The sequence below is a fragment of the Bidens hawaiensis genome, unplaced genomic scaffold (assembly GCF_021521415.1).
Source record: "Bidens hawaiensis isolate Kalapana, Puna unplaced genomic scaffold, B.hawaiensis_p1.1 tig00054607_1, whole genome shotgun sequence".
Lineage (NCBI taxonomy): Eukaryota > Viridiplantae > Streptophyta > Magnoliopsida > Asterales > Asteraceae > Bidens > Bidens hawaiensis.
This window is the reverse complement of record NW_027499832.1, coordinates 1,829-71,960: the sequence shown is the minus strand read 5'-3', so window position 1 is coordinate 71,960 and position 70,132 is coordinate 1,829. Positions and strand designations below refer to the sequence as shown.

The 70,132-nt window shown below is 34.3% G+C and overlaps 3 protein-coding genes and 2 pseudogenes across 4 annotated transcripts; 1 reads left to right on the top strand and 4 right to left on the bottom strand.

Moving 5' to 3' along the window:
• Positions 1–11,911: 11,911 nt before the first annotated feature.
• On the bottom strand, positions 11,912–23,395 carry LOC143600634 (exopolygalacturonase-like; annotated as a pseudogene). The gene is made up of 3 exons (XR_013147514.1): positions 23,275–23,395; positions 12,215–12,730; positions 11,912–12,140 (listed from the first exon to the last, which is right to left on the bottom strand). The product of XR_013147514.1 is annotated as an exopolygalacturonase-like (transcript).
• A 26,894-nt stretch (positions 23,396–50,289) lies between these two features.
• LOC143600633 (presenilin-like protein At2g29900 pseudogene) lies at positions 50,290–51,627 on the bottom strand (annotated as a pseudogene).
• A 1,762-nt stretch (positions 51,628–53,389) lies between these two features.
• Positions 53,390–55,830, top strand: LOC143600631 (glycine-rich RNA-binding protein 2, mitochondrial-like). Its single transcript, XM_077078261.1, has 6 exons — positions 53,390–53,457; positions 53,494–53,520; positions 54,416–54,573; positions 54,666–54,734; positions 54,849–54,955; positions 55,293–55,830. The coding sequence occupies exons 3-6, from the start codon at positions 54,432–54,434 to the stop codon at positions 55,683–55,685; spliced, it is 711 nt and encodes a 236-aa protein (XP_076934376.1). The 5' UTR covers positions 53,390–53,457; positions 53,494–53,520; positions 54,416–54,431; the 3' UTR covers positions 55,686–55,830.
• Positions 55,831–56,281: 451 nt separating this feature from the next.
• On the bottom strand, positions 56,282–57,708 carry LOC143600635 (uncharacterized). Its single transcript, XM_077078262.1, has 3 exons — positions 56,938–57,708; positions 56,518–56,830; positions 56,282–56,472 (listed from the first exon to the last, which is right to left on the bottom strand). The coding sequence occupies exons 1-3, from the start codon at positions 57,706–57,708 to the stop codon at positions 56,282–56,284; spliced, it is 1,275 nt and encodes a 424-aa protein (XP_076934377.1).
• A 721-nt stretch (positions 57,709–58,429) lies between these two features.
• On the bottom strand, positions 58,430–62,133 carry LOC143600630 (phosphoserine phosphatase, chloroplastic-like). Its single transcript, XM_077078260.1, has 7 exons — positions 62,065–62,133; positions 59,556–59,784; positions 59,333–59,465; positions 59,147–59,254; positions 58,977–59,070; positions 58,701–58,904; positions 58,430–58,620 (listed from the first exon to the last, which is right to left on the bottom strand). Exons 2-7 carry the CDS (start codon positions 59,773–59,775, stop codon positions 58,495–58,497), a joined length of 885 nt encoding a protein of 294 aa, XP_076934375.1. The 5' UTR covers positions 59,776–59,784; positions 62,065–62,133; the 3' UTR covers positions 58,430–58,494.
• Between the last annotated feature and the right edge of the window lie 7,999 nt (positions 62,134–70,132).

The window sequence follows — 70,132 nt, the reverse complement described above, 5'->3', positions numbered from 1 at the left end:
TTACGTTTTAAAGTAAAAGATGAATAATAATAAAGAGTAAAGTGCCAAAAAACATCCATGTGGTTTGGTCGATAATACGACTTTAGTCCAAAAAGTTTTTTTTTGTGCATACGAACTATTGAGGTTTCTCATTTCTTGTCATTTACATCCAAATCATTAACTCCTTTATGTTTTTATCGTTAAATAAAGGGTAAAGTTGTGTTTTTTACATGTTTCTTTCTGTTTTTTAAACGATTCGATGGGCCCACCTTGTTTCTTTCTACATTGAGATCAACGACCATCTTTCCCAAAACCGAATGCCCATTTTCAACCTTCAGTTCTTGCATCCATAATCATTCAACCATGTTCGTAGTAGCCTACCCCAAATATGTTACCCCTTCACCTTTTGAAATCTGTTAAGCTACAAATCAACTCAATAATCTCACATAGTTGCGGCCCAACCATTTTGGTGGCATAAAGCAAAAGAAAATTTTGAAGCCTTCACCAAGATTTAAAGAGATAAAATTATAACATTTATAATTTTTATTTTTAAAATTTACCGAGGGATTATCGTGTTATCATGTTTCATACATATTTATAAAATACAGATTAGATTCAAGGTAAATAGCTAGGTAAAATAGAAACAAAATACATAAGAAATGACATGAAAAATAAAAAAACAAATAAATAAATAAAAATGGAGTGGATTCGAACCTTGGTGGTAGTGGGAAAGGGGACAATATAAAAAATTGTAAATGAGCTACTAATATCCACTAGACCAACCTGTACCAGTACCGATTTTGCTCATCTCTAGTCTAGGCATTGTGTCTTTTCGTCGTTTTTTTTTAATGGGAATGACGGGTAATCGTTTTGGTTTTTAAAAGTTTTTCAGTTTTTATTTATATTTCGAGTTATGATATTTTTATTATTTTTTTTTTTTGAATTTTTTTAAGGATTTTTTGTGTGATCATAAATCTTTCTCACACTTCTCATTTTTGTCTCCCTTTGTATTTTAACTTTACGTTTAAAAGTAAAAGGTGAATAATAATAAAGAGTAAAGTGCCAAAAACGTCCCTGTGGTTTGGTCGATAATACGACTTTAGTCCTAAAAGTTTATTTTCGTGCATACGAACTATTGAGGTTTCTCATTTCTTGTCATTTACATCCAAATCATTAACTCCGTTATGTTTTTATCGTTAACTAAAGGGTAAAGTTGTGTTTTTTACATCTTTCTTTCTGTTTTTTAAACGATTCGATGGGCCCACCTTGTTTCTTTCTACATTGAGATCAACGACCATCTTTCCCAAAACCGAATGCCCATTTTCAACCTTCAGTTCTTGCATCCATAATCAGTCAACCATGTTCGTAGTAGCCTACCCCAAATATGTTACCCCTTCACCTTTTGAAATCTGTTAAGCTACAAATCAACTCAATAATCTCACATAGTTGCGGCCCAACCATTTTGGTGGCATAAAGCAAAAGAAAATTTTGAAGCCTTTACCAAGATTTAAAGAGATAAAATTATAACATTTATAATTTTTATTTTTAAAATTTACCGTGGGATTATCGTGTTATCATGTTTAATATATATTTATAAAATACAGATTAGATTCAAGGTAAATAGCTAGGTAAAATAGAAACAAAATACATAAGAAATGACATGAAAAATAAAAAAAACAAATAAATAAATAAAAATGGTGTGGATTCGAACCTTGGTGGTAGTGGGAAAGGGGACAATATAAAAAATTGTAAATGAGCTACTAATATCCACTAGACCAACCTGTACCAGTACCTATTTTGCTCATCTCTAGTCTGGGCATTGTGTCTTTTCGTCGTTTTTTTTAATGGGAATGACCGGTAATCGTTTTGGTTTTTAAAAGTTTTTCAGTTTTTATTTATATTTCGAGTTATGATTTTTTTATTATTTTTTTTTTTTGAATTTTTTTAAGGATTTTTTGTGTGATCATAAATCTTTCTTACACTTCTCATTTTTGTCTCCCTTTGTATTTTAACTTTACGTTTAAAAGTAAAAGGTGAATAATAATAAAGAGTAAAGTGCCAAAAACGTCCCTGTGGTTTGGTCGATAATACGACTTTAGTCCAAAAAGTTTTTTTGTGCATACGAACTATTGAGGTTTCTCATTTCTTGTCATTTACATCCAAATCATTAACTCCGTTATGTATTATCGTTAACTAAAGGGTAAAGTTATCTTTTTTACATGTTTCTTTCTGTTTTATAAATGATCCGATGAGCCCACCTTGTTTCTTTCTCCATTGAGATCAACGACCATCTTTCCCAAAACCGAATGCCCATTTTCAACCTTCAGTTCTTGCATCCATAATCATTCAACCATGTTCGTAGTAGCCTACCCCAAATATGTTACTCCTTCACCTTTTGAAATCTGTTAAGCTACAAATCAACTCAATAATCTCACATAGTTGCGGCCCAACCATTTTGGTGGCATAAAGCAAAAGAAAATTTTGAAGCCTTCACCAAGATTTAAAGAGATAAAATTATAACATTTATAATTTTTATTTTTAAAATTTACCGAGGGATTATCGTGTTATCATGTTTCATACATATTTATAAAATACAGATTAGATTCAAGGTAAATAGCTAGGTAAAATAGAAACAAAATACATAAGAAATGACATGAAAAATAAAAAAACAAATAAATAAATAAAAATGGAGTGGATTCGAACCTTGGTGGTAGTGGGAAAAGGGACAATATAAAAAATTGTAAATGAGCTACTAATATCCACTAGACCAACCTGTACCAGTACCGATTTGCTCATCTCTAGCCTGGGCATTGTGTCTTTTCGTCGTTTTTTTAATGGTAATGACGGGTAATCGTTTTGGTTTTTAAAAGTTTTTCAGTTTTTGTTTATATTTCGAGTTATGATTTTTTTATTATTTTTTTATGAATTTTATTAAGGATTTTTTGTGTGATCATAAATCTTTCTCACACTTCTCATTTTTGTCTCCCTTTGTATTTTAACTTTACGTTTAAAAGTAAAAGGTGAATAATAATAAAGAGTAAAGTGCCAAAAACGTCCCTGTTGTTTGGTCAATAATACGACTTTAGTCCAAAAAGTTTTTTTGTGCATACGAACTATTGAGGTTTCTCATTTCTTGTCATTTACATCCAAATCATTAACTCCGTTATGTTTTATCGTTAACTAAAGGGTAAAGTTATCTTTTTTACATGTTTCTTTCTGTTTTATAAATGATCCGATGAGCCCACCTTGTTTCTTTCTCCATTGAGATCAACGACCATCTTTCCCAAAACCGAATGCCCATTTTCAACCTTCAGTTCTTGCATCCATAATCATTCAACCATGTTCGTAGTAGCCTACCCCAAATAGGTTACCCCTTCACCTTTTGAAATCTGATAAGCTACAAATCAACTCAATAATCTCACATAGTTGCGGCCCAACCATTTTGGTGGCATAAAGCAAAAGAAAATTTTGAAGCCTTCACCAAGATTTAAAGAGATTAAATTATAACATTTATAATTTTTATTTTTAATTTACTGAGGGATTATCGTGTTATCATGTTTCATACATATTTATTAAATACATATTAGATTCAAGGTAAATAGCTAGGTAAAATAGAAACAAAATACATAAGAAATGACATGAAAAATAAAACAAAAAAAAAGAAAACTGGATTCGAACCTTGGTGGTAGTGAGAAAAGGGACAATATAAAAATTTATAAATGAGATACTAATATCCACTAGACCAACCTGTACCAGTACCGATTTTGCTCATTTCTAGTATAGACATTATGTCTTTTCGTCGTTTTTTTAATGGGAATGACGGGTAATCATTTTGGTTTTTAAAAGTTTTTCAGTTTTTATTTATATTTCGAGTTATGATATTTTTATTTTTTTTTTTTTGAATTTTTTAAAGGATTTTTTGTGTGATCATAAATATTTTTCACATTTCTCATTTTTGTCCCCTTTTGTATTTTAACTTTACGTTTAAAAGTAAAAGATGAATAATAATAAAGAGTAAAGTGCCAAAATCGTCTATGTGGTTTGGTCGATAATACGACTTTAGTCCAAAAAGTTTTTTTGTGCATACGAACTATTGAGGTTTCTCATTTCTTGTCATTTACATCCAAATCATTAACTCCGTTATGTTTTTATCGTTAACTAAAGGGTAAAGTTGTGTTTTTTACATGTTTCTTTCTGTTTTTTTAACGATTCGATGGGCCCACCTTGTTTCTTTTTACATTGAGATCAACGACCATCTTTCCCAAAACCGAATGCCCATTTTCAACCTTCAGTTCTTGCATCCATAATCAGTCAACCATGTTCGTAGTAGCCTACCCCAAATATGTTACCCCTTCACCTTTTGAAATCTGTTAAGCTACAAATCAACTCAATAATCTCACATAGTTGCGGCCCAACCATTTTGGTGGCATAAAGCAAAAGAAAATTTTGAAGCCTTCACCAAGATTTAAAGAGATAAAATTATAACATTTATAATTTTTATTTTTAAAATTTACCGAGGGATTATCGTGTTATCATGTTTCATACATATTTATAAAATACAGATTAGATTCAAGGTAAATAGCTAGGTAAAATAGAAACAAAATACATAAGAAATGACATGAAAAATAAAAAAACAAATAAATAAATAAAAATAGAGTGGATTCGAACCTTGGTGGTAGTGGGAAAGGGGACAATATAAAAAATTGTAAATGAGCTACTAATATCCACTAGACCAACCTGTACCAGTACCGATTTTGCTCATCTCTCGTCTGGGCATTGTGTCTTTTCGTCGTTTTTTTTAATGGGAATGACGGGTAATCGTTTTGGTTTTTAAAAGTTTTTCAGTTTTATTTATATTTCGAGTTATGATATTTTTATTATTTTTTTTTTTTGAATTTTTTTAAGGATTTTTTGTGTGATCATAAATATTTTTCACATTTCTCATTTTTGTCCCCTTTTGTATTTTAACTTTACGTTTAAAAGTAAAAGGTGAATAATAATAAAGAGTAAAGTGCCAAAATCGTCATTGTGGTTTGGTTGATAATACGACTTTAGTCCAAAAAGTTTTTTTTGTGCATACGAACTATTGAGGTTTCTCATTTCTTGTCATTTACATCCAAATCATTAACTCCGTTATGTTTTTATCGTTAACTAAAGGGTAAAGTTATCTTTTTTACATGTTTCTTTCTGTTTTATAAACGATCCGATGAGCCCACGTTGTTTCTTTCTCCATTGAGATCAACGACCATCTTTCCCAAAACCGAATGCCCATTTTCAACCTTCAGTTCTTGCATCCATAATCATTCAACCATGTTCTTGGTAGCCTACCCCAAATATGTTACCCCTTCACCTTTTGAAATCTGTTAAGCTACAAATCAACTCAATAATCTCACATAGTTGCGGCCCAACCATTTTGGTGGCATAAAGCAAAAGAAAATTTTGAAGCCTTCACCAAGATTTAAAGAGATAAAATTATAACATTTATAATTTTTTATTTTTAAAATTTACCGAGGGATTATCGTGTTATCATGTTTCATACATATTTATAAAATACAGATTAGATTCAAGGTAAATAGCTAAGTAAAATAGAAACAAAATACATAAGAAATGACATGAAAAATAAAAAAACAAATAAATAAATAAAAATGGAGTGGATTCGAACCTTGGTGGTAGTGGGAAAGGGGACAATATAAAAAATTGTAAATGTGCTACTAATATCCACTAGACCAACCTGTACCAGTACCCGATTTTGCTCATCTCTAGTCTGGGCATTGTGTCTTTTCGTCGTTTTTTTTAATGGGAATGACGGGTAATCGTTTTGGTTTTTAAAAGTTTTTCAGTTTTTATTTATATTTCGAGTTATGATATTTTTATTATTTTTTTTTTGAATTTTTTTAAGGATTTTTTGTGTGATCATAAATCTTTCTCACACTTCTCATTTTTGTCTCCCTTTCTATTTTAACTTTACGTTTAAAAGTAAAAGGTGAATAATAATAAAGAGTAAAGTGCCAAAAAACGTCCCTGTGGTTTGGTCGATAATACGACTTTAGTCCAAAAAGTTTTTTTGTGCATACGAACTATTGAGGTTTCTCATTTCTTGTCATTTACATCCAAATCATTAACTCCGTTATGTTTTTATCGTTAACTAAAGGGTAAAGTTATCTTTTTTACATGTTTCTTTCTGTTTTATAAACGATCCGATGAGCCCACCTTGTTTCTTTCTCCATTGAGATCAACGACCATCTTTCCCAAAACCGAATGCCCATTTTCAACCTTCAGTTCTTGCATCCATAATCATTCAACCATGTTCTTGGTAGCCTACCCCAAATATGTTACCCCTTCACCTTTTGAAATCTGTTAAGCTACAAATCAACTCAATAATCTCACATAGTTGCGGCCCAACCATTTTGGTGGCATAAAGCAAAAGAAAATTTTGAAGCCTTCACCAAGATTTAAAGAGATAAAATTATAACATTTATAATTTTTATTTTTAAAATTTACCGAGGGATTATCGTGTTATCATGTTTCATACATATTTATAAAATACAGATTAGATTCAAGGTAAATAGCTAGGTAAAATAGAAACAAAATACATAAGAAATGACATAAAAAATAAAAAAAACAAATAAATAAATAAAAATGGAGTGGACTCGAACCTTGGTTGTAGTGGGAAAGGGGACAATATAAAAAATTGTAAATGAGCTACTAATATCCACTAGACCAACCTGTACCAGTACCGATTTTGCTCATCTCTAGTCTGGGCATTGTGTCTTTTCGTCGTTTTTTTTAATGGGAATGACGGGTAATCGTTTTGGTTTTTAAAAGTTTTTCAGTTTTTATTTATATTTCGAGTTATGATATTTTTATTATTATTTTTTTTTGAATTTTTTTAAGGATTTTTTGTGTGATCATAAATCTTTCTCACACTTCTCATTTTTGTCTCCCTTTCTATTTTAACTTTACATTTAAAAGTAAAAGGTGAATAATAATAAAGAGTAAAGTGCCAAAAACGTCCCTTTGGTTTGGTCGATAATACGACTTTAGTCCAAAAAGTTTTTTTGTGCATACGAACTATTGAGGTTTCTCATTTCTTGTCATTTACATCCAAATCATTAACTCCGTTATGTTTTATCGTTAACTAAAGGGTAAAGTTATATTTTTTACATGTTTCTTTCTGTTTTATAAATGATCCGATGAGCCCACCTTGTTTCTTTCTCCATTGAGATCAACGACCATCTTTCCCAAAACCGAATGCCCATTTTCAACCTTCAGTTCTTGCATCCATAATCATTCAACCATGTTCGTAGTAGCCTACCCCAAATACGTTACCCCTTCACCTTTTGAAATCTGTTAAGCTACAAATCAACTCAATAATCTCACATAGTTGCGGCCCAACCATTTTGGTGGCATAAAGCAAAAGAAAATTTTGAAGCCTTCACCAAGATTTAAAGAGATAAAATTTTAACATTTATAATTTTTATTTTTAAAATTTACCGAGGGATTATCGTGTTATCATGTTTCATACATATTTATAAAATACAGATTAGATTCAAGGTAAATAGCTAGGTAAAATAGAAACAAAATACATAAGAAATGACATGAAAAATAAAAAAACAAATAAATAAATAAAAATGGAGTAGATTCGAACCTTGGTGGTAGTGGGAAAGGGGACAATATAAAAAATTGTAAATGAGCTACTAATATCCACTAGACCAACCTGTACCAGTATCGATTTTGCTCATCTCTAGTCTGGGCATTGTGTCTTTTCGTCGTTTTTTTTAATGGGAATGACGGGTAATCGTTTTGGTTTTTAAAAGTTTTTCAGTTTTTATTTATATTTCGAGTTATGATTTTTTTATTACTTTTTTTTGAATTTTTTTAAGGATTTTTTGTGTGATCATAAATCTTTCTCACACTTCTCATTTTTGTCTCCCTTTGTATTTTAACTTTACGTTTAAAAGTAAAAGGTGAATAATAATAAAGAGTAAAGTGCCAAAAACGTCCCTGTGGTTTGGTCGATAATACGACTTTAGTCCAAAAGGTTTTTTTGTGCATACGAACTATTGAGGTTACTCATTTCTTGTCATTTACATCCAAATCATTAACTCCGTTATGTTTTATCGTTAACTAAAGGGTAAAGTTATCTTTTTAACATGTTTCTTTCTGTTTTATAAATGATCCGATGAGCCCACCTTGTTTCTTTCTCCATTGAGATCAACGACCATCTTTCCCAAAACCGAATGCCAATTTTCAACCTTCAGTTCTTGCATCCATAATCATTCAACCATGTTCGTAGTAGCCTACCCCAAATATGTTACCCCTTCACCTTTTGAAATCTGTTAAGCTACAAATCAACTCAATAATCTCACATAGTTGCGGCCCAACCATTTTGGTGGCATAAAGCAAAAGAAAATTTTGAAGCCTTCACCAAGATTTAAAGAGATAAAATTTTAACATTTATAATTTTTATTTTTAAAATTTACCGAGGGATTATCGTGTTATCATGTTTCATACATATTTATAAAATACAGATTAGATTCAAGGTAAATAGCTAGGTAAAATAGAAACAAAATACATAAGAAATGACATGAAAAATAAAAAAACAAATAAATAAATAAAAATGGAGTGGATTCGAACCTTGGTGGTAGTGGGAAGGGGACAATATAAAAAATTGTAAATGAGCTACTAATATCCACTAGACCAACCTGTACCAGTATCGATTTTGCTCATCTCTAGTCCGGGCATTGTGTCTTTTCGTCGTTTTTTTTAATGGGAATGACGGGTAATCGTTTTGGTTTTTAAAAGTTTTTCAGTTTTTATTTATATTTCGAGTTATGATTTTTTTATTATTTTTTTTTTTTTGAATTTTTTTAAGGATTTTTTGTGTGATCATAAATCTTTCTCACACTTCTCATTTTTGTCTCCCTTTCTATTTTAACTTTACATTTAAAAGTAAAAGGTGAATAATAATAAAGAGTAAAGTGCCAAAAACGTCCCTTTGGTTTGGTCGATAATACGACTTTAGTCCAAAAAGTTTTTTTGTGCATACGAACTATTGAGGTTTCTCATTTTTGTCATTTACATCCAAATCATTAACTCCGTTATGTTTTATCGTTAACTAAAGGGTAAAGTTATATTTTTTACATGTTTTTTTCTGTTTTATAAATGATCCGATGAGCCCACCTTGTTTCTTTCTCCATTGAGATCAACGACCATCTTTCCCAAAACCGAATGCCCATTTTCAACCTTCAGTTCTTGCATCCATAATCATTCAACCATGTTCTTGGTAGCCTACCCCAAATATGTTACCCCTTCACCTTTTGAAATCTGTTAAGCTACAAATCAACTCAATAATCTCACATAGTTGCGGCCCAACCATTTTGGTGGCATAAAGCAAAAGAAAATTTTGAAGCCTTCACCAAGATTTAAAGAGATAAAATTTTAACATTTATAATTTTTAATTTTAAAATTTACCGAGGGATTATCGTGTTATCATGTTTCATACATATTTATAAAATACAGATTAGATTCAAGGTAAATAGCTAGGTAAAATAGAAACAAAAAACATAAGAAATGACATGAAAAATAAAAAAACAAATAAATAAATAAAAATGGAGTGGATTCGAACCTTGGTGGTAGTGGGAAAGGGGACAATATAAAAAATTGTAAATGAGCTACTAATATCCACTAGACCAACCTGTACCAGTATCGATTTTGCTCATCTCTAGTCTGGGCATTGTGTCTTTTCGTCGTTTTTTTTAATGGGAATGACGGGTAATCGTTTTGGTTTTTAAAAGTATTTCAGTTTTTATTTATATTTCGAGTTATGATTTTTTTATTATTTTTTTTTGAATTTTTTTAAGGATTTTTTGTGTGATCATAAATCTTTCTCACACTTCTCATTTTTGTCTCCCTTTGTATTTTAACTTTACGTTTAAAAGTAAAAGGTGAATAATAATAAAGAGTAAAGTGCCAAAAACGTCCCTGTGGTTTGGTCGATAATACGACTTTAGTCCAAAAAGTTTTTTTGTGCATACGAACTATTGAGGTTTCTCATTTCTTGTCATTTACATCCAAATCATTAACTCCGTTATGTTTTATCGTTAACTAAAGGGTAAAGTTATCTTTTTTACATGTTTCTTTCTGTTTTATAAATGATCCGATGAGCCCACCTTGTTTCTTTCTCCATTGAGATCAACGACCATCTTTCCCAAAACCGAATGCCCATCTTCAACCTTCAATTCACACCAAGTTCGTAGTAGCCAACCCCAAATATGTTACCCCTTCATCTCTTGAAATCTGTTAAGCTACAAATCAACTCAATAATCTCACGCCACAACGTTTGATTAAACTTCGTTACACATTTCCCTTTAGTAAGTGATGGAATGATTATTATTTTTTTAAATAGAGATCATTCGTTCATTCACCATAAGCAATAAATAGTACACTACAATTGAATCATTATTTTTGAATCGTGGCATTAATAGTGTAGAGGTGAAAGGAACAGGTATACTTGAAATCAAATTTGCCTTTAGGGAATGTGTTATGTATGCCACTGAGAGAGAAAGCATGAAACCCGCCATCGTTGCAGAATGAGCGCAAGATCGGGCGTGAAACCACCACGAACATGTGCCAAATTGGGTGCAAGGTCGTAGCTGTGAGAAGCGTCGACCCTAGGGAAGGTGACCTTCCTAGGCCGGAAGGCCCAGATTTTTGTTAAAAAAAAAGAAATATACAACCCATGTTATAATACAATTACATAAATCATTTAAACTCATTTTAGTAAAATTAAAAAAAAGTAAAGCGCCACCCATACAATAACCCAGTTACCCAATTAAAGTCCATTTATAAATTTAATTGTTTAAACATGATAAAAAGAATCTACACTCTTATTTACTTACTTACTTAGAGACCATAATTTTATACGCTCTTGGCTCATAAATTTTAACAATGTTCGAAGACGTCCTTGGCGATGAGTAGCTTGGCAAGGCTGAGGGCATAATAGTTTTTATTTCTTTCTAATTCGATAATACAATCAATTATTTCACTCCACAAACACAATCACATTTCACTCGTTATAACACATGTTTTTGAATGTAAAATGTGAATGTCCCTTTTACCAACGTAACACTTGGATATCATAAAATGCCCCTTTCACATCACCCGACTCACAGCCATATACATAGTGTAATCGAAGGTTTTTAACCTTTTCTTAAAATGTCATGAGAAGTGGCTATTGATTTTTTAATTAGTGGTAGTGATGACGGTAGTTGTTTGTATGCGAATCAGCACAGAATTAAAAAATCAGTAAATGAATCATTAATCACTTTCAATAAGAATGTGATTATTAAATCACTTTTGAAGTAGCAGTATAAAATGTGATGATTGTAACAATGGGGATAATCATTTCAATGCATTATTAGGCTCTTCGTAGTGGGTGTTTTCAATGGGTCATATTCCTCCAAAACGCCCAGGATCACCGCCCTTTGGGAGGGGGGATTTTTGAGAATTTTGGCCTTCGAAAAGTCTCTAGGCCTTAAGTGGCCTGGGACCAAGGAAGATTTTGAGCCAATTGAGAGGAATATATGAGCGTTTTAAGAGAGTTCCACTACGTATGATCTTACATGTTTAAAACTTTAAGTATACAATGTAACCACATTATTTTTGTTTTTCCTAAACAAACTTTACAATGTTATTGCTTCTTTTTTTTAATCTAAATAAGTTGATTTAAATTTAAACATTTAAATAAGAAAATCAACAATAACATTAATTTTATGATGATGCATAAAAAAAGGATTGACATTATACTTCCATGGAGATTCATAGAGCCCCATTAGTTAGTTCTATAAACTTCCATTTAAAAAAAACAACCGGAAAGAACATTAAAAACCTTCTCAGGTTGAAATAAGAAAGAGAAGTAAAATTTCTTGTTCTATAGACAACCAGAGGGAAATTGCGGGCCATACGACTCTCCTTCGACGTTCCAGCAAGATGACACCGCGCGTCCTTGTTCTCGCCCGTGAAGCCAAGTTAATGTCCACGAGTTTGATCCCTTCACAAGGCACGGTTTTGCTACATTGGATCTTTACTGCAATCTTAGAACTTGACGTACCACGCACTTTTCTAAATGTCACGTTTCTTATTTGAACATTTGATTGTGCCTAATAACACGAATGTTAAATTAAATTATTAATTATATTATAAATACGAGATAGTATAATAGGTGGAGAGTTACCTTATAATTGCAAGGGGCATTTGGGCAATATTGTTGGTCGATAAAAATCGGGTTATTCACTTTAACCATCGTGATATCATCGAACATAATATCCGAAGCGAGGCTAGGATTAGAGGGTGCCCATGTTTTAATCCGAAGTCCATTTTGGGTCCCGTATAATGTTGAGTTACGTATAGTTATACCGGTTACAAACTCTTTGTTGTGGGACCCACCCAAGCTACCGATGCTAAACCCGTGTCCTGGCCCACAATGCACTCCTGTCACCGTGATATCGTGACTGCCCGCTAGAATTGACACACAATCATCACCGGTCATTATGGTTGAGTCTTGGATCTGGATCTGCTGCGAGCCACCGATGTGGATACCATCAGTGTTCGGGCTATCCTCGGGGGCACTGATCCGAATATTGGACATGTTCAAGTTGCGGCATGCAAAAAGATTGAAATGAGCATTCTTGTTGTTGATCGATCGAATGTGACTTATTCTTGAATTGGTAACAAAATCAAGCCGCATCGTCTAATTCCAAGTAAGAAACAATAAACCAATTAAAACAAAATATATGTTTGAAAATATACAATACTAAAATTTTAATATTTATAAGAGCATTCACATCCTATTCTTTATAGTCTTAAAAATATATGGAAAATATGGAAAAGAAACTCGTCCCATTCTTTATTATTTATATATTTACATATATAATTTTTCATAATTGAATAATGATTTTGTTATATTTGTAAACTTATTATTCATTTCTTAAACTTTCTTGCGAACAAAAAAACAGTAATAACTGTATAAGAATCATTCAATGTGTATTATTTAAGGTTATGTGTAGTTGAGGGATTACAAAATGAATATATTTGTGTTATGTAACGCTAAGTCAGCATATAAAGGATTTTTGTTCTAGAGGTGTAATAGTGTTGTAACCCATAATATATATAAAGTAAAACGATCTAATTTTTTTGCAAAAATGAATTATCGCATACAAAATAAATGTCCGATGACAAGTTGATCGGTTAATTCAATAAGAAATGGGAGTTAGCACACGATTTTGTTAGTACCATCCAACCGAATCAAATTTAATTGTTTACTTATTCAATTTCAATGAGTGAATTTTCAAGTTCAACCAATATATAGGATGTGTGTCATTACAGAACTCTTAAATTATTTAAAAACTTGAAGGAACCCTTAAAAATTAACGTTTTCTATAAAATTTTTGTTTGTTAGTGTTATTTGAGTGTAGTTTTATCACTTTTTATATCTATAATTACAATTACAATTATAAAAATTAGTTTTTACACATATCTAAACTTTTTTCTGCATATATGTAAATTTGTTATTACATAAATTTTACACTATGCAAACTTGTGATTTATATATATAATAACAAATTTATATATAAAATATGGTAAAATTATTTTTAAACAATGTTAATATATGAAAAAATAAAAAAAAATGTTTGTTTCTTATGAGTTCGTAGAAATTCTTAACTTTTTCGGAGTTCTCAAATGAAACTAACCATATATAGGTTGGTGTCAATTAAGAACTAAATATTACATTGAGAACTCTAAAAACTCCTCTTAACCAATCAAATTATTTTATTCTTTTTTTTTATCAAATTCTAAATAACGCTAGTATGTTCTTTTTGAAATATATCACTTTCATCTCTGGTCAAGATTTTGTTGAATACCAATTCCTATTTTTCCTCAAAAAGTTCATCTGATTTTTTATTGAATAAAGATATTAAAAGGAAAATGCAATTTTGGTTCATGACTTTCTTAACTTAATAAGATTAAAGTTATGCGTTTGAAATATTTGTTTATATTTTACGTTACAAGTAGCATTTTCACTTTTTTTCCCTCACACTTGAATTTCATAGGTAAATCCTTTTCATGTTACAATAGGCATTTCTTTTATTTTGTGGAAGTTTAATTCTTTTATTTACACTAGTTTTTTTTATGCATAAGTGCAACCAACTTATTTTTATATACGTATTTGACTTATTTACATGTATGTAATTGTCATATTTGCATATACATAATTGATGTGTTTATAAATGTGGAACTTATGATATATAAATATTTATGTAAACACTTTATTTCTAATACACGTGATTCAACATTTTACATGTGTGCAAGTGTCCTACTTAATATACGTATATAACATTTACACATACGTAATTCTTTTACTTACATATAGTTGACCGGACCTATACATATGTATTTTCAAAATTTTGTATACCTTAACATTAATAATTTGATATGCTTGTAGCTTATATAATTCATATATTTACATATATGTGTTAATTTAATTTAGGATTGAGTAATTGACAGATTTACAAATTTGTAAATTTTAATAGAGTTTCAGTTTTATTCTAATTCTTTCTTGATTGAAAAAAAACCATTCCATAATTAAAAATAATTTGATTATTTGATGAGTAATAAAAAATATCGTGCATGATGTTTAAAAAAAATATATATATATTTTGCATGAAGGAAGTTGGAGAAAAAATAGGGAATAATTTATTGAAAACCCGTGTGATAAAAATTTGGTACATGTTATAATATTAGCCTTAATTACAACAAGATTATTGAAGTGATAAAGAGACAAAAGGATAGGAAAAGTGAGAATGTAATATATTTTGGGATGCCAGTACTCGTTATACATACACTCTATTTATAATGTTAGAATACTATTTAGGAACACTATTTAGGGAGACAAGTGCATATAATTGGTTTGAAAATTTCATCCATTATTTGCACGTGTCTTACCGACACTTATATAACACTCCCCCTTGGATGACACATTTTCAAACTTCAGGGTCTTGAAGTACTGCCTCATTAAAAACCTTGCTAAAGAAAAACCCAATGAGAAAAAACTTTAGCTAAGGGAAAAAGAGTGCAGCATATAACTCCCCCTCAAGTTGCAGGTCGTTACATCGTTCGTACATGGCGCATGCCAATATCATGGACATGTTTTCTGAATGTTGTTGTGGGAAGTGCTTTTGTGAAAAGATCAGCTGAGTTGTTGCTGGATTGGACATATCTCATCTCAACCTGATTGTCTTTAATAAGGTCTCGAGTATACTTAAAGTATTTTGGTGGTATGTGCTTTGTTCTGTCACTTTTGATATACCCTTCCTTCATTTGCGAGACACAAGCTGCATTATCTTCATAGATAGGAGTTGGAATTCGATCTTTCTCTAGTCCACAAGAAATCAATATGTGTCGTGACATAGATCTTAACCATACACATTCTCTTGAAGCTTCATGCAATGCAATGACTTCAGCATGATTTGAAGATGTTGCAATGAGTATTTGTTTCTGAGAACGCCATGAAATCGCAGTTCCTCCATTCTTAAATACGTATCCAGTTTGAGATTTTTCTTTATGGGGATCAGATAAATAAACTGCATCTGCATAACCAACTAACCCTTCTTTTGAATCGTTATGATAAAATAAACCTAAATCAACATTTCCTTTTAAATACCGAAAAATATGTTTAATTCCATTCCAATGTCTTTTAGTAGGGGATGAATTGAATTTTGTCAATAAATTAACTGCAAAAGAAATGTCAGGTCTTGTACAGTTAGTAAGATACATAAGTGCTCCAATTGCAATGAGGTATGGTACTTCGGGACCAAGAATCTCTTCATTATCTTCGCAAGGACGAAATGGATCATTGTCAACATTGAGTGATCTAACAATCATCGGTGTGCTTAAAGGATTTGCTTTGTCCATATTGAAACGTTTTAAGAGTTTATCAGTATAAGTTGACTGATGCACAAGTATCCCATTATGCATATGCTCAATTTGTAAACCAAGACAATATTTGGTTTTTCCAAGATCTTTCATTTCGAATTCTTTCTTTAAAAGAGCAATTGCTTCATTAATTTCTTTTTGTGTCCCAATTAAATTTAGATCATCAACATACACAACTATGATCACATATCCTGATGTTGTCTTCTTGATGAAGACACATGGACAAATAAGATTATTTGTGTATCCTTTGCTTATCAAATAATCACTCAAACGATTGTACCACATCCTTCCAGATTGTTTCAGTCCATACAAGGATCTTTGTAATTTTATGGAATACATTTCCTTAGGCTTTGAGCTTATTGCTTCGGGGAGTTTAAATCCTTCGGGAATTTTCATATAGATGTCACTATCTAGTGATCCATACAAGTAAGCTGTGACAACATCCATAAGACGCATCTTTAACATTTTAGAGACTGCTAAGCTGATTAAATATCTAAACGTAATAGCATCCATAACAGGAGAATACGTTTCTTCATAGTCAATTCCTGGCCTCTGAGAAAAACCTTGAGCTACAAGTCTTGCTTTATATCTTGTAACTTCATTTTTCTCATTTCGTTTCTCACAAAAACCCATTTATATCCTACAGGTTTCATTGACTTTATTGTAATGACAATAGGTCCAAAAACCTTTCGATTGTTTAGTGAGTTTAATTCATCTTGCATAGCATCTTTCCATTTGTTCCAATCTTGTCGATTTTTACAATCATCTACAGATTTTGGTTCAGGGTCATCATTTTCTTCCATGATATCGCTTGCCACAGAATAAGAAAATATATCATCAATATTTTCCATTTCATCTCGATCCCACATTATATGTGATTTACCATAGTTTATTGACAATTCTTTATTGGAATCATTTATTTCTTCCTGGGGAAATGTTATATCATTTATTCTTTACTGAGGGAAGGTTTTGTCAATCATTCCTTCCTTAGGGTCAGTATCCTTCTCAGAACCCTTTCTTTTTCGATGATTTTTATCCTTTGAACCGATTGGCCTTCCACGTTTTAAACGTTTTTGAGATTCATGAGATGCATTATTATGGTTTAGCTTGCTTGGAATCTCAAATCGAGCTGGAGCATTAGCAGCTGGTATATGAGATTTAGTGACCCTGTTTATATCAGTAAATGCATCAGGTAACTGATTTGCAATTTCTTGTAGATGTATTATTTTTTGAACCTCTGTTTCACTTTGTTTTGATCTTGGGTCTAGGTGTAACAATGATGGCACACACCATGATATATCTATTTCTTGCTTTTTCATTTCTCCCCCTAATGCCGGGAACATTGTCTCGTTAAAATGGCAATTAGCAAAACGTGCTGTAAATACATCACCTGTTAAAGGTTCAAGGTATCTTATGATGGAAGACGTTTCATATCCAACATATATTCCCAACCTTCTTTGGGGACCCATTTTTGTGCGTTGTGGCGGTGCAATAGGAACATACACAGCACACCCAAAAATTCTAAGATGAGAGATATTTGGCTCATTTCCAGAAACAAGTTGTGTGGGAGAGTATTTATGATTTGCACTTGGTCTCACACGGATTAATGATCCAGCATGCATAATTGCATGACCCCAAATAGAAACAGGGAGTTTTGTCCTCATTATTAATGGTCTAGCTATTAGCTGTAGGCGTTTGATCAATGACTCGGCTAAGCCATTTTGTGTGTGTACATGAGCAACAGGGTGTTCTACAACAATCTCCACAGACATGCAATAATCATCAAAAGCATGTGATGTAAATTCTCCCGCATTATCAAGCCTTACTCTTTTAATGGTATATTCCGGAAAATGTGCACGTAATTTGATAATTTGAGCAAGAAATTTTGCAAAAGCAACATTACGAGTCGATAATAAAGAGATATTAGACCATCTGCTGGATGCGTCTATTAAAACCATGAAGTATCTAAATGGTCCACATGGTGGATGAATTGGTCCACATATGTCACCTTGAATTCTTTCAAGAAACATTGGTGTTTCTTTATCGACTTTTAATGGCGAAGGCCTTGTAATTAATTTTTCAAGAAAACAAGATGTACATTGAGGCATTTTATCTATTTTGTGGATCTTTTGACCTTTCAGTGGATGCCCATGTGTATTTTCAATGATCCTTTTCATCATTGTGGATCCTGGATGGCCTAATCTGTCATGCCATAAGTTTATGATACCAGAATCGCAACAATTTTCTTTGACTGCCATATGTGCTTGAGGCACATTTATATATGTATAATGCAAACCAGAATGGAGCATTGGCAATTTTTCCAATATTTGATCTTTGCTTATGATATGCAAATATTTTTCATTACTAACAGTCCTTGACTGAGTATCATATCCATTATGATATATGTTTCTGAAACTCAACAAATTTCTTGTTGATTTTGGGGAAAATAAAGCATTTTCTATTTTGAGCTTTGTACCATTTGGTAATGCTAAATTAGCTTTTCCCACTCCTTCTATCAAGTTTGTAGGACCTGATATTGTATTGATGATCCCTTTTGTTGGTTTCAGTTTATAAAAATATTTTTTAGATCTAAGTATAGTATGCGTGGCTCCACTATCCGCTATACATATATCTTCTTCATTTGTTTGATCTTGTGCTCCGGTGATTTACATTTTAAATCTTGAAAAATATTAAGAAAAAAATAATAAGTGTATAACGAAGACATATGATATTTTAATAAGAACTTTATTTAATTGAAGCACAAGTAGTACATGAAAGAGGAACTACATAATTAAAGATAATGAGAACACACTTAATAATTGCATCTAATTATAGTAGTCAAGCAACTTTTTTCAAAGTTCCACCTCAAAGTCTTCAACGCTCAGCTCAGCATTGATATTATTAAAGTTATCAACATGGTTCACTTCTTTCTTTTTTCCTTTTAGAGAGGCTTGGTACAGTTCACACAGATGTGGAGCTGTGCGACAAGCCTTTGCCCAGTGGTTTGTACTTCCACATCTAAAACATGAAGTGCAATTGTTTTCGGACCTACCAGCTTCATTCCATTTATTTTGGTGGTTGGAATTGGTATTGTGTGGGACATGATAATTATTGGCTCTCTGGTTACCACCACGACCGTAAGAATTATTGTTCCATTTGAATGAAAGCTTACGATCATTAAAATGTCTTTTGTCAAAATGACCACGACCACGTCCACGGCCTCGTCCTCGACTTTGTTCCCATTTATGACCAGAATTTTTATGAGAACTTTTGTGAGCAACATGTGCTTCTGGTATTGCTAATGAACCCGTGGGACGAGATTGATGATTTTTCATCAATAATTCATTATTTTTCTCTGCTACAAGGAGTAATGCATTTAGATCAGAGTATCTCCTAAAATTCTGCAAACGATAATGTGTTTGCAAGTTTATATTTGATGCATGAAACGTGGAGAAATTTTTCTCTAACTTTTCTTCCTCTGTTACGGGATACCCACAAAATTCTAGCTTTGAGCAAATTCGGTATAAAGCAGAGGTGTAATCATTTACCCTCTTAAAATCTTTGAACCTAAGACTGTTCCATTCATCTCTAGAAGTAGGAAGTAAAACTTCCCTTAGATGACCGAATCTGCTTTTCAAATCTTCCCATATCATATATGGGTTATCACAATTAAAATACTCATGCTGTAGTAATTCATCAATATGTTTATGGATGAAAACATCAGCTCTTGCTTTATCCTGGTCAGAGCAATCATTGTATTCTTGGATTGTTTCTAACACATCCATAGATTTTAAATGTCTTTTGACATTTGTTGTCCAAGACATATAGTTTTCTCTAGAAATGTTGAGTGCAGGGAATTCGAGTTTTGCTATATTTGACATTTTGTTGCTAAACATAATAGAGCAAATAATAAGATAAATATTAGAATCCATATATATCAATCAACAATGAGATACAATACATTGGTCGAGCTATAAACATATAAAAGAAAAAGAAAATGCCGAAATCTTCAGATGGGAGATTAAAAATTAGAATGAGAAGTAGTATAAGCATTATAGTGACCAACAGCAAAACCGGGTGAATCATTTTGAAAACTTTATCTTGGATAAATTTAATAAGAAAAATGTTTGTTGTAAATGAAATGGGGTTAATAATTGGTTATTTATAGTGAAAATTTATAATCGTTTTACAACGGCTATATTACCGTTTGTATGTGTGTGTATATATATAATATTAATTATTTTAAAGTAAGATAATAAATACAGTTTATTTTATAAAATATATAATTATTATGCATAATAATAAGAATAAAATTGTTAGTGTAAATAAATCTAACTTTTAAATGATATATTAGTGTGCATATAAAAATTAGAATGGTTATCGAATTTTAATAACAATGTTTATACACATTATTGTTATTACTTAGTATATGTATATGCATAGATATATTTTCAATGTACATAATTAAAGAAGTGTTTATGATGCTTATGTAGATACCTTTGTGTCTATTACCTTTATTGATTAGGATATAAGCGGCTCGTGCTGATAACGTGTTATAATATTAGCCTTAATTACAACAAGATTATTGAAGTGATAAAGAGACAAAATGATAGGAAAAGTGAATGTAATATATTTTGGGATGCCAGTACTCGTTATACATACACTCTATTTATAATGTTAGAATACTATTTAGGAACACTATTTAAGGAGACAAGTGCATATAATTGGTTTGAAAATTTCATCATTATTTGCAAGTGTCTTACCGACACTTATATAAAGGTACAAATTATATTACAATAATACACTTTTCCTATAAATTGGATCACTCAAATTATATATATATTAATTGCAAAGTTTCGGTTACACACATATTGTTACTGTGCTACCCCTACATGTTTTTAACGTCTGGTACAATTTCTTAAAGCATTAATGTTGGCAGCTTCTCATTGTATGATTTGGGCGGTGCTTCTGATGACTCCACCTTTCCACCAACAATTCTTCATTCTTCATTTTATTCTTTTCATTTGTTGTCACCATAATCTTTGTTTATGGCTGTGTTTTTCTATCGATTGCCGCCATCATCGCCGATTGTTACCGGGTTTGATTTACGAACCCTAGGCAGCGATCGTGTGGTGGTGGCAGCTCTCCGATGTTGGGAAATTACGGTTGTTAAATCTAGGGTTTATGACCTCTGATTGTTACCGGATTCGGTGTGGTGGCTGTACTCCGGTGTGGGGAAGTGATGGCTTTTAAATCCACGGTTTCTGACGCCGGTTGCCGCCTCTGTCGATGTCGATTGACATTTGATTTGGGTTTTTTGGATGGTTGTTTGAAATATGAAATCAGGTTTGTGGCTGTGATGATCTAATGTTAGACAGACGTGGTAGTGAAGGAAATGTGCACGGAAAGACTGATGAGGGATTTATTTATTGATGTAAAGTGAGACTTTTGCTTTGTGACAATGATACAAAGACTCTAGAGTTGTTGTTTTTGTAATTGCTTCAAGACGGATGTTGTAACCAACCCTGATATGAAGTTAAGGTATTAAGTTCACAACCTATGTATTTTTTTTTATTAATATTAGTTTGATGCTTTGATTGGAACTTTCAGGTTTCTGTTAGGTTGAACCCGCCAAACCGCGAACGCGAACCTCGTATGTTTTAAAATTATTTGGATTTGTTTGGATTGGATTACAGTTTGGGTGGTCGGGTTTAAGTTCATGTTCAACTTTTGAGTTATGTCAATTGCACCCGCCAACCCACAAACACGAACCGCATTTGTTTTAAAATTATTCATTTTGTTTGATAACTTTCGGTAAAGTGAGTTTATAACTTGTAGTTTTTTTTATTTGAAGTTTTAAGTTTAAAATATTATTTATAAATATGATAAAACTTTGGGCACCACTAGAACCCAAGCGTGAATTGTCTGAGTACGGAAGTGACCCGAAAGGGGCATTATTGGATTTATACAAAAATAAATTAGATTACTATAAGGGTATAATTGGTGTTAAAAGTTTCGAGTGCATATTGATATTAAAAGATGTTTATATGATACTCTTTGTTAAACCTCTTATACACACATAATGTTGAACAATATGTTATATGAAGTTTATTTATATGTTTTTGTGTTACCAGTTTCTTTTTTAGAAGCTGATTTTTTCTTTACTTTCTTAGAGACATCAATCAACACTCCTATCCCATGCAAAGTGAGTTTTTTGAATGGATAATTCTATTAAAACGTTGCAGTGGGTTCCGATCACTCATCTAGCTACTATTGAAGGAGTTGAGGTGGCAGAGGCTTACGATTGCAGCCGATGGCTTGTCTACGGATGGATGTTAGGTTGACTTTCGTTGCCGACAATAAAAAGATCAGATGGTATTACTATAGGATCTGATATGTTGATTACTACTAAGACAATACTGATATCACGTTGCACACACTGCGTGTTTCCTCTGTGTAAAAACATGTGTGTAATGATTAGTGTTCTTTGTTTTCTCCTAATAGGTTGATACTAACATTAAAAAAACAAAAATAATACGCCAACGTCATGAAGTGCAGGTAAACTACACGATCCCGCCGCGAAGCGCGGGTAAACCAGCTAGTTTTTAATTATTTACAATTACACCCCGTTTAATTACCACCTTTGATTAATAAGATCAATGACTATAATGAGTTCTTAAAGTTCTCACCAAAATATGGGTTCTTAATGAATTAATATATATCACACATACATAATATTATAATAATAATTTTTCCAAACAAACGACGACAAATACCTCTGAAGTGTTGTATTTGTCGCCCAATACCTCTGAAGTGTTGTATTTGTCGCCCATTACATGCAGGCTAATTGAATATAGATAAATATAAAAAAAACTGAGATACGGGTGCACGTCTTTTAAATAAGTGATAAAATTTTAAGGTAAAAAATATTTTATTATTAAATTATATTTACTAATTACTAAAACATGAATGCTCTAAAAATAGTAAAAAAAATCTCTTTACAAGTGTGTTTGATAAAATTTTAAGGTAAAAAATATTTTATTATTAAATTATATTTACTAATTACTAAAACATGAATGCTCTAAAAATAGTAAAAAAAATCTCTTTATAAGTGTGTTTGATTCCTTTAATCATTACTACATTAACTTTTCAAAAATCGTTACAATCTTGAGTAATAACTACACAATTAAAATAAAGATAATGATTAAAAATAAATTAATATGCACACTTTCCATATTCTCAGTATCCAAGTTTTTTTTTACCAAGTTATTATGTTTTTTCTGATAAGAAAAATGAACTTACAACAGGAAGAGTCTTGCAACGAGAATTGTGGTTACAGTCATTGTAATGCCAGGCAGCACCACCGTGACCAAGCAACGAACCACCGCCTCCGATCGTCAGTTGATCGATATATTTAAAAGTAATCTAGTGATCAACAAAAAAGTTTGTTGGATTATTTGAAGCTTCAAACGAACCCCTTATAATAAAGTCTATAGGTCCCCTACATGGTCTGATGAACATGATCGCATCGAGCATATAGGTCCCTCTCAGGACCACAACCCTACCTCCACCCCTATGACTACACGCATTATTCCATGCTGAAATGAACGCATGGTAAAACCCGAATAAAATATTTATAAATATTTAAGAGTAGAATATTAGCTGTTCAAAAAGAAAAAAAAATGACTAGAAGAATGTACCTTGGTGTTATCGGTGATTTGGTTAGGTACTGCACCAAAACGTAAGACGTTGAACGTTGGTGGAATCGGGTTTCTGTATGTGGTGTTAGCGACGGATAGAAGCAAGGGAATGAGATGGATGAAGATGAAGGAGAGCTTATTTTGTTATTTGTTTTGCTTGTTTTGATTGTCTCATCCCAGAGCACACTTTATATAGGACTGTAGAGAAAATGTGATTATAAAGTTGACTTATTTAATTGCGCAATTTTAGAATTTATTTGACATCTAACTTGATTTCCTCGATATTACTAAATATGCGTTATTATACATAATAATTATTATTGATTTTAATGTCTACTTCTTTACTTTGTGATAATGCATAATATATTCATACCTTACGTTATATAGCATAATTAGGTATATATTACGTATTCATATTTGAGTATGCAACAAATTATAAACGATTCAAAGTTAGACCACATATGTAAGATTATATATGCATTTTAGAGGGTAGTTTTATATTTATATTATGAATTCGTGTTATCTTGGATTAATTATTGTTTATCATTATATTATTAGCACGATTTTACATTATATGTGTACGTGATGAATATTTATTAATTTATCTTATACATTTTGTATCATTTTGATTAATTTGCATCACACAAAGCATTTAAGTTATTGCAATATTTATTTTTAAATGATAATTAAAATGTTGTATATTTGTTACCAAAAAGTTTTGTTTAATTTCTTAAATAGATTATCTTTGACTAATTCAAATGGAAATAAATCATTTGAGTTACTGCAAATTTTTATTTGTAGAAAATAATAAGATGCTCGAGAGTTTTTCAACTAAAAAGGTAAAAAGTAAAAAGTAAAAAGTAAAAAAGTAAATATGTATTGCATGCTAATTAATGGTGTTGTTTTGTTATCCTTAAGTGAAAAGTAAAAAGTAAATTAGGCTTTTTCAAGAATACCGAAGGACCTTTTTTTAATTGCATATTTAATCTTTCAACACGTCTCTTTTTATTATATTTTTTTCTGTGACAGTTTACTCAAGGATGGTCAAGCCCACGCAATTAATTAAGTAATTAAATTTGTTTTCTTCCGTTCAATAAGTTAATCTCAATTTTTAAAAAAGGTATATTAAACGCACGCTAAAGTAAATATTCTGTTTATATGTGTTACAATTTACAATCTACTTGTTAGACATACTTTAAACATGAATTATTAGATATATGAATCATTTAATAGTTTTGAATGAATGTTTGGTACTTGTTCAATAATAACACGATTGGAGAATTTATTTTGTATATTAATTATATGAAGAATCATATGAAGAATCCCAATTAAATCTTTATATACTCCAAACAGATATAAAATAACATATGTACTCGTACCGTACCTATACCCGATAGTACATATACCAAAATTCAACAAAAATGAGTACCAATACCCGTACCGAATACACTAAATTGGTACGGGTACAGGTATGTGTACGAGTACGTGTACATGTATTCGGGACAAAATACACATCCCTATTATATATTGTGTTTGTTGTGTTTATATTATTTAATAGCTTTTGAACCCATATAGTAAACAAGATTACCCTTATAATGAAATTAAATAAGGTTAGTTATTTCAATTGTAATTCTCAAAATACTTCTTATGACTGAAATTGCGTGAAGCTTAGCATACCATATAATAAATTTAAAATCTTTCTTGACAATGATAAAATCGAGCTACTATAAATGTAAGGTCCTCCATAGGCATTTGAGACAATATTTCATCTCAAGTTGTATTCCGTGTGAATAAACATAAAAAAAAATAATAGTGTTGATATGTAATAAGTACATTCAAATATGTGAATGTGTATATGTTAATACTCATAAAACTTTAAATGTTTCAATTTTAGAAAAGTAAATAAAAATATGCGAAGCTTTTGCCAACCATCAATCCCAATTTTAGGTCTATAGAGTACTTGTTTTTTTGTTGGAATTAAATCTAAAACCATCCTAATGATATCCATTTATAGACATCTATCTACAAGAAGGATGGAGACATTTATCGTATTATTATATAGAAAGAAAACAACAAATGAACACAATTAATAATAAAATATCAATCAAATGGGGTTGACGCACATGTATTTTGAATCACTTATAGTTTTTTCATATGTAGACCTCCAAGCAATAAAATTTTAACTTCATGTGATATTAAAATAATACGTACATATTTTTGAAATGATGAAACGAAAAATTTATCCGTAACATTCCGAATTTTCAAACAATAATATTTTACGTATTATTTCTTATAATGAAAAGTTACTTGAGTAAATAGATAAATAGTAAAAAGGTAAAAAGGGAAAGATAAGGAGGTTAATTAAAGATAATTAATCATGGACTAAAAGGGAAAGATGGGTCTTAGGTTCATGGGCTTAGGGGAGTATAAATACCTCTTAAACCCTAAATCTTTCCATTTCCATCCATCTTATCCATTTTACACCACAAAAACACACACAAACCTTCCCTTTTCGGCCACAACCTAGATCAAGGAACCAAGATCAATACCAAACCTTTTATTAATAGATCTTTGGGATACAAGCAAGATACACGATTCAAGATCATAAACAAGCTAACCTGAAGCCTAAATACGATTAAAGGTATGTGCTTTAACCTTAAACTTTATGCTTTTGTGATAGGTTTGCCATGAAACTTGACCATAAAGAAGATCGGGTCTAGATGTTTCATAAAGTTGCAAACTTGATGACTAAAATGGACCTTTGCAAGCTTAAGGTTATGAACGGTTCATCAAGTGAACCCTAGATCTAGCCTAGAACGTTTTAAACCTATAAAGGTCCAAACTTTATGCCTAAAACGGGATAACTTGAAGCCACAATAGTAATGGGTGTAATCGGGTATGAATGATGATGATAAAGGGTTAAAAGTTCATGATTTGAACCATGAAACAAGTAATCTGGGCAAGGCAGAATCATAAGATAGAAAAATGAGTTGAACTGGGTGTTCTCGGCCACCTTGTGAACTCGGTCAGTAAGTGTTCTTGGTGACCAAGGGTTCTCGGCCATTATGGGAACTCGGTCAACCCACGTTCTCGGCCAAGCATAAGATTTCGGTTAACATGAGATCTCGGTCAAAGCCTGAGTTCTCGGCCAGGATGGATTCTCGGTCATGAGCTGGGTTCTCGGCTGGCCAGTTCTCGGTTGGGTTTTGGGCCTGAATCCAGTTGGGCCCAGATGGACTGTTGGGCCCAGATAGTGAACAGTTGGGCTTGATTTAACTAAATCCATAAGTGTTAAGCCCATTATCTTAGGCTTAGTAAATAAGCCCAACCTAGATGATAATTTAAAATGTTAATGAAAATGCCTTAAGACAGTTAATGAAAATAAAATTTTTCCAACATGACCTGGCAGCTTAACCTCAGCCAGGGGCTCTGCCCCTTGGACCCCGCTTGGGGCTGCCGCCCCTAGAACCCCGCTGCCCCCGGACCCCCGTTTGTCGTGGGTTATATAAAGATAGAAATAAGATATGAGTAGTAATAGTTAATTGATACATGTAAATATTATAAAGTTAGCCGTGCACAGCTCAAGAAAGGGATTACGATTAACGGTGAACGTAACCGCATTCAGGTGACTTTCTAGCCCCATTTCCTTGTTATGTTTTCGGGGCTGTGTGCATACTCTATGTGATAGTTAATACACTTACCTTAAATGGTAGTGTATGCCATGTATGATTTATGTGATAGATATTATGCTATGATTGTGAATGAAAGCTTGTCGGTACGTGAACGATCTTCGGATATTGCACATATTGACAAGGGAGGTATGTGTATGAAAGATGAATGTGTATGATATATATATATACACAACATATGAATATATATGAATGATTAAAGAAAATATATGTATGTTACGGGTATGTAAAGACAGAATGTACGAAGATGAAGAAGTAAGGGATCAGACCCTAATAATATCTGAGATAGAGAAGTAAAAAAGGGACCAGACCCTAATAATATATGAGATAGAAAAGAAAGGGATCAGACCCTAATAATATCTGAGATAGACAAAGGAAAGAGGGATTAGACCCTAATAATATCTGAGATAGAAAATGAAGGGATCAGACCCTAATAATATCAGAGATAGAATGGATAGTAAATATAAAGTATGAAAGTAATAAAATATGTACGTATGTATGGAAGTATGAAATAAAAGTAAAGTAATTATTATGTATCTTCGGATGCATGATTGAAGGTAAGTGAATGTAGTGTATGGTGTATGATTAACTAGAACTCACTCAGCGTAGCTGACTTTTAGTATGCACGCAGGTGAGTAGGATGCGACAGCTGGCGTGAGCGGGACACATGGCAGAAGAATAAAAGCCTGGCATATGAAGATCTGCTATGTTTTATAAGTTATGTTTTGATTTTGAAATACAAGAAGAATGTTTTAAGACATGTTTATGATTTGATACGTAATGTTTTATGAAAGTTTTTGTATTCCGCGAATGTTTTTATTAACTCTGATGACTAGATCTATGTGAATGAGTAAATCCAACGTCCAAATGTGAGGCACCGGTAACGGGGCCTTACATTATCATTAAAAACATTTAAATGATTTACAATGAAGTGACAGGTAAGCGTACAACAAGCTGCGCCATGACCCCCTTTTGAAGAGCAAACACAATCATTCTAAAAACAAAGTTTTGGTTCTTATGGGCCAATAAATTACTATGCATGACTTTCTAAACTCTGTTTAGAAGGTCCACGGCATCCGGAGCTAGAAAACCAAATATGTCAAAGGCAAAAGGGATAAATTAGTGTTGATTCTCCAAACATGTTTTCTCGTGTTTAACAACCTTGCCTGATGGTGCCTTCAATGTTGTCTGACATGCTACAAACTCATTGTCCCTAGCCTAACAAGAGAGAACACTCCTGTGAAGTCCACACAAGTGTGTTTCCCCTACCCACCCAAAAACAAGAATATTGGTCGGTCGTAAAGAATATCTTCCTTTAAGAGGATCCGTAAGAAAGTTTACGGGAGCCTCCTTTTAGCCAAAATTCCGACCCGTTTAATAACATCGCATAGAACATCCCTCACCAAATAATATATGTACTTAAACCTAAGTAACTCTTTGTAATGAATTGCATGCTTGTAACATCCTAAAATATTATAATATTAAATAAAGGAAGATTTCGTCAAGTTGTCGAGCGTTAAATAATATTAGCTAGTGTTTAATAAAGAATCATGGACTTGGATTAATTATGGTGGATTGAAGGGTAATGGGCCTTAGGTCCATGGGCTTTAAGGGATATAAATACCCCTTAAACCATCCCTAAAACCCTAATCCTCATTCTTACCTTCCATATTTGCCTACCACACTCAAAAACACACACCTACACACATATATACACGGCCGTGAGGGTTGGGGCGAAGTTAGGGATCGAGTAGACGATAGTTCATGTAGATCTTTATTACCCGAGCTATATACAAGATCTAGGATTCTTAACCAAGTTAAACGAGATCCAAACGAACATTTAAGGTATGTCTTTTACCTTAAAGTTTACGTTTTTAGTAACGTTTAACCTTGAAACTTAGAACGAGATTAGATCGGGTGTAAATAGAACATAAAGCTGTAAACTTGATACCAAAACGAAACTAATGAACCCATAATCATGTGCGGCTCGATTAAAAGAGAACTTTAAACTAGTATTGAACGTTTTAACTTAAAGGTCCAACCTTTACGCATTTTCGGGCCGAGAATTGATACGTGTAACCTATATACAGTTAGTAGAGCACAGTTAAAGAGAGGAATCACGATAAACGGAGAAAGGAACCGAATTCAGGTGAGTTTCTAGCCCCATTTCTGTGTTATGTTTTCGGGGCTGTGTGCATACTCGATGTGATTGTTAATACATTTATCCTAAGTGATAAGTGTATGTCTTATGTGATTATGTGAAAGGTAAGAATGATTGCTTGCCGGTACGTGAACGATCATCGGATATTGCACGTACTGCCAAGTTATAATGTTATGTACGAAATATGAATGATATGTATGTACATTATGAAAGGTAAGAATGATTGCTTGTTGGTACGTGAACGATCTTCGGATATTGCACGCACTGTCAAGTTATAATGTTATGTATGGACTATGAACAATATGTATGTATGTTATGAACAAATGTAAGAAATAGAAAGGTAGAAAAGGGACTGGACCCTAATAATATCCAAGGTAGAAAAGGGACTGGACCCTAATAATATCCAAGGCAGAAAAGGTACCGAGCCCTTTAATAACCTCGAGGCAGAAAAGGGACTGGACCCTAATAATATCCAAGGCAGAAAAGGGACCGGACCTTAACAATATCTGAGGCAGAATAGAATAGAGTAAAGTAGAATTTGAGTTATGAAAGTATGAATGAAAGGATGTATGTATGTAAAGTATGTGATGTTATTAACTAGAAATCACTCAGCGTAGCTGACTTTTAGTATGCACGCAGGTGAGTAGGATGAGGCAGCTGGCTTGAAGGGAGACACATGGCGGATGAATAAAGAAGCTGGCATCTAAAGTTTTATTTGTTAATGTTGAACTAAAAGATATGTTTTAAAGACAAATTATGACTATTTGTAACGGCTGTTGATGTTTTATGTTATTCCGCGAAAGTTTTAATTAACTTTGATATTTAGAACTACGTTTATGAGTAAATCCAACACCAAAGTTGGGCTACCGGTAACGGGGCCTTACAATGCTCGCCAAAAGAATCCAAATAAACCTTGCAGCATGGCTCATCTACCGGAAACAAAGGGATCATTAGCCAATACATAACGACGGTCAGGTACTCCAAAGCTGACATATGTTGGCCCAATCCTTCAATAGGGATAATACTTAAGAAATACTGAGCCCGAGGAGACCAAAGGCACTCAAACATCGCTATCTGACGAGTGGATAAATTAAACTTCACTTCCAAACTCTAGATGATTCCACTATAAAGAGCACTCGATGTTGGGCTTTAGGCAGGACAGTGTCTTTATTAGAGAAACCGCTGATATCAAAATTGGGAAGTGAAATGTACAACCGATCTATTGCCTCCCATAATCGGAGTCAAACTCATCAATACCACAACCTTGAAGAATGTGGTCTAACAATTTTCAAGATTGTGCTCTCGAGACCACAAACGCATATGTAGATATGTCTGAAGCTGAACATATACCCAAACCTCCAAAATGAGTCGAAAGTGATGCCAACCTCCATTGAAAATCTCCAAATAAGACACCACCACAAACCATGATATTATATATCGCCCTCGAAGGCCATATGACAAGCACTATTATTACAACGCTGTATCATATATTATGAGCAAATGAAAAGAATGTTGTAGCAGTCAACTTCATTTCTATTAGGATAAAGCTTATATCTCAATCTACATGTTCTCATTCGTGTAAAGTGTTTAAAGCATCAGAAACATTAAATGTATTTAAAGCTCCTTTTATTCAAATGTTTTATTTTGCTGATTTTCCCCAAATTCTAAATGGCTAGTCATTTACATCACAAGCATCAAGCGTGTTAAACGGGTCAGGCCATTTTTAAAATTTATCATATTTGACTCAAACAATTTTGACCCTAGCTTTACCAATTTCGATAACATGTTATGACCCGTATAAATTTTTATTAGTGTCATTTTGACCCGAACCAAAATTATAGTTTTTAAAATTATACAATCAGATCCGATAATTGTGTTAGATTAAAATCCGAACTAACATGTTAAATAGTTTGGACGATTTTTTTAAAATTTGTCTTTCTGACTCGAACCATTTGACCCGTTACAAAAAAATTAAGATTAACCAGTTGTGAGCTATATCAGTTTCTATTAAAGTAGTTTTGACGTGTACCAAAGTCATCATTTTTTTAAATGACTTGTACCTATTCGATGATTGTCTCGGGTCAAATCAGAACGAAACATGTGATGAAATTGTAATCCGAAATATGACAGACTGGTTATGAAAAAATTATGTGCTGACGCCGAGGTTGAGAGGGCGGAGATGAAATTCCTGAACTTGAAAGCTGGGAGGATGAAACATCGTGTGTATATCATCGAGTTCAACCGAATGTCTAGGTTGGTACCCGATATGGTCAACACTGAGGCAAAAAGGATCAAGTGTTATGTGAGAGGATTGCCACAAAAATTCTGCATGTTAGTCGGGAAAAGTAAACCTGCTACCTTTGACTCTGTCGTCGAACTTGCAGAGATGGTTTATGCAGACCTAACAGCAGATGATATTGTGGTGGAAGACGAGAAGAAAGAGAAGAAATGGGTCGCTCCTGTTAAACGGCCCGGTACTCAGTTATGGAACCCTAAAAAAAAGAAGAAGAAAGTATGGGAGAAAAGGTCGTGCAAAACTTGTGGTAAGGCACATGTTGGTGGGTGTAGATGGAGTAAGGGTTCAGATGTTTGTTATACGTGTGGGAAGAGTCATGCTGGTGAGTGCAAGTTCGGTACGAATGCTTGCTACAAGTGCGGAAAGGTGGGGCATTACGCTCCTGATTGTACTGCAAGGTCCGCATGTTACAAGTGCGGTAAGCCGGGTCACTTTGCAAGGGAATGTACTGAGAATGAAGTGGGAGGAAGTGGGAAGAAGGATGCTGAACCAACAAGACCAAGGACCAGAGCTTACATGTTGACCCAAGAGCAAGCCAAGCAGATTCCTGATGTTGTGACTGGTACGTTCTTAGTAGATGGTATTTCCGCTTCAGTATTATTTGATTCGGGTGCGAATAGATGTTTTGTAGCTACGCCATTTAGTAAACTAGCTAAAATGAAATGTTGCCGAGTGTCTGAAACCTTGATAGTAGAAACCGCTAGCGTCACTTCGGTGAAAATAATGAGAACGGTTAAGGACTGTAAGATAGAGTTAGAGAGACATGAGTTCCCTGTTACCTTGTATGTTATGACCTTAGGAGGGTTCGATGTGGTTTTGGGAATGGATTGGCTGTCTGAGTATGAAGCTCAGATAGTGTGTAAGAGTAGGATAATAAGGTTAAAGTCCTTATATGGTAGTGCGGTGACGATTTATGGTGATAAGGAAGTTCTGGGCTTAACGTCATTTCGATGATAAAAGCCGAGAGATTGTTAAGGCGAGGGTGCGGTGCTTACCTGGCGTATGTTGTTAACGCTACGGCCGAGATGAAGGAAATGAAAGATGTTCCTATAGTGCGCGATTACCCAGAAGTATTCCCTGAGGATCTTCCGGGGTTGCCACCGGAGCGAGAGATAGAATTCCAGATAGATTTAGTGCCAGGAGCCCAGCCCGTCGCGAAAGCGCCTTATCGTCTAGCGCCGTTCGAGATGAAAGAATTGATGTCCCAACTGCAGGAACTCCTCGATAAAGGTTTCATAAGGCCAAGCGTTTCCCTGTGGGGCGCGCCAGTGTTGTTCGTGAAGAAGAAGGATGGAAGTATGAGAATGTGCATAGACTATCGCGAGTTGAACAAGCTTACGGTAAAGAATAGATATCCCTTGCCAAGGATCGATGATCTGTTTGACCAACTGCAAGGTTCAAGTTGGTTCTCACGGATAGATCTCAGATCAGGCTATCATCAGCTCAAGGTGAAAGAGGCAGACATCCCTAAGACAGCGTTTCGGACGCGGTATGGACACTACAAGTTCCTCATGATGTCATTCGGTCTAACAAATGCTCCTGCAGCATTTATGGACATGATGAATAGGGTGTGTCGGCCGATGTTGGATAAGTCGGTTATCGTCTTCATTGATGATATATTGATTTATTCAAAGAGCGAGTCTGACCATGCTGATCATCTGAGGGAGGTATTGGAGACTCTGAAGAAGGAGAAGTTATATGCTAAATTTTCGAAGTGCGCGTTCTGGTTGCGAGAAGTGCAATTCCTAGGACACGTGATTAATCCGGAAGGGATTATGGTAGACCCCGCAAAGATTGAAGCGATAACAAATTGGAAGACTCCACAGAATCATACTGAAATACGAAGCTTCTTAGGGTTAGCTGGCTACTATAGGAGATTCATCGAAGGTTTCTCCAAGATAGCCGCACTGTTGACCGGTATGACCCGAAAGTCGGTAGTATTCAGTTGGGGAAAGTTCCAAGAAGAAGCATTTGAAGAGTTATAAGAAAAGGCTCACACAAGCACCAATCCTTGCTCTGCCCGATGGTGACGAGGATTTAGTTGTTTGTGCTGATGCCTCGTATCAAGGATTAGGTTGCGTGTTGATGCAACGAGGAAAGGTGATAGCTTACGCGTCTAGACAGTTGAAAGTCCATGAGAGTACTTATCCGACGCATGATTTAGAGCTAGCAGCAGTTGTACATTCTCTCAAGATTTGGAGACACTACTTATATAGTACTAAGTGTACTATCTACACCGACCATAAGAGCTTGAAGTACTTCTTTGAGCAGAAAGAACTGAATATGAGGCAGAGAAGGTGGTTAGAGCTGATAAAAGATTACAATTGTGACATTAAGTATTACCCCAGTAAAGCTAATGTAGTCGCCGACACGCTAAGTCGTAAGAATGAGGAAGTCCTTGCGACAGTGAAGTCATACCAGCTGATTATGAACTCAAGTCTCTTCGAAGAAATTGTGAAGGTACAGTCAGAGGTGCTGGTAGATGAAGGGTTAGTTAAGAAAGAAAGGATTTATGGCCAGCAAGATGAGTTGATGGAAAACACTCATGGTGTTAAGACTAGATTTGACCGTATGTGGATTCCACGTCATGGAGATCTCAGAGGTCGAATCTTAGATGAAGCTCATAAATCAAGGTACTCGATTCATCCTGGAGCTACAAAGATGTATCAAGATTTGAAAAGAGATTACTGGTGGCCTGGAATGAAGATTGATGTAGTAGATTATGTCAGTAAGTGCTTAACTTGTTTACAAGTCAAGGCCGAGCACCAGAAGCCTTATGGGAAGATGCAACCTTTGGAGATACCAGAATGGAAATGGGAACACATCACCATGGATTTCATAACTAAGCTACCCCGTACAGCTAAGCATCGTGATACCATCTGGGTGATTGTGGACCGTTTGACCAAAAGTGCTCACTTTCTGCCTATACGGGAGGCTATCTCGTCAGAAACGTTAGCAAGTGTGTTCATCAAAGAGGTTGTGTCCAAGCATGGAGTACAGTTATCGATTGTTTCTGATAGAGATACTCGATTTACTTCGAGGTTTTGGAAGAAGTTCCATGAAGCTATGGGAACGAGATTAAATATCAGTACGACGTATCATCCTCAAACAGATTGGCAATCGGAAAGGCGATCCAAACCCTTGAGGATATGCTACGTGCTTGCGTTCTAGATTTTGGTGGAAGTTGGGACGATCACCTGCATCTAGCAGAGTTCTCCTATAACAACAGTTACCATTCAAGTATTGGTATGCCACCATTTGAAATGCTTTATGGTAGACGATGTAGAACCCCGGTGTGTCGGGGGGAGATTGGTCAGAAGGAAATAGGGAGCCTAGAAGTGGTTCAAGAAACATCTTCAAAGTTCGATCAGATTAAAGCAAGAATGAAAGCTGCTCAAGACAGACAGAAGGCGTATGCTGACAAGCGACGACGACCGATTGAGTTTAACGTTGGTGACAATGTGATGATCAAGGTCTCGCCTTGGAAGGGAATTATTCGTTTTAGAAAGAGAGGGAAGTTGAGTCCGAGGTACATTAGACCGTTTAAAATCTTAGATCGTGTGGGTGAAGTAGCTTATAAGCTGAATTTACCCGATGAGTTAGAAGGAATTCATTCAACCTTTCATGTTTCTCATCTGAGGAAGTGTCTAGCCGATGACACGTCTCACGTGCCATTGATGGACATCGAAGTTGATGAACAACTGAACTATATTGAGCAACCGGTAGAGATTGTTGATCGCAAGGAGAAGCAGCTTCGTCACAAGGTTATACCCTTGGTAAAAGTAATATGGAAACATCGCAAGGGATCGGATGCTACTTGGGAAGCTGAGGATGAGATACGCAAGTTCTACCCTAGTTTGTTTAAGTAATAGTTAGGTTTCGGGGACGAAACCTCTTTAAGGGGGAAAGAATTGTAACATCCTAAAATATTATAATATTAAATAAAGGAAGATTTCGTTAAGTTGTCGAGCGTTAAATAATATTGGCTAGTGTTTAATAAAGAATCATGGACTTGGATTAATTATGGTGGATTGAAGGGTAATGGGCCTTAGGTCTATGGGCTTTAAGGGATATAAATACCCCTTAAATCATCCCTAAAACCCTAATCCTCATTCTTACCTTCCATATTTGCCTACCACACTCAAAAACACACACCTACACACATATATACACGGCCGTGAGGGTTGGGGCGAAGTTAGGGATCGAGTAGACGATAGTTCATGTAGATCTTTATTACGCGAGCTATATACAAGATCTAGGATTCTTAACCAAGTTAAACGAGATCCAAACGTGCATTTAAGGTATGTCTTTTACCTTAAAGTTTACGTTTTTGGTAACGTTTAACCTTGAAACTTAGAACGAGATTAGATCGGGTGTAAATAGAACGTGAAGCTATAAACTTGATACCAAAACGAAACTAATGAACCCATAATCATGTGCGGCTCGATTAAAAGAGAACTTTAAACTAGTATTGAACGTTTTAACTTAAAGGTCCAACCTTTACGCATTTTCGGGCCGAATCTTGTTCAATAACGGCCATGGGGATGTTCGCGAGACCAATTAACATCATCATTAAGGGTTACGGGTTGAACATGGGTGTTAATGAAGTTAAAATCAAAACCCGCCGCTACTATTGATAACTTCGCCTATCTATATGTTCGCCCGAGGATAAGTTCGCACGCATGTAAGTTTGCCAAGCTATGAACTTCGCTAGTATAAGTTCGCCCCGTTGTGAACTTCGCTAGTTATAAGTTCGCCAAGCTGTGAACTTCGCCTAATATGTTCGCTTAAGTTAAGTTCGCTTAAATGCTTAAGTTCGCTTAACTGTTTAAGTTCGCATAAATGTATAAGTTCGCTTAACTGTTTAAGTTCGCTTAACGACCAAGTAAAAGGAAACTAATACTAGACCGTTAGATTAGATTAGACTAGTATTGATACGTGTAACCTATATACAGTTAGCAGAGCACAGTTAAAGAGAGGAATCACGATAAACGGAGAAAGGAACCGAATTCAGGTGAGTTTCTAGCCCCATTTCTGTGTTATGTTTTCGGGGCTGTGTGCATACTCGATGTGATTGTTAATACATTTATCCTAAGTGATAAGTGTATGTCTTATGTGATTATGTGAAAGGTAAGAATGATTGCTTGCCGGTACGTGAACGATCATCGGATATTGCACGTACTGCCAAGTTATAATGTTATGTACGAAATATGAATGATATGTATGTACATTATGAAAGGTAAGAATGATTGCTTGTTGGTACGTGAACGATCTTCGGATATTGCACGCACTGTCAAGTTATAATGTTATGTATGGACTATGAACAATATGTATGTATGTTATGAACAAATGTAAGAAATAGAAAGGTAGAAAAGGGACTGGACCCTAATAATATCCAAGGTAGAAAAGGGACTGGACCCTAATAATATCCAAGGCAGAAAAGGTACCGAGCCCTTTAATAACCTCGAGGCAGAAAAGGGACTGGACCCTAATAATATCCAAGGCAGAAAAGGGACCGGACCTTAACAATATCTGAGGCAGAATAGAATAGAGTAAAGTAGAATTTGAGTTATGAAAGTATGAATGAAAGGATGTATGTATGTAAAGTATGTGATGTTATTAACTAGAAATCACTCAGCGTAGCTGACTTTTAGTATGCACGCAGGTGAGTAGGATGAGGCAGCTGGCTTGAAGGGAGACACATGGCGGATGAATAAAGAAGCTGGTATCTGAAGTTTTACTGGTTAATGTTGAACTAAAAGATATGTTTTAAGTTATGTTTTAAAGACAAATTATGAATGTTTGTAACGACTGTTGATGTTTTATGTTATTCCGCGAAAGTTTTAATTAACTCTGATATTTAGAAATACGTTTATGAGTAAATCCAACACCAAAGTAGGGCTACCGGTAACGGGGCCTTACAATGCTCGCCAAAAGAATCCAAATAAACCTTGCAGCATGGCTCATCTACCGGAAACAAATGGATCATTAGCCAATACATAATGATGGTCAGGTACTCCAAAGCTGACATATGTTGGCCCAATCCTTCAATAGGGATAATACTTAAGAAATACTGAGCCCGAGGAGACCAAAGGCACTCAAACATCGCTATCTGACGAGTGGATAAATTAAACTTCACTTCCAAACTCTAGATGATTCCACTATAAAGAGCACTCGATGTTGGGCTTTAGGCAGGACAGTGTCTTTATTAGAGAAACCGCTGATATCAAAATCGGGAAGTGAAATGTACAACCGATCTATTGCCTCCCATAATCGGAGTCAAACTCATCAATACCACAACCTTGAAGAATGTGGTCTAACAATTTTCAAGATTGTGCTCTCGAGACCACAAACGCATATGTAGATATGTCTGAAGCTGAACATATACCCAAACCTCCAAAATGAGTCGAAAGTGATGCCAACCTCCATTGAAAATCTCCAAATAAGACACCACCACAAACCATGATATTATATATCGCCCTCGAAGGCCATATGACAAGCACTATTATTACAACGCTCTCATATTTTATGAGCAAATGAAAAGAATGTTGTAGCAGTCAACTTTATTTCTATTAGGATAAAGCTTATATCTCAATCTACATGTTCTCATTTGTGTAAAGTGTTTAAAGCATCATAAACATTAAATGTATTTAAAGCTCCTTTTATTCAAATGTTTTATTTTGCTAATTTCCCCCAAATTCTAAATGACCAGTCATTTACATCACAAGCATCAAGCGTGTTAAACGGGTCAGGCCATTTTTAAAATTTATCATATCTGACTCAAACAATTTTGACCCTAGCTTTACCAATTTCGATAACTTGTTATGACCCGTATAAATTTTTATTAGTGTCATTTTGACCCGAACCAAAATTATAGTTTTTAAAATTATACAATCAAATCCGATAATTGTGTTAGGTTAAAATCCGAACTAACATGTTAAATAGTTTGGACGATTTTTTTAAAATTTGTCTTTCTGACTCGAACCATTTGACCCGTTACAAAAAAATTAAGATTAACCAGTTGTGAGCTATATCAGTTTCTATTAAAGTAGTTTTGACGTGTACCAAAGTCATCATTTTTTTAAATGACTCGTACATATTCGATGATTGTCTCGGATCAAATCAGAACAAAACATGTGATGAAATTGTAATCCGAAATATGACAGACACGATTTGGCAATAGGATTACGGTCTAAAAGGTGTCTTCACATTAAACGCAACATGTGATACAAATATACAAAGAAGTATTTTCAAATTTATACATCATCATTTTAAGGTTTCATTTAACACGTAAATTAATGTATTGTACAAAGTAAGCGAGTTATGAATTATATTTTTTTTCATGTTTCATGACTTATGAAATGTATCATTTTCATATTTCACCTCGTGTACTACACATAATAGAAAATATGAATTTAATGTAATTACTCGTGTATCCATATTTATTAGACGATGATCAATGTGCATGCAGACAAAAATCTATGGCAATATGTCATATTGTCATCAGGCAACATAAATGCAAGCCTAAGTAATGTTGAAAACCTACCAACAACTCAATAATTGATCCTATTTAGCATAAACTTTTTTTGAAGGATGGTTATAATTGTGATATTTACACATTTGAATAATGAATAAAATCCATGCAACTATGTTATAATACAATTGACAAAATGGTTTTCACTCATAACTCATAGATAACTATTAACTAGGATTAACAAAATAAGAGATTAAAAATTATGAGGAAAAATTAGGCTAAGAGTGAATGTATGCTTGACATCTAAGTCTCAACATTTTCTTTTATTAGTAGCGTAAGATTTTAAAGCTTTTCAGTTCTATCCAAACGAAAATTACTTTAGCATAAAAATTAATTTCTTGGTTATGCGTATTCAAAAATTTAATAATGATGTATTATTTAATTATTTTTTTTTGAACGACAAAATTTTACACAATTAAGGGTTATTTTTAAATAATAAAACTAAACAAAGCATTGCACAATAAAAGGTTTAAATTTTTGACATACTATTTCACACATTAATCATCTTACCATCAATTTAAAGTAGGAATGACGTGATGTATTACATACCTTTACAGATAATAATATGTATATGGATAATGACATGTATGTAAGATGCCACTCAAGTATTTAGCGTTTTGGTATAATATCTATTTTGTTGATGTATTGATGTGTCTAGCATCTTGCTAATTTTAATTAAATTATTATATTGATCGTTCAAAGAAAAAAATTAATGTTTTCATTCATATTCAATCAATAATTAAAAGGTACTGTATTTTTTAAGTCATCATTATACATACATGATACACTTTCTTTGATACTAAATTTAATAAAAATAAATTGAGTAACAAAGAGTTAAAAAGATGTTACTAACTTTATCATGAACGAGACTTCCCACAAATAATTAACCTTTGGTAGCAAAGATGATAGTCTCATCCTATTAAAAGGTTGAATATTTATCAAGATGAACCAATTTTGAGAAATAGATTTTTCTAACGGATTTTGTTTTTTTACTGTCACCAATGGAATTTGGTTTTTTGTTACCTGGAAAGCCAAAGTCTTATTCAAGCCTAATACCATTAGACCTAAAGACTAAGGTGTTTAGGTGTTTATCTTAACTAAAGTTATGTAGGTTCAAGTCCTATAAAGTAAGCAATAAATGAATTTTAGAAACTAAATGGTTTGTAGCATGATATCAAATTATTTGTTAAGATGTAGTCTTTCTAAACAAAAGGGATTGAAAATAAATTACTTTAATGAAAAGCAAAATAATGAATAGCTTCAAACATTATTCCTTGTATATATCAGGGTCGGCTCGTATGCTTTATGGCCAGGTATAAAGTTTGTATTTTATTGTGTTAATTGTATAGTTTTTATTCAGTGTATTTTATGAACTATGGTACTTTATTCGTGTTTAGTATGTACAGGTCACGAGACGTTAACGATGCTTATTTTGGACTTGTACGAGCACTAGATGAAGTCCCCGGATGATTGGCACGCAAACAGAGCAAAATGGATTAGTCAAACAAAACTTCCTGATGTGGAAGCCCATCACGCTACACGACAGGAGTGAAGAAGGTATCGTGAATGATTTATCGGCTACCTCTTAATCAATCCATGAAGCATTTTAATGGTTAAGGTTCATAGACATTCTAAATGATTCATAGACTACCTCTTAATCAGTCAGACACCTTAATGATTTAGCACAAGATTTACAAACAACCCCTTAATGAAATTTCATTCATGACGGTGGAATGTACATGATCGGGTGAGTCAGCAGCGATCCGTTAGTGATTCAAATATCTATTAAAAAATTATATATAAACTTGCTAATAATGATATTTCCTTGTTGTAATATGTGTAAATGTTATTGAGCCACATCAACCAATACAAGTCACGATCAATATCTTAATTTTCATGAAAAATACACTTACATAGTTACATATCTCCATCCAAACTTGTTCACAACATATACAATGTCTTTTTTTTTTTTGAAAGATGAACTTCATAAAACACACGCGAAACCAACCAATCTCCAAGAAGGAGAAAGGGGCCGCCAAACTACATCAAATCAAATACATATTACACCAAGACTTCCAATCTCTATATTTGCTTTTGTGCTTATTACTAAACCATAAAAAACTAATCGCCTTCACATCCGCTACAATCTCTACCACCTTGCATTGTTTATCGTCAAAAATCCTCTCGTTTCTCGCTCTCCAAATCCGCCAACAACAAGTTATAACCACTCCTTTAATAATTTCCTTTCGCAAAGTAGATAATCCTTCCATTCTATGCATCTCCACCACATCTTTTAGGCTAAAAGCAAGAAAAATTGGTAAACCCCACCACCTTAAAATGCCTTCCCAAACTCCCATAGAAAAACCACAGCCGCTGAACACATGATCCACCGTTTCCTCGCTCTCGTCACAAAATATATACATAGTATTACTAATGTCAATATTCCTTCTACTTAACGCTATCCTTGTAGGCAAGCGATCCAACAAAGCTCTCCACATGAATATGTTACATTTATCCGGTAACCACTTGCACCAATCAAGAACATAATCACCACTTCCCACATTAATTCCGGACAACCACCCTCTCATCGTAGCCACGGAGAAACACCCATCAGCGTCCCCTTCCCATCTCCAATCATCCACACACATGTTAAGCGAAACTTGACGCATGAGTTCCGATAACTCCTCAAACTCTTCTAATTCAGTCTCCAATGCTGGTTCTGTCTTCCACGACCAGTTTATCGAAGAACCAAACTCCGATCGTATTAATTTATCGGACACCATACACATCTTCCTAGTTTCTAATTGAAAGAGTCTCGGAAACCTATCCATCAACCTCCCATCCGAAATCCATGTATCAACCCACAACCTCACTGACCTCCCATTCTTCACTTTGCATGAGATTAACTGGTTAAAAAAGGAGCCATGCATATTTAATTTGTTAATTTCCTTTACAATATTAGACCATACACTAGTCAAACTAGACTTCACAGGATAAGCATCCCATTTCCTATTAGATCCGTGAATAGCTTCAATAACCTTCTTCCATAAGGAGTCCGTCTCTGTTCTAAAACGCCACACCCACTTGGAAATTAAGGCCCGGTTACAGTCAAACATGCGCGACAAACCCAAACCACCTTTATTCTTTGGCCGTGTAACCGTACTCCATGCGACCCAATGGAGTTTCCTGACATCTTCCATACCTCCCCACAGGAATTTTTTTAGTAATATTTCTATATTATGCAAAACCTTCATCGGAGCCTTATACAAAGAAAAATAATAATTAGGCAAAGCTTCAAGAACCGACTTAATTAAAACCACCCTCCCCCCTATAGACAAAGAACTCGTCTTCCACCTACTTAACCGAGACCTTATCACCTCCATAACCGGCTCCCAATTTGCAACTATATTCATATTAGCACCCACCTTAATACCCAAGTAAGTAAATGGAATTAAACTCGCTTGAAACCCCATCACATCTGCCACTCGTTTTACCTCTTGCCATTCCACACCAACGCCCATCATGGTCGACTTATTTATATTTATCTTTAACCCCGAACAAAGATAAAACACCCTCAAAATTCGCTTCAAATTAAGGAAGTTAAATCTTGACCACTCCCCGATAACCATAACATCATCTGCGAATAAGAAGTGGGACACACGCGGACCTCCATTGGGAAGAGTAATGCCATCAAAAGCACCCACGCATACTGCTCGTCTAAACAAATCCAAGAAGGCCTCCATAACTATAAGAAACAAAAAAGGTGATAGTGGATCCCCCTGTCTTAAACCTTTCTCACAACCAAACTCAAAAGTCGGAGCTCCATTCACAAGAATAGAGGATCTGGCGGACTCTAGGATACCACAAATCCACTTGCACCAAATTGGAGGAAACCCCATCTGAGACATGATATCCAGAAGAAAACTCCAACTAACATTATCATACGCCTTTTCAAAATCAATCTTGAATAAAAAACACTCCTTGCTAGATTTCTTAGCCCACGACAACATTTCATTTAAAATAAGAGGGCCATCCAATATGAATCTCCCGTTCAAGAAAGCAAATTGAGATTCCGAAATGATACTATCCAACACCGGTTTCAATCGCGTTGCCAGGATTTTCGATATGGCCTTACTAATTACCCCAATAAGATTGATCTGTCTGTAATCTCCAAGTGATGTAGGGTCCTTGATTTTTGGCCCTAAAGTGATAAACGACGAGCCCACTCCCCTGTTAATAATGCCATTTTCAAAGAACTGATGCAATATATTCTTAAAATCACCTGCAAAACAGTTCCAAAAACGTTTGATATACAAGGTCTATATACAAGTTCTATTTCACAGTATAGATGTGTGCATTCATGAGAAAGATTCTTGATATTTTATTTTTGAGTAAAGTTAATTTTCTTGATTTATCTAAAAAATCATTTAAATTAAACTGACATAATTATCAAAATAAAATTACTAATAATAAGATCCTCTCACGTTCTATTTAACTCCCTCACGTGAAAAGTAGACACATTATTCAAAATAAAAGGGTGTCTTTTGCTTTATATAATGAGAGATCATCTCTGTTCTGAACATTTATTTAAGGTATGTTTGATTGCCTTTTTGTTTTGTTTGCATATTTAGCCTCTTCAGTTTTGAATAGAATTTTTTTTGTTCACTTTGTTGATAATACTTACTATTTTATTAGTTATAAAATTGAGTTGTGTAATAATATACAATAAACAACGTCGTACAAGTCATAATGAAGACGTTAAGATATCAGAGTTATACTATAGATAATTATCAAAAGCGAGTATCGAAATTTAGTTTTTAGAATACTTTATTTGACTTTTGTTAAAAGTGTTTTTTATATATTTATTTTTTAGATCCAGTTATGGTAATGTAACGAATCTTATCGATGCCAATCAAATTTGGATTCAGTTATGATATTCTAACGGTCATTATCGACGCCGACCAAATTTGTGCCGATTAGGCGCAACAATACCAGTGTGTTACCGATTTATGTTTTAAATAAGTTCATTTACGAATTTCACTTTTGAGGTTAGTTATGCTATCGCAACGAACCTAACCAATACCTACATCAACTAACCACGGCAACACCATGTTTTACTAATGTCCAAGTTATACACGATTTTTGTTTTAAAGATGCTTTTTTTCTTATCATTTTGTTTTAATTTTTTTTATTTAATGTGTGAATACCTTAATGAGTCAAACCGATTGAATTCATGTCTCTTTGATGATAAGTTGTACAGGTGCCAACTGAACATGAAGCATGGTGATGAGAGTTGATGGTGCGAAGACTGCACTTAGGTTTATTGCTCTTTCCGGTTCACCTTTATGGCTCGCAAATACCCATGCGAGACAGAGCTAGTTTATATAATACAACACGGTTTTTTCGAGTAGATTGATAACCTATTAACGATTATAACATGATTTTTTTTAATACCAATGAGGCTCTACTTGATGAATAGATTATATTTTGATTTGGGCTTCTTTTGTTAGTCATTGATGTCAATGATTCATGATATGTGATATTAATTCACCATGTTTTCATGTTTGTTGCTTATGGTCTATATTAGGCTATGTGTAGTGGAGGGGCTACAATTATGGGCGAATTGTGATACGTGGCGCCCAGTCAGTAAAGGGTGTAAATTTGTTTTTGGGGTGTAATGGTGTAGGGGCTACAAGTTTGGCTCACAGTATCTTTTTTTATTATTTTCTTTTTATAATTAAACAAATTAAATAAAAACCAATTTATTTTAATAATTAAATAAAAATGCATTAAAATTAAAAAGAAATACCAAAAAAATACATAACTAAAAAAAAGTACATAACTAAAAATATAAAAAAAACATAACTAAAAAAAATATTAATATTCATAATATTCGCGCATTTTTTCAATTCGTTGTCGTTGCAATAATGTGGCCTCTTCGTGTAACCCGGCCGCTTTGAGAGATTCGTATTCTTTACTCATTTCCCGCAATTTCAACATAGCGGCAATCTTTTCGTGTTGTTTGTTGGTTTCTCTTGTGGCATCGTTGAATTCCTCGACAGACTTTTCGTGTTTTTTTGATCATTTCTGTTATGATAGCGGTTAGTTCCACGGGTTTCGGTTGGTTCGGGTTGTTTGTAGGATTCATTTTGCTAGATTTTTTGAAGAAGGTGTATGTTTATATAGATATGAAATGAAGAAGAAGGATATGAAATTGAGAAGAAGGTATATGTTTATATAGATATGTAATATATTGTTTTAATTAATTTTTTTGTTTATTTTTTACCGTTGTCAACGGTCACATTAATAAAATATTATTATTTTCTCACAAGTTTAGGCGATAATAACAATTCGCCCCCTCCCCAAATCGCCCAAAATTCGCCGGGGGGGGGGGGGGGGAGCGGTGTTCTAGCCCCCTCGCGCCCTTTTGTCGCCCAATCTCGCGCCCACTACGTTTGGCCTTATGGGTAGAGATATTGTAAGATAATGGCTTAACGTACGAGAGGTACGCGAGACGCTCAAAGGCAAAAATACTAAAATGCTCAAAAAAAACGCTCACCCAAACCCTAAACGCTCAGCCAAAAACCTAAAACGCTCGAAAACGGTTTTCGTGAAAAAAAGTGAAAAATTGATCGATTAATCATCCAAAACTGTTTTTTTCGGTGAACCAATGATTAATTGGATATGTATTGACGATTCTGAGATGCTGGGATGTGATTTCATGGATCAATTTCGTGAAAAAATGGATTCGCGTACCTATTGTACGTTAAGGTATTGTTGTATTTGATCTTTTCCCCATATATTATAGCTAAATTAGTAATCTAACTCATGATTTCTAATTAATAATAATCGGGTTTTGCGGATCTTTATTCAAACGTGCTTCTAAAACCGGACCCGGCTCGAGACCGACTGAACATCGGTGTTGGTATTGGTATTCATATTTATGGTTTCGGTTTTAGTATTTTTCACTACCAGATTCAAATTAGTATCGTACCTCCATAATTCATATGGTATTCGGTTTGTGTTTCTACTCATTTCGGTTTCAGTATTTTCAAACGGGCACAGTACCGATCTAATTCATATTTCCAAATTCCATGGTTGATCTTCAGCAATACTTTAGCATTTAACAATTAACATATAAGCAAATATGTATATGTTAAAAAGCACTAATTTTTTAAAAATGACAGAAACTTTGAGAAAAACTCTTTTATCATTAAGTCCACATGTAACCAAATACCATTTGTGCAAAACTTGTACATGAACCAATATAGTGACTGGACTCAAGAACAGCATGCACAATATCGAAAACATGGAAACCATACAGTCCAAGCTATAGATATGTTTGTTTCTTTCACTTCTGCCTCGGCCTCGGATGCTTTAGGCTATGACCGTGGCTCTGGTGCTGGCTCGGGCTGTGGTGGTAACAGTGGCATTGGTCCTATCAGTGCACCGCAGGGTAATCCATTAAGGATCATATCCGTGGCTAACTCTTTTGAGACGGGACAATTAAGCCGTTCAAGCCGATCAATGTGGCTTAGGCGAACCGTCATTCTCCCTCTCTCCTGTTAAACTTCATATTTCGAAAAAAAAATTATTAGTTTTTTTAATAATAAGATTGTTTTGAATCTAAAGCAGCTTACACTGGAAACACCAAAGAGTTTGAACTGCTGCAAGTCCTGCAACTGGTGCTGCTAGTTGCAGATAAACGATTTCCTTTATCATCTTCGTACACGGGTTCATCAACAACGCTTGATTTTTTATAGGTTTCCTCGTCCGTTTCAAGAATTTTCCCATCGAATAACGGGCTGAAACTGTCCAGGTGGCGGAAGCTCGCCCCGCCCATACGAATGCTGAATAACGACTCGTTTGAAGCCATGCCCCAGTTACCTGGACCGGTGAATATCTTGTTTGCGTGAGACGGGATTGTTTCCAGATCACTCAAATTCTCATTTTAATTTTCATCATGTTTAGTAGGTAAATGATTATTATCTAGAACTTGAATATCTTCGAGTGAGAAACCAGATGAGGCGGAGGATGAAGTAGATGAAATCGAGTTCCGGTTTGAACCGAGTTTAGCGATTTCATTGTCATTGTTTGTGGCTGCATTCTCTGATTCCATGTTGTCAGATATCTGGTTTAATTCATCTGCAAGCACAAATGTAATTTTAATTGCAATTTGGCATCATATAACAATTCTGTAACGAATTCAACAAAAATGCGAACCTGAAAACAGAGAAGCAATTGTCGAAAATCGACTCATGATGATGAACTTTCTTTGAATTTCCCTCTCCTTTATTGCATTACTTTGTAAAAAGAATGAAAATTGTTAAAACAAATGTATACACTAATCAGCATAATTAAGGAAAATTGGATTTTAATAATCCAATCTATGACACCTTGGCCGATAATAATCCATACTATCTAAGGCCTGTAAACGAGCGTGAACCGTTCGGAGAGAAGTTTGTTTTTTCATAAACAACCGAACATTATTTAATTAAACGTATGAACATGAACACCATGTTTCATTAGTTCATTTATGTTCATGAACACTCGTTTATGTTTGTTCATATAGGTTTGTTTATTTATGTTTGTATTCGTTTACATTTGTTCATATATGTTTGTTTATATTTGTTCAATTATGTTCGTTTATGTTCATGATCTGTTCGTTTAGATTTTTAACGAACATGTTCATATTTTGAATGAAAGAATATGAACACAAATATTTGTCCGATTAAGTGTCCATGTTCGTTTACAACAATGATAATGAACTAAATGCGAAAACATGCAACTGTCTAATATAAAATGAATCGTATATCGTATATTTATGATTATCATGCTACTAATACCGGTGGATCAAATGATGGTACGGATTATTATCGTCATAGTTTGGATTATTATTATCATAATTATCGAATATTCCAATAATCAATGATGAAATCTAGAATTAAAGAATTATAGATCACCTTGTGAGATCATTCGATTTACGACGAAATGTTGTCGTAAAATTGTTGCTAATAATAATATCAGAAAAAGGAAACGGTAGGAGAGAGATGATAATGATGATTGCAGGCCGGAGGGACGGCGAGGTCTCCGGCGTCGGCCTTTCCCCCGGCGAACACCGATCACGACGAAATCTTTCTGCAATGAATGAATCAATTCGTGCGCGTCATAACTCATTCCGACCATGCATTAACGTTAAACTTTATATTCTCTTCATACCCTTCAACTTTTAACTATTGTTGGTTTCAACCCCTGTACTTGTTTTTAATTTAAATTGCACCACCATTTATATCACCTTTTTTCATAGGCTTTTAGCACACTAGGGGCGTAAACGAGCTTAGCTGCTCGCGAGCTACTCGAGATCGGCTCGTTAAAAAGCTCGATCGAGCCCGAGCTCGAGCCTAAAAGTAAGCTCATTTACTAAACGAGCCCAAGCCCGAGCTACACTTATCGAGCTCGAGCCTAAAAGTAACCTCGTTTAATAAACGAGCCCGATCCAGGGCCCGAGCTTCACTTATCGAGCTTGAGCCGACTCGCGAGCCTGTCATTTATATATTTTTTTAAAATATATATTTAATAATTATTAATTAATATATGTAAAGTTATGAAAAATAAATAAAAATAACTATATAATATATATTATTTTATTCATAAAATTATGAGAGAAAAAAATATATAAAAATAATTATAATTATATAAAATAATTGATAAATAGTAAGCTAGTCAAGCTCGAGCTTGAAAATCTACTCACGAGCCGAGCTCGAGCTTTAGAAATATAGCTCGAAACGAGCCGAGCTCGAGCTCTATGTAAATTAAACGAGCCGAGCTTGAGCTTTAAAAATATAGCTCGAAACGAGCTCGAGCTCTAGGTGAAATAAACGAGTCGAGCTCGGGCTCGGCTTGTTTGCACCCCTTGCACCACATATCCAAAATTTAGTAATAAATAAACTTTATATATGATTGAATATATACAAACTAATACGCCCAGTATAATCTCACTCATAGTTTAGCTATTAGTACTTTAGTTGGGTCCGGCGGTCAAGGAAGTTGTCAAACCTTTCCTCGAGAGGCAGCTCCAGTGTACCAGATAAGAACCCCCCCCCCCCCCCAACCAACACACACACAACTCCAAAAATCTTTGTTTTCCTTTACGTGTACAATATAGACGCTGATATCATAGTCTAAACATGCTTCATTTGATTAATTATATGATTACCTTAAGTTCAAAATCTAGATTTGCTTTTTGACCACCAAGAAGGGATTAAGGCGCCTAGCCGCCTAAGTGTGCCTCAGGCGCGCTTTTTAAAACTAAGGTTACAAGAGTTGACGGTTTGTTGACAACTGGATAATTAATAATATAGTTTTTTTGTGAAAGATTAGTTTAACTGTGAATAGATGGTACTAATGTGCATAAATTCAATCAATCAATCAATCAATCATACCCAGTAAAATCCCACCGACAGCAGAGCTATAGGTAGGGTCTGGGGAGGGTGGGATGTAGGCACACCGTACCTCTATCCAAAGGAATAAAGAGGTGGCTTCGAGACTAATGTGCATAAATTCAGTCAGTTTAATCATGTTTTAAACAGTGTTATAATGATATGAAGCGTCTACTGTTAAACAAACAAGAGTCGGTAGTGATGCAGCACAAAGAACTCGAAGTAAAAACTCCATACCTGCTTAACCAGTGAAACCAGGTAAAGTGTGATTTACAGCGGGCAGGTGGTCTAATTATAAGCAACGACGTAGCTCACGGAACACGTGTATTATGTAACGAATAAGAAACGACTCAGAACAAGCATAAATGTAAAAGCATGAAAATTTCCGGTTCATATTTAATAATCATGCAGCCAAAAAGTTCAAACGAATGATAACACAACACATTAAAACTTGCTATGATCTTTAAAGAATCAAGCCGTGTACATCTACAATACATACTAAAACATCAAAAGATTTGACGAACACTGTACAATAAACTCTTCAAGAAACACCCGGGTCAAAACATAGAACAATACCCCAAGCAAGACAGATACAGGAAGCGCAGGCAAAGCTTTTTGATAAAAAGCAAGTAGAATAAGAGTAATACCAAGCCCAGCAATAATCGCAAGATAACACGCATACACCGTCATGAAATCATACATTGCAGCCCTCCCCACCAACACACTGTAGAAAATAAAGTCCCCCAAACCAAGCTTGATCGCACCCGACGAACCCAACCCAATCCCCTCAACCCCCAAATTCTCCGGCTCAACCCCATGCTCCCTCATCCGCTCAATCAACGGAACCGCCAGCTCGTGACCACGCCCCTCTTCAACATTCTGAGAACTTCCACTACTTTCTGCATCGGTTTGACGCTCGGTTTGCGACTCGGAATTAACCGGTCTATCTCTCCACACCCGTCTTTGAACCGTGGCGTTACCACTTCTAGAATCAACAACGGGGCGCGCTTCATAAACAAGAGCGGGAATATCTTCGTCCCTCGATATCGCAAGCTCGACTAGTAACCTTAACGGGCCAACGGGTAACAAAACCGCCGCAAGATCATACAAAGCCATGGCAACTAAAAGCACCCACGTCGTCCATTCGGGCAACATGGTAAACCAAAACGCAGTCAGAACACCAATCACCACCATATACGTCTGCGTCACGAATATCGGAATCTTCGACATGAAAACCACCAAAACCCCGACAACCGTAAAATTAAACAAGAATATCACATAACTAAAACAATCAATCCCAATTCTAAACACTTGAATCAAGAAAAGACCAATCTCACCACCCATGAACCCTAACACAAGAAAAGCTGAGAAACCCATGTAATACTTCAAGAACTTGGTGCACCTGAAGTAGAACAAGGCGACCAATAGGAAAGTGACAGCTGTGACGACAGCAACAAAGACAAGTGAGTTCAAGATTGCACCTTTAAGCTTATCCCATGATGAATCCGATGTGGGTTCGGTGTAGGCTGCAGTGGCGATGGTGGAGATTGAAGAAGAGAGTGATGAATCGGTGTTTAGTATGGAGACTAGTATGACTACTGAGAACATGCAGATTGACACTGGGGTTATGATTCTGATGATTTCTTCGCCTAATGTGTGGAGTATGGTGGTGTTTGATTCGTTTTGGGCCATGGGTTGATCTGGGTTGTGGTCAAAATTGGGGCTTTTGGATTTTAGGGTTTTGAAATTGGGATTTGATGAAGATGGTGAATTCGATTTGGGGAAGACCTGATTGAATTACCCAGTTACCTGTTTCGGGTTCAAATATGGGTCGGGTCAGGTCTTGCCAGTTGTTTTGTGGGTCGGGTCTTGCCTCTTGACAAAAGGAATTTGTTATCAAAACCAAGAGGTTAGTAATTAGTTGAGTTGGGGTCTTATTGGAAGCGGTCCTTCTATTATTCTTTAACTCCAAACTAGTGGCTTAATGAAACCTCTCTATAACACGCTTTGTTATGAAATGAGGTTGTTTTTGGCCCTTCTCAAGTTCAAATAGTCTAGGGCGTAACTCATTGAATGTGTGGTCCCGGACCATGCATCCTCCCAAAACAAGGTTTTTGTTACTTGAACATGGGTTTTTTTTGGAAGGTCTTACATTCTTATGCCTTCGACTTCCAAATACTTTCCAACATTGATAAGTTTTAACCATGGACCATAGATGCAATACACCGCCAAGTGTCCAAAGTCATGTCGATTAAAACTATGACTTGCCTTGACATATTCTAGCCACAAAGAATTTTTTTGGTTTTGCTTCTTCGTTGTCCCTTGGCAATTAGAGCCAAGTTTAAGGCTCGTAGATTTCCAACAAGGAGACCTCCAAGATTTTTGAAATTTATTGCATTTTGTTATGTCACTTAATGAATATCTTTGAGTCTACGTTCTACCCTGTAAAAAGTTTCATCTCTAGCTTCTCTAAAACAAATTATGATGTTTTAAACATAAATAAGGATTATTCAGCGATTTTGACATGCAAGTCAACCTTTAAACGATAACAATTTTTTGCCTTCCACACGTTTAGTCTTGCCTTGAATCGATAAACAATAGTCATCCAGTTTTAATAAACTTATGTTGGCACCGATCAATAATCCCAAATTGATAAAGGAATTGAGGTTGCCTTCAAAGTCTATAATTAGCACAACAGTTTACATGCGTATTTGTGTTTGTTATATAAATTTTTATATTTATCTTTAAATCAATGGTTCATTAGCAAAATTAGATAAAGTATATCATATATATGATAAGTTGATAACATATAACATATAGGTAATGGATCATTTCAGAAGTTTTTTTACAGCGAGAAATGAATGTGTAACTCCATTAATCCATAATTTCACTCACTTTCTTATGTGTAGGTGCGTATGTATGTGTGTAGGTACGTATGTTTGTATATGTGTACGTATGTTTGTATGTGTGTAGGTACATAGGTTTGAATGTGGCTCGGTACATTTATATATTTGTAGGTTGGTTTAAATGTGTAATTAAGACATAATTACAACCAACCTACATACATGTAGGTTACATCATAAGCAAGGGAGTGAAAAATTAGGGATTAATGGAGTTACACATTCACTTCTCGCACTTCTCGCTGTAATATCACTTCTCGCAAGGTCCATCCCCATAACATATGTTAATAATTTTTAAGCTATATAACATCATGCGTTCATATTTATTTATTATTTCTCTTATTTTTACATGTTACAAAGATACTCACGTTGCTAAAGCGATAATCAAACAAGAAGTATGTAGGGATATATCATGTGAGTTTAGATCATTAAAATATATCTAACATGCTTAACTAACGAGGTTACGTTAGATTATGACTAATTATAGTCATAATCTAACAACCCGTTAACAATTAACACAATTGCAATGAAAAAAACTGGGTGAAAATGAAAAAAAACAGAACATGAGGAGCAGGCAATTTAGATTGCCGGGGTGTCCACACTCTACACGTACGGTGCAGATCACCCGACTTACAATCCAACGGCCAATACTAATTCAAACTCCCAACACACAGAATAAAATCACCCCTTATAAATCTCATCATAAACCCTCATTATCGTCAGCTACAATACAAAAGCCCTCTGCTAGGGTTTTATTATTATTATTATTATTATTATTATTATTATTATTATTATTATTATTCACCGACGAAAGATCAGCGTATTGAAGGTATAAAGCTTACATTTTTACTCTCACTCTGTTCGATTCATAAGTTTTCCGATCTTAATTAGTCATATATTACTGTGATTTGTATATCTTTGTGATCGCAAATATTACTGTCGATTAAAAATTAGGGCTTGCTGAAGCTATGTGCTTTATCATTTTGCTATTTAATTTCATGTAGTTTGTTTCCGTTTCGTGCTTGCTATTGAATCTGGTAGGAGTGTTAACAAGCCGAACCCGAGCCCGGCTCATTTTAGTTATACAGGGCTTGAGCTTGGCTCGTTTTAATTTTGGCTCGAGCTCGACTCGTTTTAATCTTGACTCTAGCTTAGCTTGTTTTAATATTGGCTTGAGTTCGGCTCGTTTTAATCTGAGAGGACTTGAGTTCGGCTTGTTTTAGTTTTAGAGGTCTCGAGCTTGGCTTGTTTTAATTTGAAAGGGCTCGAGCTCGGCTCATAGATTATTTATTAGTTTATTTAAAAGTTTTATTTTTTTTTTACTTTTTGCATATTTTTTCTAACTATATTTTATATATAATATGATACATGTTACTTAATTTTTTATTATTGTATGTTTATATTTAAAAGCGGTTATTATATAAATATATAAAGTTTATTGGATTGAGCTTGAAATGTGACGCTCGGACTCGAGCTCGAGCTAGTTTATTAAATGAGCCTTAATTAAAGCTCAAACATGTTTAAGCTCGGCTCGATTTGAGTTTTTAACTAGCTGATTTCGAGTGGCTCACGCCTCACGGGTGGCTCAGCGTGTTTACATCTTCTACTGGTTGTCTAGATTTATGAAGTTTGTTACATTACAATTTAATGTTGTTTTTAATTTTTAGATTCTAGCACTAGCAGTAAATTTCGCTGATTTAATTTCTTGAATTGTTGAATTTTAGGTTGCGAGATACAACCATGGCGTTCTTCAACAGAGCTGGTAGCATACTAAGGCAGACTGTTACAATGAGTAAGCACATCAACAATGAAATGTCTGTGGCCAGTCCGTCGCTCTTTCAAATGATAAGATGCATGTCGAGTTCCAAAGTCTTTGTGGGAGGTAATCTCAAATAATACGTTCGTTGTGTTGGATTATCATGTTTTTTTAAGTCTGTGTAGTTATATTAATGTTCTTGATTCTTGCTGTTACAGGATTGGCATGGGCTACTGATGAAACGAGTCTGAGAGAAGCTTTTAGCGCTTATGGGGAAGTCTATGAAGGTATGAAGAAAGATGCAGCGTTTTGAATTTGTAAATTTTTTTTTATAAGTTTGATGCTAGATTAAAATTATATTTTGTGATAAGATTCTCATAACCGTTTATGATGTGCAACAGCTAGAGTAATCACGGATAGAGAAACTGGCAGGTCCAGAGGTTTTGGATTTGTTACTTTTGCTGACTCTGAGACTGCTTCCGCTGCAATCCAGGCGATGGATCAAAGGGTATTTTTGTCTTATTTTTTGTTACTTGGTTAATGATACACATTAGTCCCATGGAAATTGGAGACTGCAGTGCCTGTATTGGCATATATATCATCAAAGAAGTTGACTGTATTATGCAACCAAAATACATTCTAGGCTTCGGTAAAGATGGATTTCACGAGACTGTTGGATTCAAACGATGACATAAACTATTTTGATGATAATGGATAAACAAGTAATTTAACAAAAAGACATTTTGAAATAGATCTTTTATTTTATTCTATTTTTTGGGATAAATGTTTGCCTATGTTACGATCATTATGTGTTAAGAAACGATATTCATGACCAAAATTTGCAGGAGTTGCATGGTCGTACGGTGAGAGTGAACTTTGCCAATGATAGACCACAAGGCGGTGGTGGTTTCCGAGGAGGCGGTGGTTACGGTGGAGGTGGCTATGGTGGTGGTGGTGGTGGCTATGGAGGTGGTGGCGGCGGCTATGGTGGAAACAGTTATGGTCTTGGAGGTGGAGGTGATGTGGCCGAAACTGGTGGTTTTGGTGGAAACACTTATGCTTCTGGAGGTGATGTGGCTGAAAGTGGTGGCTTTGGTGGAAACACTTTTGGTGGCGGTGAAAACCAAAACTTAAGTGGCGGTGATAACTTTGCTAGTGACGTTGCTGATGCTCCGGGTACAGGGGAAGTAAACTATGGGGACTATGATGACTCTGATGACTTTGCCAAAAGGGCTTGACCCTTGTGCCCGAGTTTATTTTCATGCAGACTGCTGTTTGCAGCTTATTATGTTCTGTTATTTTCAAGTGTTTATTTTCTTAGTGTTGAATCTGCAGTTTGTAAAAACTTTCGAATTTTATGGTCTCAGTCTGTTAAAACTTCATTCATGCTTGTAAGAACAGCTAGTAGTGTTATAAAGATTGATTCCTCATTATGAACCAGTTATTTTGTTTATAGTTCTTGCTGTTCAACACCCAATATATGCTAATTTTACCGACTTCTATGATCAGTCTTTGCATAGTAGTAAACAAGTTCTTGTGGTTTGGTTATGTCCTTATGAGCTTTGTAACCAGGCCTAACAAAGTAACAAGACTGTAAATTTCAAATCAAAATGTTTGTATAACTTGTTTTATTTAAAAGATTTATACTATTTTTATATGATAGTATCATACCAGTACTGATACCAAAAACCTGCATAGCATTACCAGTTTACACCTATACTAAAACTTGCAGCTTGAAATAAATTGCTAGTTAGCTGTAGTGCATGCCAAAAAACAATGCTATCATTAAATTTAGATGGTATAAATAAAATGTTTACAAACAAAACTATCATCCTTATCTAAATTTCCAACTTTCCAAGCTATACTCAGAAAAGAGAGCCCTTTGGGCATTCAAAACTGCAGGAGACCCTTGTCTTGCTTTCTCCACTATATGTTTTATCAACAACTTCTCCATCTCATCGTCGTCGTCGTCCTCAAGATCCCGCTCATCTCCACCGATACTACCAAATGGCGGAGTTCCATTATCATCATCATCATCAACAAAATTTTAATCAAACTTTGCACACTCACTGCAAGCCTCACTATAATCGTCTAAAGCTTCAACTGATCGATTCAAAACAATAGGCTCGTCGCTTTCATATCCTGCATCACTGCTTGAAAAATCATTCCAAGACTTCTGATTTTGGACTTCTATTTGCGCTTCTAATTCTCTAATTCGTTCTTCAAGTCGCGATTGAATCACCTCATGTAACCGTAAGCTCAATTCTCTTGGACAGACCGCATAATTACCAGAATAAGTTGTTTCATTTTCTTCATTAGTCGTTTCCACCATCTCACTTCTTGATTCACTCTCAGTTACACCTGAATCAAAATCTGGATCAAGCTGCACATGATTCACATCGACCCGTTATAAACTTATAAGTTATAACTATACACAAAATAATAATAATAATAATAATAATAATAATAATAATAATAAAGTTTGTTTACCTCAACAAGATTAGAAATCTTTCTTTCTAAACAAGATGAAGTCGTACTAAGTTCAAGCATCTCGAGTTCAGCTTCAAGCTCCGCTTCAATTTCACTAAAAGAATCACGGCTTTCCTTTAAAATAACAGATTCTGTCTTCTGCGATTCATGACCGTCAACCGTAAGCTCCTGCATAATTAACGAATCCTTCATCTCAATCTCCTCTTCAAGATCTTGAATCAAACTCTCTTTCTGCTTCACCAACCGATTCAACCTTTCCACCTCACGTTTATTTTCCACGAACGAATATAATATCCCAAACGACATCCCAAGACACACAAGTAACATCGCATCTAGAGACTCGCTTTCTTTCTTTACAACAAAACATGAATTGTCATCAATCACGAAAAACGGCGTCACAGTCTGCATGGCAGGTTCAACATGAACCTTAGCACAACTTTCTAACGAACTTAACGATCTAAACGCTCGCCTGTTTATTATTCTACGTCTAAACGACACTCTACTTCTTCGAGTCGAAACTTCATTCACTAAAACACCCTCATTTCCAACTTGAGAATCATCTTGTTTTAAACTTTGTCGCCTTGATGACTTACTGAATGGCCATTTCTTCCATTTCTTGTCAGATGGTGGTTTTGATGAGTTGAGTTTGTTACTCACTGAGCCATGGGTAGATGAATGTGATGATATTTGTTCACTGGGCTGCTTAAGCTTTTTGAAATGGTGGGCTATAGAGCCTGCACCAGCAGCAACTGCTGCCATCCATTTATCCATTTTTTTTTTAATATTCTTCAACTGATGCTAAAAGAACACAAGATTACTGGATTTGAGTGGATTTCTTATATTATTCTAGGGTTGTTCTAAATATGTTAGATTGAAATGATGAGTCATAATTTCGACTTTTTAGCTATTTCCAAATTTATTTGAAACTAACTTTTTTTTTTATAAATTAATTTTAAATTCTCTTATTTTTACATATATAAAATTTATATATTTTTATTACAGTATACCATTATAGGTTTTCTTGAAGCGTCTAGTAACTTTAGAACTTTTTTTCATGACAATCTTTTGTTAAATTTTAAAATACTTAGTATGTATGCAACAAATAATTTCATACATAATATAAAAAAAAAATATTTCAATTTGAAATATTTACTTGTGAGAGGACAAAATAAAGGAAATAAAAGCCAGTCAATTTCACTAAATTTTTTTATTAATTACTGATTAATAATAATAGAAAAAAAGGATATTGATCTTTTCTTTTTATAAATTATTAATATATTTTTGGTATTTTAATGTGTGGGCTATATACAATTTATAACCTCCTTTTGTATAGCTGTAAAACATTAAATAAAATAAAATTCATAATTGTTCATTTCAAGAAAAGCAAAATTACAGCAAACCTACCAAAATAGAAGCAATCAACACTCTTTTTTTTTTATTGTTAATTTCAAAATAAAAAGACTAATTAAATTCATTTTAATAAAAGCATGATGTACATTTAACATTAAGAAACGCACTCATGAATAATCCTTCCAAAAAAATTAGAGAAAGTGCTTGTTATTCCAAAGAGTTTATCAAATCTTTGAAGTTATACACAAGCCAATCCGCTTTTGCAGCAACGGGCTCCCGAAGCTGGACACCACCATAGCAGATAAACAGGTCAGCGCAGCCTGGTTTTCGAGCCTACACAAAAACAAAAACAATATTAATGCATCTTTACAAGTCAACCACTTGGTCTACAAAAAATAGATTATTATCATTACCTCGAGATCAGTAGCACCATCACCTATCATTACAACTGTCTTGTATCCGTGAACCTTTCTTATTAATTCAACTGCAGTTGGTTTCCCTCCACTTCTTGAAGTCGGTTCGTTTACATCAAATCCAGCAATTTCACCAGAATTATGGAATAATAGTTGATTAGCAAATATATTTTCAGTTGGTACCCCAAGGATTGATGCCACCGGCTACAAAGAAAACAAGTCAATAAGTCAACAAATATAGTTCTATTAAATAACTATTAATTCTATATAACTTACATTGATCATTTGACGAAAACCTCCCGATATCAAATAAACAGTCTTACCACTTTCCTTGAGCTTCTGAACCAATTCATTTATGCCAGGAGAAAGTCTACCAAAATCAATAATAAAAAAAAAGTCAACTTAAAGTCAACCAGTATGCCGGTGTTAACAAAACAGCAGCATACCTTGGAGGTCTCTTTTCAAGAAAGTCTTGGACGGTTGATAATGAAGGTTTGAAAAGATCAAGTCGGGTAGCTAATGCTTCCTCAAAAGGGACCGAACCACCCATTGCTCTGCACACACACAATTAGAATAATATAAAAACGGACTGAAAACAGAAATGAGAAAACCGATCTTAATACTGAGCACACCTGGCGGTACACTCAGCAACAGCTTTTCCAGCTCCACAAAATTCAGCAAGTTCATCAATGCCTTCATCGACACACACGGTGCTATCCACATCAAAGCATACAACATCAGCCTTTTTCCATAAATCAAGAACCTCTGAATGTTTAACAAGAATCCAGTTGAAACATATTTATTCGACTTTTTTCAATTTAATTGAGGTTAATGTTATATGAAAATATGAAATACCTTTTGAAGGTAATGTGTTGTCTAATCGGCCCAATGAGGAGGCTGTTAATGGCTTAACAGAGCCAGCTTTTGAGTTGGATGAGTTGGTAGGTGCCATCATCTTGATTGGACCATAAAACACTCTTCTTCTGTTTGATGTATGTGTTGGGAAGAGAGCTGTGTTTCCCTGAGTACCGTAACCACGAATAGGAATTATTCGGGAACTGATCAGCCCTTCCATCAAATTTACCTGTCACCAAGAAAAAAAATACCATTTTAACCCTAAACAAATAACTGTTAAAATGTTAAATGCAACACAATAATACAAGCTGAATAATCTTATTACATCGTCATTAATAACTTAGTTTATCTTTAAGCAGCAACATTTTCCATTCAAATTTAACATAATATGCTGTGCACAATGATTAGCTTAGAACTTATAAAAATAATTGAATTTCAACATAACGCTTAAGTCCTTGGCAAGAACGTGTACCGTTTACTCGTTTAGCATCTCTTTCTAGCTTTGGTCCGACACATGTAAAGGAAATCCATTTCATGTTCTATTCTATGTACTTCTACGAAAAGTCATTAAATATTGCACAAAACAAAATCAACCTGATAACTTATTGTAACTAATACGAGTTCAATTATCCGACAAAAACAAAAACTCTGCTAGCAACTGGATAGGAATTAATATTACTGCAAAGAGAAAGCAAAATTAACTAGCAATGAAAAGTATCGGGGCAGGTGCTTGGAGGGTATTGAATAACCTAAAGCAGAATACTGGTACAAGCATCATTCTTATAATAACAGTACATATGCACTCACTATGGACTTATGTAAGGGAGAGCCTCCTACACACTTGCTCTACCTCACCGGCGAAAGTAAAGTAGAAGTAGTGGATAGAAGTTTATCTGCTAGAGAATCTACAATTCAAGCTCTTAAATCTCATTTGAAAAGGGCACAAAATAGAGTGAAATAGTTTGTTGATAATCATATGTTAGAAAGATCTTTTCAAACATCTGTTGGACATTTGAACATAGGATGTCAAAAGCTAACTACTATATACTATAATTCATATACAGTTAATACAGTTACACCCTAAGACTACCACCTAATTATTGTATACAACTACATTCCATGTGTCTTTGCTCAAGAAATAAAGGGGCTATATTCCTAATCAGCAAGGCTTTGCTCAAGAAGAGAAGTTACAAGTTACAACACAGAACACCTAATATAGTTATTGACAACAGAATGATAAAAAAGACGTAACAGGCATGTGGAACAATCAGTTACTGGAGGATGCTACATGTGAAAACAAGTTAGTTGGGATGGGTTGGGATCAGAATGGGTTGTTTTAAATAATGGTCATTTTGGTTCAGGTCAGAGCAGGTTGACAAAAACAGGTACGAATGAAATGGACCGCTTTAAAAAATGGTCATTTTGGTTCCGTTTGAAATAGGCTGTTTTAAAAAAATGTTTAATTTGCTTCAAGTCAACCTTTTTACATTTATCACAAACTCGCTGCATTATTCAAGAAGCAGAATTCAGACAAGAAGTCCTCAATTTTCCTTAACAGTGATTACTAGAAATCACTCAAGTTTCCTTTCAACAGCATCATCAATCTCAATTTCATTTCCATCTGACCAAATACTAGGGAGGCAACAACATCATCATGAAACCAAATAAACAACATGGGTTCATTTTCTAGCCTAAATAGAAGGATTTTGAGACAGGAAATAAAGAACAAAAACAACATACCATTAAAAAAAATTCCATAATGCCAGGTTAAAACTTAGAAACAAGCAAATTAAGATCAATGAAAAATTCAACCGAACAAACTAACATGCATCAAGATAATCCCTGGTGTTGAAATCAGCACCATTCCACCCCAAGTTATTTTCACACAGTTAAAACTTATTAAAGAGAACTGTTCATGTTCTGGCCAGTTATGTCAGCTGTGGGAAGATACAAAAATATATCAAAATCTAACCTCGAAAGATAAAATTATGATAGACTTATTAAGCTCAAACCTGAAGCTGATAAGAAAAGATGCAGCAGACCGACACAGCCTCGATCTAGAGAGAGGCGAGGAAGGGTAGAGGATAACAGATCGATTCAGGGCTCAAAACTACACCAACCAATTGTGGAAGATGAACATGAAACAATCAACCTAGAAGACTCAAAACTAACTACTTCGAAATACAAACAACTATATCAAATTAAATAAATAAATAATAATAATAATAATAATAATAATAATAATTCTACAGAGAAACACCCACAAACAGCAGGCGATTAACACATATTAATGCTTAACTTGGCTAGAATAAGAAGCCATATCCCTATATGGTTTTTAATGCACATTTGATCATATTCTAAATACCAATTTGGATACACAGTCATTTCATCAAACACTTGGTGGGCACCCAAAAAAAACTCAATTGTAAACAATATACATCGAAAACCTGCAACTTGAGACCAATACCCTAAAGATCAAAATCAAAGCTTGAGAGCAGTAAACACTTACCAGAAGATTTGAAGATGTTTCAGTCAGAAAGAATCGTTGTAAAGTTTAAGACTTGTAGAATCTTTGAGGCTTTTTATAACGCCAAGATTATTAATTTATTATTACTGCATAAGATTCAAATGTTAATCTTTTTGGTATTTAAAGTTTGAGAATTTGTTGGGGATATTTTGGATCTCACCAACCACAGGGGCCTGGTTGGTATCATGTAATATTAATTAATTAATGATGATATAAAATTGTTGTCAGCAGCGATGCGAAAGCGACAACACACACATAAACGGAAATGTAAACGACATAGGAATTATAACGTGGTTCGATTCTAGCGGTGGACCTACATTCACGAGCTGCAACTCGAGTTTTTCTTATTAAAACATAACCAAATATTATAATTACATAACGTGGTATATGCAGAGATAAATTTGAGCCTAGACCCAAAACCGACTAATTTGAGCCCAAGCCCGTGTTCTCCGTGTCACCAATTTGTGTATAAACCTAAACCCGGCCCAAAGCCTTCGCAAATTCTAACAAATGTCGCATGTCAGGTAGGTAATAATAGGTATTAGGGTACCTAGGGTGTTCATCGTGTATGCCCTCTGGTTGTTCGGTTTCATCGGGTACATTGTTTGCTGCCAATCGAGTAGGGCTTCAGGGTGTGGGAAACGAATTGTGAAGGTGTAACCCGGCCATTTGTTTGTATGTTTTATTAGGTGGCCTGCGAATTTGGTCGGGTTGCTTAGTGAGTGCTCCGATTACCCTTAGGGGGTGTTTGGTACAGAGAATGGAATTGTAGAGAAATGGAATAGAGAAATGGAATTGCAGAGAAAGGGAATTGGTCTGGAGAATGAGAATTGACTGTTCTGTTTGGTAGTACAGAGATTTCAGTAGAGAAATATAGCTGAGAATCATTTCTCTTGTTTGGTACATAGGAAATAAACAGAGAATTTTATCAACTTTATCATTAGCACAAGTATTTTTTTCATAACAAATATTTATTAAAAAAAAACATATAAAAAGATGCATAAATTCCAACCAAAATATGCATTGATCAAACCAATTCACATACAACACATAGTTTTTAAGCAAAAAACATCAACCATAGTTAAAACCAATTCACATACAAAACATACTTCAACCATACACAACTATCCCATTGAACCATCGGTATACAACTCGACCATCTCAATTTTCTCTTCTATTGTCAACGCAAGAAAAGAACGTCCTAGATCCACATCTTAACCAATCAAATGAGCTGCTTTGAACCGTTTTTTCGTAGTGATACCTGGTAAAGCTTTCAACTCATCACTAACCTTTTCATAGATTTCACGAGCCTCCATACCTTCTTTGCTAAGTTATTCACCCACCATCTCCCCAAATCGAAGCAAAACTTCCTTGATATCTTTGCAAGACTCTCGATATATCTCATCTGCATCCGTGCTTCTACCTCTTTTGAGCTTGCTTGTTACACTTCCTGTTTGTCCTTCAGATCTATCAACATTTGGAACGGCTTCATCAACAAAATCAAAGTCTTCAATATCAACAGGTGAGCTTTTTTGCGTCTCTTGAACAACATTTTCTTCTCCAAGGTCAACTGCTTTACTACCAGTAGCTCTATCCTTACCGAATATGGTACACAATTTGTCATAGAAAGGAAATGACTTGTCACGAAAATTCACAGCACCTTTGTGAGACTACAAGACAATTACAAATAAATTAGACTAAAATTTTAAAATCTAAAAATATATTTTTTAGAATATACCTTCACGTATTAATTCCAAACACTATCATCGGCAATAATACAACATTTTTGTTCATCCCAACCAAACCCACTTGTATGCACCATATCATATACAATGCTAAAGTGTGTCTTCCATGTCTTCATCCTAGACTTTATATGCGGTTCTGCTTTGAGGCCAGAGTTAGGAAGACTTACATCTAGCAATTGTTGAACACCATTTAAATAACCTGGTTTGAATCCATTGTCAGCACCAGCATACTTTCCGGATGCATGTATCTCCATTAATGCATCAATTAGCTTTGCATCTTCATCATTTGTCCAGGTATGCTTGCTCTGAGTAACTCCTCTCACTATATTTGAATCTGCCATGTCTACGTACAAATGCATAATTATACAATTAAAAATCATAATTCATGTAACTACAAATACAAATATAACAAGAAACATTAATAAGAAACAAATAAAGTGCATAAATAAACATTAATAAGAAACATCCTTGGTTCTACAAATAAAAAATACATAAATGTCAAACATAATTAAGAAACATTGTTGGCACGCTGCGCACCGCATCGCAGTCCAACTACTAAACATTTCATTAGCAAGAAGGTCTCTACGATCGGTCCATTCTTGTGAGGGCTCAATCATAGAAATAACATTGTCATGGTCATTTGCAGGTTGTGTGTGATTTAACGGGATTTCGTTATCAAGAGGGTCTTCACTCATTGTTGTTCGTATGAAATTGTGCAATAAACAACAAGCAATGATGATACGTGGCATGGACTCTATGGGATGATATGAGTTATCACGCAAAATAGCCCATCTATCTTTAATCATTCCGAAACATCTTTCTATAACATTCCTGCCCGATGAATGTCTCATATTAAAGAACTCCTTAGCATTCGTAGGAGGACGAGACCAATCGTTAAGATGATAACGTTGACCTTGATATGGAGTTAAAAATCCTTCACCATTTGTATAACCGGCATCACAAAGGTAGTATGTTCCTACAATTAACCATAAACTCTATGTTAATTATCATACTTAAATCTATGTATATTCTTTGAAAATTGTCTATCACATACCCGGAGTTATTTTAAGACTATTGGGTCTACTGATTGCATCACGCAAAACTCTACTATCAGCTGCAGAACCCTCCCATCCCGCTAAGACATACGTAAATAAAAGGTCTCTCGTACATACTCCGAGTACGTTAGTACAAATCTGCCCTTTTCTTGTCCTATAAGGTTTTCTATCAATAGCAGGGACTTTAACTTTAATGTATGTTCCATCTAATGCTCCTAAGCAACCCTGAGTTAAAAGAAAACATTACTTACTAATTTATGTTAGCAAAAAATATCTTTAATAAAAAATGTGTTTGACTAACCTTAAACCATTTCCAACTTTCATCAGTTTCATTATCTGGCACTGGCACGGGTGACTTGTAGAGTTCTTTGTGTAATCGACATATAACATTTAAGACTAACTTGAAATACCGACTTACAGTTTCCCCGGACCGATAAAATCTGTTGACTAGTATCCTATTCTTTGCATTATGAGCAAGGGTATGTAAAAACATAGCAACTTGCTCATCGACTAGCATGTTTTTACTATTCTTTAGTCCCCCTCTAGTTTCTAGCATATCACAAAGTGTTGTAAATGCATGTATATTCATTCTTATGTTAACAACACTCGTAACATCACTTTCATAAACCATCCTCACCATGTTTTCACGCCTATTATGGTAACTCATTAAATATTTTGTACTTAAAGTCATTGACTCAATCGACCGACGCAAATGATAAGTACACAACATCCACCAACGAATCGTAACATAAATGACATAAAATGCACCTATGGCAACTATTCTTTGTCTGGAAGGTGATCTTGCCATCTACACATAAATATATAAGAAAATTCAAGAAAAGCAAATAACTCCAAAATATAATCCAAATATTAGCAACAAAGTGATCATGAAAGCAAGAAAAATGATTACAGGCTACTTTATTCACTGACTTGCTGAATGTTGTTTAATTGCCAATGTTTACATCAATATATATGTTATTTTGGATGAAATTGAACATCCAAGTTTCCATGTGAGTTACAAGTCAATGTTATACAAGATCCCTAAGGTTTCCATGTGAGTTACAAGTCAATTTCTAGATAAAAATGGTGTAAAAAGTGATGATTTGTTGATATGTAGAAATCTGAGTTTTTTTGGTCAGATTTGAGTTTGTAAATATAGATTTATTTATCAACAAAACAATTGAAATAAATTATGAAAATATTTTCACAGAAACTTCAACATCTCTAGGTGTTTATATATTTTTCTCAAAATTTTAAAGTATGCATAAGGTTTTCAACTAAAATGCTAATTATCAAAGGTATCTAAAACTTACTGTTCAGAGTTTGTAAATGTCAAAATTTCTCAAAAATTGACTACTCAGGATTTGCATACAAGGCTAATTGGGAAATATTCTAGACACTTAAAATGTTCATTAGAAAGAGGAATGAAGTCTAAAACTTCAAAAACAAGAGAGTTATGCTCTTTAGAAGTGGACCTAAAATCTGTCAGTCAAAAACAGATTTGACCTTCGGTTTTATTTTTCACGTTTGGGTAATCAAAACTTCTCTAAAAATTACGAAACCAGTGGGGTTTGAAACTAGACTCTTTGAACTTAATGTTAGACTCAAGAAACGATCAATTTGCATCTGTTATGATCAAAATATTGTTTGAACAAAACAGCATTACAGATTTCATCAGCAACAACATTCAAGCAACTCATGTAAACATTCAATTTATCGGTTCCAACATTCAACCTAGCATCTAAATATCATTCTAACATAAAATTCATGATTCAAACTCATAAATTTCATACCATATAATGTTCAATTCCCAACCTAGACATCAAAGATTTCATCAAGAGTCGAATTAAACATAAACCATTGAAATCTAACATATCTAAATCGATTACCAACAACATACAAACATCCCACGATAACAATCGACATCAGCAGCTGAGTTTGGATCGAGGTTTAGGTCTGGTCGAGCATAAGAAAGTCGAAAAAATGAAAGTTTCATACCTAGGATCGTTGGAATCGAAGCAAGGATCGCGAATACGAACTCGGTTCTTGGATTGGAGATGATTTGTGGGTGATTAGAGGCTGCAAGTCGATCGAACAGCAAGGAGAGGCGTGAGTTTGCTGCTGTAGATCGAACAGCAGGGAGAGGCGTGAGAGAGTGAGGCTGAGAAATGAAACCCTAGAAATCCAATTCTCCGCTTTTTTTAGAGAAACAAAATCAGAGAAATGGAAATGGTTTATTTCCATTTCTCACCTCTTTCTTTCATAAACAAACAAGAGAATTCTTTCCAATTCCATTTCTCACCCCTCAATTCCCTCTACCAAACACCCCCTTAGAGTTTATGATTTCTAATTTCGTGTTGACGTATACTAAAGCAGTGGATGATTGAAGGTCTTTTTTGGGGTCGAAACGGGTTAGAATTATACTATGTTTTATTTTATTTTTATTTACTTACCTAACAGGTGAAGTTAACAAAGATTTTAACCTCGCTAGTGGAATAAACGAAATGCATACCAAACCCTAAACGTAAAAAATGACTTATGTCATTTTCATAGTTAACGACGATTCGTAAGCTGATATCGACCTAAAGAACGAAAAGTATAACACGTTCGTGGGTTAAGTATTTGCAATTTGTTCTCACTTCAGTCCAGGTTACTAACCTTGTACATTTTTTAGTTATTTTTTTTGTTAAATGACCAAACTAGCCCTGTTGATAAACATAGCAATATATAACTTTGTTTTAGGATAAATGTATATTTTTTAGTGGATTGAAATGTAAAAGCTAAGTACTGGAAATGAAAGAGTCAAAACTTGCAGATCCAACTTCCAAGTATCCAACCCAAAGCTATTGTTCTTAAAGCCCATGTGAAAACAGTGAGGCCCACTATAGATTAATACAGCAACATCAAGGCCCACCGCGTGAAATCTCTAACTTAACAAAAACACAACTAACGACGGTAGTGAGTTTGACCAAAATAACGAAAATAATGAAACCACATATATATGGGGGGAAAAAATAGATGAAACTGACGAAGGTAACTAAAGCACAAGGAGAAAATTGGTAGTTAAGTTTACACTAAATTTTGTAAGCAAAACCTTTTAAGTTATTTGTAAGTGTAGAGGTGGACAAATCAAGTATTTGTAGAAAAATCGAGTAGGAACCAATACCGGGTACGGATAACAAAAGTCAAGAACCGGGTCAGGTAAGAACTTGTTTTAGGTATGGCTGGATTTTGACCAGGTAGAGGTAGAACTAGTTCCAGCGGATCTGGGTCGTGGACGATCTTTCTTAGGAACCGAAACATGGTTCGTATCTGTGGATCGGGTCTGAAACCGGGTTTTTTTGGCCACCTTTAAATAAATCTACCTTTAAATAAATCTACTAAGACATAATTTTTTTAAAGTTCATTACAGCCTAAATTCAATCAAAATAGAAAAGTAGAATAAATAATAACTGGAAATATAATTATATAAAATAGTATCAATATTCAACACAAAAGATACCAATAAGAAGATGAAAATATCATGAAATTCCATACACTTTAGGGACTTGATACACTCTTTCATCTCTTTTCCTGTTACTCCAAGTCTTCCTTATTCTCTAGCTTCTTGAGAACTAGTTTGAAAAGTAAATTAGAACAACAGACTAAATTATATAATGCATATTATTATTGTCACTAAAACTACATGAATCATGCACAAATGGCAATACAGAAGTATTAAAAAGAAGGGTTATTAAATTACTTCTCTTTTTAAGAGGCAGCTTTTTGTGACAACATTCATCACAGGACCAAAACAATGGGGCTTCCATCATCATCTCTTTCATGCAGTACCTAAAAAGAGCGGGCGATTTTAAATATCACAAGTGTGTAATTAATAAACGTTGCATGCCAATCGTTCAATTCAAGGCACGTCGATATTTTAGAATGAAAAGTTATGGTCAGTATCGATATCATACTCGATTAACTCATTCAAAATTGATAAACTTTATCTCTAACTCCAACAATTAAAATACTATATAACTAAACTAAACTTGCACTTAACTCCTTTAACTCGTTTCAAAATTAACTTTCAACACGTACAACATGCTTCACGTTCTAGAATTATATCATTGGATTTTTTACCCTTTAAATGTAATGCATATCTTTCTTGGTAACAAATTAGGAATGATCCAAGAATTAGCTTCACTCTACTTCCTTGTAATTAACAGTTGTGCAATACCTCGTCTGATTAATTAATAACATTTTTGCTTCTTCGGGAAATCATAATCCGCTGAAGGCGAATATGAGGTTCCTAAGAAGTGTGTTGAAACAATTTATTCCATAAACAATATTATTCATACTTCTCACTAAGATTATTCTACGTACGGTTATGATTTGACATGTTAATGTTGTATTTGGATGCAATGTAATTACAAATCACAAAATCCGTAGCGCAGTAGGCGAAAGCACATAGAAGAGAGAAACAAAGAAATCTTACATATGTTGGCGAGTAGGCGGAGCTTCACATTCACAACAGGTTATTATAGCTTCAACAAAACCAATATTACCGCATATTTCACAAACTTTGTCCTACCAAAACAGTAAGTTCTAATTTGGATATTCAAGTGACAATTAAAACAAATCTTACATGTGTTGACAATAACATACACATTTTTGTTATAAAACAAGGCATGTGACAACTAAAACAAATACTTTGACATGTCATTACAAAACTAGATACATATTAGAATGTCCCAATAAACTGTCTGTAGTGTATATACACCGATTATATTAGCTAGTTAAAATGTGATTTGAGCTCACATTTGCAATTTGTTGTATTATTAATTTACTATATTAATTATATGTTGTAATGATACTCATCCTATATAGGGTTGGTTAGTTCCATTACAGAATTCCAAAAAAACTTAAGAATTTTAAGAACTCTTAAAAATCAATTAGTTTTTTGAAATTTATATATGTGTAAAAAACATAGATATGTAAACTTATTTTCATAATTATAATCTTAGATTTATATATATATATATATATATATAAAGTGATAAAACTACACTCAAATATTATTAACATACAAATTTTTTTTACAAAAAACGTTAGTTATTAATAGTTTTTTTTAAAATATTAATAACTAAAAGTTCTTAAATAATATAAGAGTTCTGTAATTATATATATATATATATATATTAATTAAAAAATTTAATAGTTTTATAACTAAATGACTAATAAATCGACGAATAATTGTTAGAACAAAGT

What these genes read in the sequence shown, in the direction of transcription:
- LOC143600630 (XM_077078260.1), bottom strand. Translation starts at nt 59,775, where the DNA reads ATGGAAGGGCTGATCAGTTCCCGAATAATTCCTATTCGTGGTTACGGT. An exon ending in GTTTTCGTCAAATGATCAAT is followed by an intron (nt 58,905 to 58,976) that starts GTAAGTTATATA and finishes TTTTCTTTGTAG; the next exon opens with CCGGTGGCATCAATCCTTGG. An exon ending in ATGGTGCTACTGATCTCGAG is followed by an intron (nt 58,621 to 58,700) that starts GTAATGATAATA and finishes GTTTTTGTGTAG; the next exon opens with GCTCGAAAACCAGGCTGCGC.
- LOC143600635 (XM_077078262.1), bottom strand. Translation starts at nt 57,708, where the DNA reads ATGGATAAATGGATGGCAGCAGTTGCTGCTGGTGCAGGCTCTATAGCC. An exon ending in AGATTTCTAATCTTGTTGAG is followed by an intron (nt 56,831 to 56,937) that starts GTAAACAAACTT and finishes AATCATGTGCAG; the next exon opens with CTTGATCCAGATTTTGATTC. An exon ending in CGATTATAGTGAGGCTTGCA is followed by an intron (nt 56,473 to 56,517) that starts GTGAGTGTGCAA and finishes ATGATGATGATG; the next exon opens with ATAATGGAACTCCGCCATTT.
- LOC143600631 (XM_077078261.1), top strand. Translation starts at nt 54,432, where the DNA reads ATGGCGTTCTTCAACAGAGCTGGTAGCATACTAAGGCAGACTGTTACA. An exon ending in TTCCAAAGTCTTTGTGGGAG is followed by an intron (nt 54,574 to 54,665) that starts GTAATCTCAAAT and finishes TTGCTGTTACAG; the next exon opens with GATTGGCATGGGCTACTGAT. An exon ending in TCCAGGCGATGGATCAAAGG is followed by an intron (nt 54,956 to 55,292) that starts GTATTTTTGTCT and finishes CAAAATTTGCAG; the next exon opens with GAGTTGCATGGTCGTACGGT.